General features: G+C 43.0%; 4 protein-coding genes across 4 annotated transcripts; all 4 read right to left on the minus strand.

Annotated features, from left to right (window-relative positions):
* Positions 1-9,704: 9,704 nt before the first annotated feature.
* On the minus strand, positions 9,705-13,073 carry LOC140065830 (formyl peptide receptor 2-like). Its single transcript, XM_072113385.1, has 3 exons — positions 12,961-13,073; positions 11,765-11,845; positions 9,705-10,635 (listed from the first exon to the last, which is right to left on the minus strand). The coding sequence occupies exons 1-3, from the start codon at positions 13,071-13,073 to the stop codon at positions 9,705-9,707; spliced, it is 1,125 nt and encodes a 374-aa protein (XP_071969486.1).
* A 17,501-nt stretch (positions 13,074-30,574) lies between these two features.
* On the minus strand, positions 30,575-31,687 carry LOC140065353 (C3a anaphylatoxin chemotactic receptor-like). The gene has a single exon (XM_072112945.1). It carries the CDS (start codon positions 31,621-31,623, stop codon positions 30,727-30,729), a length of 897 nt encoding a protein of 298 aa, XP_071969046.1. The 5' UTR covers positions 31,624-31,687; the 3' UTR covers positions 30,575-30,726.
* An 11,092-nt stretch (positions 31,688-42,779) lies between these two features.
* Positions 42,780-43,825, minus strand: LOC140065354 (C3a anaphylatoxin chemotactic receptor-like). Its single transcript, XM_072112946.1, has one exon. It carries the CDS (start codon positions 43,776-43,778, stop codon positions 42,861-42,863), a length of 918 nt encoding a protein of 305 aa, XP_071969047.1. The 5' UTR covers positions 43,779-43,825; the 3' UTR covers positions 42,780-42,860.
* A 15,766-nt stretch (positions 43,826-59,591) lies between these two features.
* Positions 59,592-62,296, minus strand: LOC140065355 (formyl peptide receptor 2-like). The gene is made up of 2 exons (XM_072112947.1): positions 62,224-62,296; positions 59,592-60,602 (listed from the first exon to the last, which is right to left on the minus strand). Exons 1-2 carry the CDS (start codon positions 62,286-62,288, stop codon positions 59,639-59,641), a joined length of 1,029 nt encoding a protein of 342 aa, XP_071969048.1. The 5' UTR covers positions 62,289-62,296; the 3' UTR covers positions 59,592-59,638.
* Positions 62,297-72,089: the final 9,793 nt, after the last annotated feature.

Genomic DNA, 72,089 nt, shown 5'->3' on the forward strand with positions numbered 1-72,089 from the left:
GTAGCGAGGGAGAGTAGGCGAGCAGGCAGCTTGTCCAGCACTGGCAAGGGTACGCTTTACAAGGCTTTTGCCAGCTTTATGTCACCCCAGCAAGACACTGTCACCTGTCCCCAGTCTCGGCAGAGTAGGGCTGATCTTTACAGAAAGATGGTGAGGGAGTACGTAGCTGACCATACCATCGTCCTAAATGATCACACAGCTCCCTACAACTACTGGGTTTCAAAGCTGGACATGTGGCACGAACTGGCGCTGTACGCCTTGGAGGTTCTTGCCTGCCCTGCCGCTAGCGTCTTGTCCGAGCGGGTTTTCAGTGCAGCTGGTGGCATCATCACCGATAAGCGTACACGCCTGTCGACTGACAGCGCTGACAGGCTGACGCTTATTAAAATGAATAAAGGCTGGATTTCTCAGAATTTCCAATCTCCACCAGGTGAAGGAAGCTCAACCTGAATAATTGATCCACTCCTCCTCCTCCTCCTCATTTTCCTCCTTCTCCTCCTCTTTGTACAGTAAAGCAGAGGAAAATGGCTATTTTTTGACAGGGCCCACTGGCTCTTGCTATAGTACTTCATGCATTTAATTTTTCTGGAGGGCCACCTACCCGGTCCTCTGTTTGAAACAATTTTTGTGAGTGCCACATACAGGCACTCAATCTATTCCATTTTTCTGGAGGGCCACCTACCCGGTCCTCTGTTTTAAAAAATTTTTGGGACTGCCACATACAGGCACTCAATCTATTCCATTTTACTGCAGGGCCACCTACCTGCTCCTCTGGTTTGAACAATTTTTGGGACTGCCACATACAGGCACTCAATCTATTCCATTTTACTGGAGGGCCACCTACCTGCTCCTCTGGTTTGAAACATTTTTGGGACTGCCACATACAGGCACTCAATCTATTCCATTTTACTGCAGGGCCACCTACCTGCTCCTCTGGTTTGAAACATTTTTGGGACTGCCACATACAGGCACTCAATCTATTCCATTTTACTGGAGGGCCACCTACCTGCTCCTCTGGTTTGAAACATTTTTGGGACTGCCACATACAGGCACTCAATCTATTCCATTTTACTGCAGGGCCACCTACCTGCTCCTCTGGTTTGAACAATTTTTGGGACTGCCACATACAGGCACTCAATCTATTCCATTTTACTGCAGGGCCACCTACCTGCTCCTCTGGTTTGAACAATTTTTGGGACTGCCACATACAGGCACTCAATCTATTCCATTTTACTGGAGGGCCACCTACCTGCTCCTCTGGTTTGAAACATTTTTGGGACTGCCACATACAGGCACTCAATCTATTCCATTTTACTGCAGGGCCACCTACCTGCTCCTCTGGTTTGAAACATTTTTGGGACTGCCACATACAGGCACTCAATCTATTCCATTTTACTGGAGGGCCACCTACCTGCTCCTCTGGTTTGAAACATTTTTGGGACTGCCACATACAGGCACTCAATCTATTCCATTTTACTGCAGGGCCACCTACCTGCTCCTCTGGTTTGAAACATTTTTGGGACTGCCACATACAGGCACTCAATCTATTCCATTTTACTGGAGGGCCACCTACCTGCTCCTCTGGTTTGAAACATTTTTGGGACTGCCACATACAGGCACTCAATCTATTCCATTTTACTGCAGGGCCACCTACCTGCTCCTCTGGTTTGAACAATTTTTGGGACTGCCACATACAGGCACTCAATCTATTCCATTTTACTGCAGGGCCACCTACCTGCTCCTCTGGTTTGAAAAATGTTTGGGACTGCCACATACAGGCACTATCCAAATTAAATTGTCTCCATAGCAGCCTCCACACGTTGTCTCCATTGCTACCTCCAAAAGTCGTCCATATAGCTGCCTCCATACATCGTCCCTTTATCAAACGAGGTGTGTCAGGCAGAAATTTGGGTTGTTTTCATGGATTCCACATCAAAGTTGTTAACTTTGTCGCCACCCTGCTGTGTAATCCCCAAAATATACTGGCAAACTTTTACCATTTAGGGATATTATTTCAGCGCTTCTTGCGCATCTTTTTACATTCCCCTCACCCGGCATATCCTAAACTTATAAGAACGCTACTACACTTGATCTTATACAAAAGGTTCTTAGAAGTGCTGTTTGGGGAGTAGCCTAGAGACAGGGGCTTGGATTGGCGAAAGCTCGCCTGGCAGCGGAACGCCAGCTCCATGCGCATCATGCGCTTCTTGCGCATCTGTTTACATTCCCCTCACCCGCCATATCCCAAACTTATGAGAACGCTACTACACTTAACTTGGTGCAGGCTGGGACCGAGTCTGACCCTGGGGCTGGTCATATACTGCCGACGCAGAGAATTGCGGGGCCTACCTCGGTCCAGGTCTCAAAGGCCTACTATACCTCCTCCCACCCCTCCTCCACCTCCTCCTCCTCCGAATTACCATCCGTGGGCATGGCGCCATCAGTCGGTAGCTCTAGGCACAGCAGCAGTGCCGTTGCTAAGCGACAGCAGGCGGTGCTGAAACTGCTGAGCCTAGGCGATAAAAGGCACACCGCCCAAGAGCTATTACAGGGCATTCCACATCAAAGTTGTTAACTTTGTCGCCACCCTGCTGTGTAATCCCCAAAATATACTTGCAAACTTTTACCATTTAGGGATATTATTTCAGCGCTTCTTGCGCATCTGTTTACATTCCCCTCACCCGGCATATCCTAAACTTATAAGAACGCTACTACACTTGATCTTATACAAAAGGTTCTTAGAAGTGCTGTTTGGGGAGTAGCCTAGAGACAGGGGCTTGAATTGGCGAAAGCTCGCCTGGCAGCGGAGCGCCAGCTCCATGCGCATCATGCGCTTCTTGCGCATCTGTTTACATTCCCCTCACCCGGCATATCCTAAACTTATAAGAACGCTACTACACTTGATCTTATACAAAAGGTTCTTAGAAGTGCTGTTTGGGGAGTAGCCTAGAGACAGGGGCTTGAATTGGCGAAAGCTCGCCTGGCAGCGGAGCGCCAGCTCCATGCGCATCATGCGCTTCTTGCGCATCTGTTTACATTCCCCTCACCCGGCATATCCTAAACTTATAAGAACGCTACTACACTTGATCTTATACAAAAGGTTCTTAGAAGTGCTGTTTGGGGAGTAGCCTAGAGACAGGGGCTTGAATTGGCGAAAGCTCGCCTGGCAGCGGAGCGCCAGCTCCATGCGCATCATGCGCTTCTTGCGCATCTGTTTACATTCCCCTCACCCGGCATATCCTAAACTTATAAGAACGCTACTACACTTGATCTTATACAAAAGGTTCTTAGAAGTGCTGTTTGGGGAGTAGCCTAGAGACAGGGGCTTGCATTGGCGAAAGCTCGCCTGGCAGCGGAGCGCCAGCTCCATGCGCATCATGCGCTTCTTGCGCATCTGTTTACATTCCCCTCACCCGCCATATCCCAAACTTATAAGAACGCTACTACACTTAACTTGGTGCAGGCTGGGACCGAGTCTGACCCTGGGGCTGGTCATATACTGCCGACGCAGAGAATTGCGGGGCCTACCTCGGTCCAGGTCTCAAAGGCCTACTATACCTCCTCCCACCCCTCCTCCACCTCCTCCTCCTCCGAATTACCATCCGTGGGCATGGCGCCATCAGTCGGTAGCTCTAGGCACAGCAGCAGTGCCGTCGCTAAGCGACAGCAGGCGGTGCTGAAACTGCTGAGCCTAGGCGATAAAAGGCACACCGCCCAAGAGCTATTACAGGGCATTCCACATCAAAGTTGTTAACTTTGTCGCCACCCTGCTGTGTAATCCCCAAAATATACTTGCAAACTTTTACCATTTAGGGATATTATTTCAGCGCTTCTTGCGCATCTGTTTACATTCCCCTCACCCGGCATATCCTAAACTTATAAGAACGCTACTACACTTGATCTTATACAAAAGGTTCTTAGAAGTGCTGTTTGGGGAGTAGCCTAGAGACAGGGGCTTGAATTGGCGAAAGCTCGCCTGGCAGCGGAGCGCCAGCTCCATGCGCATCATGCGCTTCTTGCGCATCTGTTTACATTCCCCTCACCCGGCATATCCTAAACTTATAAGAACGCTACTACACTTGATCTTATACAAAAGGTTCTTAGAAGTGCTGTTTGGGGAGTAGCCTAGAGACAGGGGCTTGAATTGGCGAAAGCTCGCCTGGCAGCGGAGCGCCAGCTCCATGCGCATCATGCGCTTCTTGCGCATCTGTTTACATTCCCCTCACCCGGCATATCCTAAACTTATAAGAACGCTACTACACTTGATCTTATACAAAAGGTTCTTAGAAGTGCTGTTTGGGGAGTAGCCTAGAGACAGGGGCTTGCATTGGCGAAAGCTCGCCTGGCAGCGGAGCGCCAGCTCCATGCGCATCATGCGCTTCTTGCGCATCTGTTTACATTCCCCTCACCCGCCATATCCCAAACTTATAAGAACGCTACTACACTTAACTTGGTGCAGGCTGGGACCGAGTCTGACCCTGGGGCTGGTCATATACTGCCGACGCAGAGAATTGCGGGGCCTACCTCGGTCCAGGTCTCAAAGGCCTACTATACCTCCTCCCACCCCTCCTCCACCTCCTCCTCCTCCGAATTACCATCCGTGGGCATGGCGCCATCAGTCGGTAGCTCTAGGCACAGCAGCAGTGCCGTCGCTAAGCGACAGCAGGCGGTGCTGAAACTGCTGAGCCTAGGCGATAAAAGGCACACCGCCCAAGAGCTATTACAGGGCATTCCACATCAAAGTTGTTAACTTTGTCGCCACCCTGCTGTGTAATCCCCAAAATATACTTGCAAACTTTTACCATTTAGGGATATTATTTCAGCGCTTCTTGCGCATCTGTTTACATTCCCCTCACCCGGCATATCCTAAACTTATAAGAACGCTACTACACTTGATCTTATACAAAAGGTTCTTAGAAGTGCTGTTTGGGGAGTAGCCTAGAGACAGGGGCTTGGATTGGCGAAAGCTCGCCTGGCAGCGGAGCGCCAGCTCCATGCCAAGATCCAACTAACATAGTTTTAACTGCAGCACCTTTAATCTACTACTAGTTCACTGCCTCCATACATGGTCCCCTTATCAAACGAGCTGTGTCAGGCAGAATTTTGGGTTGTTTTCATGGCTTCCATGTTAACTTTGTCGCCACCCTGCTGTGTAATCCACAAAATATACTGGCAAACTTTTATCATGTACCGATATTATTTGAGCGCTTCTTGCTCACCTCCTTTGGTTCCTCTCTGCTACCCATTGGTTTGAAGCCTGAGTCCATTTAGGGTATGTTGCCATGCCTGCCGCTGCTGCCGCTGCCTCTGCATGCCGTCCCCTATAGTGTCAGGGTCAATTATTGGATGTTTTAGATGCTATCTAGCTTCATTCTGTCACTCTGTCATGGCCATGCTGTTGCCCATAATTTCGGCATAATGGTGCGATTAAGCAGCCTCAGAGGCATCCATGCATGCTGCCCCTGCTGTTTCCTGTCCATTTCCGTGGTGTTTCCATCCTTTTCTGAGGTTCCCAGGTGTTTGGCCAAGCTTCCCTGTGCAGAGCCTTGGTCCCCTTGAAAAATGCTCGAGTCTCCCATTGACTTCAATGGGGTTCGTTATTCGAGACGAGCACTCGAGCATCGGGAAAAGTTCGTCTCGAATAACGAGTACCCGAGCATTTTAGTGTTCGCTCATCTCTAAATATTATACATATTTTATTTTTTGCAATGAATTAGAAAGACTCCAATAAGCTCAAGAGTAAACTTTACATTAAAGCACATACACTTAAACCCTCCCAGCCTAAACCCCCATCCTAAACATTAAATTACACATAGACCATATACACGCTGCAAAGACAAGTACACACATGCTCATAAATGCATTTGAAAATTTCCGTGAAAGGCCTAGAAAAACAATCCTTGTGTAGTACTTAAGTGGAGATTCTCCTCTTTAAAATGATATCAGAACTGTCTTTAGAAGATGCAATCGTTTCAGTGTGCCCCTGCCATGACCTCTATACATGTGCTATATGTAATGTTGAGTCTGTGGAATTAAGACGTAAATATGGCAGTCATGAAAGGGTTAATATGTTTTAATGTTTTGTATTTATGATGCAGAGTCTATATTAAAATAATTGAGGAAAGCCCCTGCCTGGAGTCTCTGTTACACAAGAAGAGAGGGAAGGACACATGTAATACTTTATCTTTTATTTCCCAGCCTCCTCCACCACTGCCTAGGAATTCCTGAATCCTTGACTACAGCAATAGTAATATTTAGGGGGCCCCTGGAATCAGTTTTTCTGGTGGGTCCTAGGTACCTCAGTCCGACAATCTAAAATATATAATTATCAGCAAAGCACAATGCAAAAAAGTCAAAATTTTCAATATTTCATTTTATTAATTACTTCCACTAACAGACAGGCCCCATATAAAAATAAGCCGTTAAAATACATCACTTAAAATCAAAAACATGGCCGGTGTCACCAAAATAATATGGGACAAGCAAACAATTCATCTCTTCAGGGTTAGCGGAACTAATAACACAGATTGTGCAGCCCCCCAAGTATTCACTGCATAATCAGAACAGTCCATCTGTCATGGGGGTGCAGTCAGCTACTGTAACAGAGATTGTGCAACCCCCCTCCCCCCAAGTATTCACTGCATAATCAGACCAGTCCATCTGTCATGGGGTGCAGTCAGTTACTGCAACAAGGTCAATAGAAATAGAACCTTAAAAGAACAATTAGACACTAGACATACAGAAGGAAGCAATGATCTGCCCAGTACCCCAAGATGTGGTTCGCCCCCCGGTGGTCAGTCAGCTTACTTTCCCATACTATGGTTTAAGGTCAATTCTTCCATGACTAATTTTCACAAAATCCCTACTTTAGTTTTACGTGGATCCCTTTTGGCTCCTATAGGTGAATTAGAATGTTCTAAATACCAAAAAGCTTTAGTCAAAGCTTCACTATAGATATGGGCACAGGTGATCAGCACATTATCTACCTGCTGTTTCAATACATTTCTCAAGGATAGCAGTAATATACACTCACCGGCCACTTTATTAGGTACACCTGTCCAACTGCTCGTTAACACTTAATTTCTAATCAGCCAATCACATGGCGGCAACTCAGTGCATTTAGGCATGTAGACATGGTCAAGACAATCTCCTGCAGTTCTCCCGAGCATCAGTATGGGGAAGAAAGGTGATTTGAGGCCTTTGAACGTGGCATGGTTGTTGGTGCCAGAAGGGCTGGTCTGAGTATTTCAGAAACTGCTGATCTACTGGGATTTTCATGCACAACCATCTCTAGGGTTTACAGAGAATGGTCCAAAAAAGAAAAAACATCCAGTGAGCGGCAGTTCTGTGGGCGGAAATGCCTTGTTGATGCCAGAGGTCAGAGGAGAATGGGCAGACTGGTTCAAGCTGATAGAAAGGCAACAGTGACTCAATCGTCACCCGTTACAACCAAGGTAAGCAGAAGAGCATCTCTGAACGCACAGTACGTCGAACTTTGAGGCAGATGGGCTACAGCAGCAGAAGACCACACCGGCTGCCACTCCTTTCAGCTAAGAACAGGAAACTGAGGCTACAATTTGCACAAGCTCATCGAAATTGGACAGTAGAAGATTGGAAAAACATTGCCTGGTCTGATGAGTCTTGATTTCTGCTGCGACATTCGGATGGTAGGGTCAGAATTTGGCATCAACAACATGAAAGCATGGATCCATCCTGCCTTGTATCAACGGTTGAGAATGGTGGTGGTGGTGTCATGGTGTGGGGAATATTTTCTTGGCACTCTTTGGGCCCCTTGGTACCAATTGAGCATCGTTGTAACGCCACAGCCTACCTGAGTATTGTTGCTGACCATGTCCATCCCTTTTTGAGCACAATGTACCCTGTAACATCTGATGGCTACTTTCAGCAGGATAATGCGCCATATCATAAAGCTGGAATCATCTCAGGCTGGTTTCTTGACCATGACAATGAGTTCACTGTACTCAAATGGCCTCCACAGTCACCAGATCTCAATCCAATAGAGCATCTTTGGGATGTGGTGGAAAGGGAGATTCGCATCATGGATGTACAGCCGACAAATCTGCGGCAACTGTGTGATGCCATCATGTCAATATGGACCAAAATCTCTGAGGAATGCTTCCAGCACCTTGTTGAATCTATGCCACGAAGAATTGAGGCAGTTCTAAAGGCAAAAGGGGGTCCAACCCGTTACTAGCATGGTGTACCTAATAAAGTGGCCGGTGAGTGTAAAAGGCTGTCATAAGAGCCTAGAAATGCAAAGGGGATGCAGATCATCCCTGTTAGTCTATAAGTTTCCTCTGCACTGGGAATCCCTGTGATGTCATTGCTGATGTCATAGCATTCCTTAGGATCCTAACAAATGCTGAAGAACAAACAAACAAACTTTCTAAGATATTTTATTATTTCAATGGTCTTTAAAAGGGATATTCCCACAAAGACAAGTTTCTTAAATATACTCAGGATAACATAATAACACATTCTCTAATTCATTGTTATTAACAAAAATACAGCATTTCACAGATATAATTCCAACCTGTTTCTATCAGTCCTGGTATGTACAATTTTGGTTGTCTTGGGTTGTCATGAATAGCTTCTCTTGTCTGCACACTGCAGTACTCTCTGCCTCCTGTCCCTCCACCTGCATTACAAGACCAGCTCAGGTACTTCTTGCCAGCAAGCAGAGGCATGCAGAGACTTACTCTACAAGCTATAAATAGATGAGGTCTTTATCTAGGAGGGAGGTACAGCAGAGCTGACTCTGTGTGTGTTATAGGTGAGTTAGTGGAGCTGAGTGTGACATTTTGTGTTATATGCATCTCATGGATTGTATCGCTCATCTCTTATCTGTTTTTATGTGTCAGATACTAGTAGAATGATCACAAGATAAATAAAATATAAACCCTGTGCCCTAAAAATCTAAGCACATTGTGAGCACACAGCATCTCATAGCACAGAGGAATCATGAAGTGTCTGCTTAGAGAGTCCCCGCTCACACTCTGGAATCTTACTATGACCTAAAACATCAATAAAACTGAGTACAATTGTAAAGTAAGGGGTTAAAAATTATCTTTATTGTGTAAACATCACTGGGGCATTAAAATTTGAGAACTTTCTTTCATTGGCAAACCCCTTTAAGAAAAGCATTCATGTGTGAGGATTAATATGATGTAGGTAACGCATGCAGGAGAACACAGCAACACCAAACACATTGAAAGGAATTAATTAAGATTAGCATTTTCAACTGCAGTCTAAAAATTTCCCTTTCTGGGGTAAAGCCACCTATATTTACTAGGAGGCTCCAGCCTCTCAGTACATGCGGGTGCTGTCTGACCTGGTTGAGTTTTCTACTTTATTATCCGCTAGTTTTTTGGTGGAGACTATAGTAAATCCAGTGGGCCAGGCATACCCACCCATGAAGTGCTCCCCGTCTGTCCTCCACTTTGGGCGTGGTGGGGAGTGGGGTGGAAAAAGATAAAACCTGGAGGAGATGGGGAGATTTTCATGCTTTGTCCACTAATTTCCAAAGACCATTTTCCTAGTATGGTGTCATTGTGAAGGTGTTATACAAAATAAAGATATTAGAGGGTCACTCCATGACTAATCAGGAACACAATGAAACTATCTGCCAACAATCAACAAAGATTGGTGTGTACAAAATGACCCACATAGTCATCTTGAAGAGGCTAAACATGTGCAGAAGGGGCAGGTTCCCCATCCTCTGGTTCCCTGCAGGGGTCATCAGGAAGTTCACTTAAAGCTTTTTCAAGCCTGAAGGGGATAGATTTCAGGAAATTGTGTCTAAAATCTTGGCCCATAAACCCATATAAGAATGGGTTAATACAACTGTTAAGATAAGCCAGGCCAGTAGCAATAATATCCAATATGCTGTAATTGATTATACCTATAAAATTGTCAAATGTTATTAACCAGATGTGATATGGAGCCCAACAGATAAAGAAACACAATATAACAGCGGTGATGATCCTGTAGGGTCTCTGAGATCTCTGGGGTCTATTACTTTTTCTGATTTTGAGGAAGATGGAGACATAACTGGTGAAGATGATGAGGAAAGGGATCACAAACATAATAACTAATCTGATCTGTTCAGGGCTGTGGACTGGATTATTGAAGTATCCAAAATAAAAAAGAATATTATAAGAGAAAAAAATGGTGCACACAAAACTCATCGCCCAGATAATTCCTGCGGTGATTCTCACTAGTTTCTGTGTCCTATGAATTTTAGCCCAAAATGGCCACATGACCGATACCCAGCGATCAACACTCATGGCCGTCAGGAAGAGAACACTGGCGCTCATGTTTATATCAAACATAATAATGCTCAAAAAATGCAATTCCATTGATGAAACAAATGCTGCAAGGAAAGCCCATCGGGCAATGTGCAGAGGAAAAGACAGACAGAACAGGAAGTCAGCGATGGCCAGGTGCAGGAACCACACGGAACTGATTGTCTTCATCCTGAATCCGGCAATCCAGATGACTAATCCATTCCCGATAATCCCAAGGATGAAAATTATGCTGTATAACGTAATTGTTAGCTTCATTAAAATGTCCACTTGATAAGAAGAAATTCCATTGCACTCATCATAAATTGACCTTCAAAGACACAATATGGGAGAAACAATTTAATTTCTTTTAGGCTTCAAATGAAGAGAAAGGTGCAGAAATGATACAGAGTTCTACTAAACAGAACTGGAGTTCTCGGAATGTACCGACCCTCTATTTGGATTGCTTGATCAGTAAAACACAGTTTGCTATTTGTGAAGTGGATTGATCCTTATAAATATCAATATATATTTGGTAACAAGGTGTCTACACTAGGTGTGGCTTTCAAATGGTTGTATTGTGAGTTGCCCCATCTCAGATAATGCTGAGCACATCTGTAATGTTCCAGTAAGGCAACAGATGGTTCTAGGAGCAGACGGATGGGGAGCATGAGCCCAGTTTCCACAGGCTTAAAGGACCCCATCACCACACCATCTATATGAGACCACTGTAGCAGCATGTTGAAGCTGAATGGACAGGTCCACCTTTCATCAGTGAAGCTTATGATAATATTCCTATCACTGGCACAAGGACAAAGTATAACTGCAGGTTCTATGGCTAATTGCATGGAGACGTTAAACTCCATATCCGTGCATTCCAAACTCCAGTCATATAAGGAATGATTGATTGCCGCCTCTGATGACTTTCTTGGTGTAACTTCTCTGTGTTATGGAGGTTCTAAACATGTTTTTTTTTCTGCATAAACAAAAAAAACAATTTCTTTATCCATAAGTATATCACAGAATCACTGAATGTTTTATTTAGCCTAAAAGGGAACTACTATCATAGCTTCTTTCTCTCTCACAGTCAACATGATGACATTGACCATGTTCTTCAGTCATATTGCTGCTCAGTCCCCCCATCACAGCGTCCGTGAGACATGGTGGGTTCACTGCCCCCTGATCGTGCAAAATATACCCCTACAGTAGCCATGAGATAGCAGCAATTTGTGTGTCCTCCTCACAGCCCCATATACAGTTGTGTGAATGAAGACTAAGAAGATGTCCAGATGTGACAAAGATGTTCTTCCGTATAGGTGGAAGATCTGGTCATGGCAACTGCTCTGTATTGGATCTTCTGATAAGAAAATCTAAATGACTTCTGAAAATTCTGCAGTGAATAAAATGCTGCATGCTGGGAAATGGTTTCCATGAAATCTGAATATAAAATATTAACTTACGTGTAGTTGTAATCCAGATTTTGGATCGTTGTATTAGTTATGTTCAGGTCATAATCCACAGGATCCATTCTCTCTTTTACTCTATAGAAAAGCGTATAAATTATTATTATTATATTTATTACAAAATAACATATTATTATGAAAATTACTCATCGTGACGAAATAGAAATCTGCATTTATGTAGAAAAATATAATTCAAAAAGTTCTGAGAAAATATGTTGCAAAAAGTAAAAGGTAAATAAATATATGTATATTAGAGATGAGTGAGCACTAAAATGCTCGGGTGCTCGTTATTCGATACGAACTTTTCCCGATGCCCGAGTGCTCGTCTCGAATAACGAGCCCCATTGAAGTCAAAAGGAGACCCGAGCATTTTTTCACTGAAAGAACACATTAAAAGAACAGTGCAGAATAACACATTGCAGATGTTTTCCTTGTAAGAACACATTGAAATAACACTATTCTTCACATTGCAGGTGTGCGCGCGTATATTCTGATAAGTTAGGAGATGTGCGCGAACATCTGGAATGTGAAGAATAGTGTTCTTTCAATGTGTTCTGCACTTTAATGATCCTGTGTTCACTCTTTTCACTGTGTTCACTGTTTTTATTCTACACATTCTTCACATTTCAGATGTTCGCGCATGTCTTCCGATAAGTTAGGAGGTGTGCGTGAACATCTGGAATGTGAAGAATAGAATAAAAACAGTGAACACAGTGAAAACAGTGAACACAGGATCATTTAAGTGCAGAACACATTGAAAGAACAATATTCTTCACATTCCAGATGTTCGCGCACATCTCCTAACCTAGCGGGAGACACGCGCGCATACCTGCAATGTGAAGAATAGTGTGATTTCAATGTGTTCTGACAAGGAAAACATCTGTAATGTGTTGTTCTTCACTGTTCTTTCGTTAACTAAATGCTCGTTATCGAGCAGGGGAAATACTCGTCCGAGCAACGACCCGGTCCGAGTATTCTAATACTCCACCGAGCAACAAGCTCGGATGAGCATACTCGCTCATCTCTAATGTATATTCATATATACTTGAGTATACGCTAAGTTTTTCAGCACAAAATATGTGCTCAAAAACTTTAACTCGCCTTATACTCGAGTCAAGAAAAAAAAAAAGTCAAAACTCACATATCCGACGTCATTCGTATGTCCTATGCTTGTTTCGATGCTCCAGAGCCACCTTGGGTCCTTCAGATCATCTTTGGTTCTTTCACTCCGCTTCAGCTCCACTTCAGGAAGTTCCACTCCTCTTCGGGTCCCCTCGCAATGCCGGCAGCTCACAAACAACGACATCAGCAAGCCACTGACATCATTCTGTGTGCTGGCCGAGCGTGAAGACCTGAAAAGGAGCTGAACGTCCCGAAGAGGAGCGGAAGAATTCAAAGGACCTGAGGGGCTGGGCAGGCTGTATACAACAGGGGCTGGCAGACTATATACTACAGGGGGCTGGCTATATACTGGAAGGCTGTGACCAATGCATTTCCCACCCTCGGCTTATACTCGAGTCAATAGGTTTTCCCAGTTTTGTGTTGAAATAAGGGGTCTAGGCATATACTCGGGTCAGCTTATCCTCAAGTATATATGGTACTAACTTTTGATCTTATATGTTTATATACTTATCTATATGTATCATAGAGCCATCATTTGGCCATCTAGCACCGATGACGATGATCCATGTGCAACAAAATGTGTTTCAAAAACTTTCAATACAGATTTATACACGATTTACAGATTTATACAGAGCTAAATAATACTAATATCCATCAAAACACATGACATTGGACTGAAGGTCATTGTGCTCTCAAGGTTTTCTTCTTATTTGTCTGACCGCACTTTCAGTGTCTCCTTTTCTGGATCTCTCATGTCTATTGGGGTTCCTCAGGGCTCAGTCCTAGATTGTTTTCTTTTTTCCCTCTATACTGCCCTCAATGGACAAACAATGAGCAGATTTGGTTTACCTTCTTTATGCTGATGATACTGAAAAAACGCCGGTTAACGCCGGTGAAAAAACGCAAAAATGTTCAGAAAAATGATCAAGTTTAATTATTACCTTTAAAAAAATTATCTATAAATTGATTAAAAATGATACCCACTCTGAATTAAGACCACTAAAAAGAACAACTCTTCTCGCTAAAAATAAGCCCTTAAATAGATTTGTCAGACGAAAAATTTAAAAGTTATGCATTTGAAAGACAGTGATGCTAAAATTAATAAGATTTTCTCCAAATTAGGTTTTATTCAGTAAAATTAAATAAAATACACAAAACCCCCACATATTTGGCATTGCTGTGTTCATGACAATCTGCATAATAAAACAAAATCATTATTGGACCAGCACAGTGAACCCCGTAAAAAAAAATCCCCCAAAACACGCTCCAATGGGAAGATGATTTTTAATTAATACCCTTTAAAAAATGCCCTAAAAAGCGGTTTGAAAATTGTTACGCACTCCAAAATAAGACAAAAGAAGAACAATGCTTCCCGCAAAAAATAAGCCCTTAACCAGATTTGTCAGCTGAAAAGTAAAAAAGTTATGCCTGTGAAAAGACGGTGATGCCAAAATAAACAACATTTTTGACAAATTACTTTTAATTCAGTAAAATTGGGGAAAAAATGAAAACTCTATATAAATGAGGTATTTTCCTAATTGTGGTGACCCATAGAATAAAAATACCGTATATACTCGAGTATAAGCCGACCCGAGTATAAGCCGAGACCCCTAATTTTACCACAAAAAAATGGGAAAACCTATTGACTCGAGTATAAGCCGAGGGTGTAGTATACAGCCAGCTAGCCCCCTGTAGTATACAACCAGCCAGCCCCTGTAGTATACAGCCTGTCCCAAGTAGTATACAATCAGCCTGCCCCCATGAAGTATACAGCCTGCCCCCATGAAGTATACAGCCTGCCCCCATGAAGTATACAGCCTGCCCCCATGTATTATACAGCCTGCCCCCATGAAGTATACAGCCTGCCCCCATGAAGTATACAGCCTGCCCCCATGAAGTATACAGCCTGTCCCCGAAAAGTATAGAGCCTGTCCCCGAAAAGTATAGAGCCTGTCCCCGAAAAGTATAGAGCCTGCCCCGAAAAGTTTACAGCCTGCCCCGAAAAGTTTACAGCCTGCCCCAAAAAGTATACAGCCTGCCCCAAAAAGTATACAGCCTGCCCTCAGTATGCCTAGCGAATAATAAAAAAATAAACTTAATACTCACCCTTCGACGATACTCACCTTTGATGCTAAGTGGCGGCTCCCGGTCCTCGGCGGCGGCTCCTGGTCCTCGGTGGTGGCTCCCGGTCCTCGGCGGCGGCTCCCGGTCCTCGGTGGCAGCTCCCGATCCATTGCGGCGGCTTCTCTCTTCTATCTTCACGTGCCGGCAGTCACGTCCATGCGACTTGCCGGCGGGCGCACAGTGCGATGCGGCGGCGTCGCCGCTGATGACGTCATCAGCGGCGACACCGCTACATCATATTGTGCGCCCGCCGGCAAGTCACATAGACGCGACTGCCGGCACGTGAAGATATAGGGGAGAAGCCGCCGCAGAGGATCGGGAGCTGCCGCCGAGGACCGGGAGCCGCCGCCGAGGACCAGGAGCCGCCGCCGAGGACCGGGAGCCGCCGCCGAGGACCAGGAGCCGCCGCCGAGGACTGGGAGCCGGAGGGTGAGTATTAATTTTTTTTTTTTATTAACGTGTGTGTTTTTTTTTTATTAACTCGTGTATAAGCCGAGATTAGGTTTTTCAGCACATTTTTTGTGCTGAAAAACTCGGCTTATACACGAGTATATACGGTAATATATTATTTTCATGGTATGGTAAATGGCCAAAAAAAAAAAAAACTTCCTAAAAATTAATGATTTTAATTTCCTCCACCAACAAAGAGTTAATAAAATTTTACCAATTAGCTATAGATGCCCCAAAATTACGTACCAGAAAAGTGCATCTCATGTGGCAAAAGAAATAAGCCCCTATAGGTCCACAATAAAAAAAGAAAAAAGGTTATAGCCTGTACAATGTGACATAGCAAATCTGATCTGGATGGCGCCTCCTTCCCTTCTATCCCCGGCCGTGCGCCCATACCGCAGGAGACCCCCACATATGGGGTATTGGTGTATTAAACTTTGTGGAGCCATTTTTCATTTAATCCATTGCAAATTTTCATTTTCCACCCAAAATAAATGTATTATCAAATATTACAATTTGTAGACCGCACCTCCATTTTGTTTTAACCCCTTTAAAACACCTAAAGGGTTAACAAATTTCTAAAAAAAGTGCTTTTTCATACGCTGAGGTATGTAGTTTCCATAATGGGGTAATTTACTAGTCTAACTATTATTTAGGCCTCTCACAGCCAAGAGCAGGTCCATCTAAATACGGGTTTTTGGTACTTTTCCAAAAAAAATGAGAAAAATGGCCCATAAATTCTGAGCCTCATAACATTCTAGTAAAATATGTGGAATCTTAAAAAACGTTACGAATTTATTTGGGTGCTATGACTATTTGCATCAAAAGTAGAGAATTTAGAACTTTGAAAATAAAGAATTTTTCCAAATTTTTGTCAAATTTTTTTCATAACTAAACACAAAAAATTTCATCCAAAAACAGAGGGGTAAAAAGAAGTTGTAAGGCAGCCTGGGGATTATTTACTATCTATATAAGTGAAATTTCTTGGCTTATGATTTCTCTGTGATAAATAGAATTAAAACTTTATAATCTACGGTAGTTATTGTGCAAAAGTGGCCATAAGACATCAGCTTCATAGGTTACACAAATATTACCCCACATACTGCACCCCCATCCAGTCTGATACTCACCCGCTGCCTCTACTTCTCTGTCTGATCTTCTCTCCAGGAACTTAAACCCTTTGTATCCTCACAACTTCTCCTTTCTGTAGTTTCCTTATTCTGTTTTCTCTGGAAGCTTAAAGTGATCGGCAATGATGAAATGAGAACCCATCATCAGCATCTAGGGGATTGTGTCAAAGGGTTGAAAGTAAAAGTATAACTCGTTCAGATCACTTATGTACCTTATATACTCGAGTATAAGCCTAGTTTTTCAGCACAAAAAATGTGCTGAAAAACCCAAACTCGGCTTATACTCGAGTAAAAAAAATAAATAAATCAAAACTCGCCTTTCTGGCGGCACCCATAGATCTTCTGTGCGATCCATCCGGTATTATTGTGCTGCACGACGGGGGGGGGGGGGGGGCTATATACACTGGGGCAGGGGCTGTCAGGCTATATACACAGGGGCAGGGGCTGGCAAGCTATATACACTGGGGCAGGGGCTGTCAGGCTATATACACTGGGGCAGGGGCTGGCTGGCTATATACACTGGGGCAGGGGCTGGCTGGCTATATACACTGGGGCAGGGGCTGGCTGGCTATATACACTGGGGCAGGGGCTGGCTGGCTATATACACTGGGGCAGGGGCTGGCTGGCTACATACTGGAGAGGCTGTGACCAATGCATTTCCCACCCTCGGCTTATACTCGAGTCAATAGGTTTTCCCAGTTTTTTGTGGTAAAATTAGGGGCCTCGGCTTATACTCGGGTCGGCTTATACTCGAGTATATACGGTATATATTATTTTAGATCGATCATGTATCATGTATTGCACCTTTATTTGCCATTCTACTATGTAATTCATTGTTTGCCCTGTGGGGGTGCTGTAGGGAATTTGAACACCAACATTTGGGCCCCTACTAGCATGAAACTATGCGGAGATTTTATTAAGACTGGCATGTCCCAACACCTCCACTGATGTAAGATGAACCAAAAGTATGGGAAGGCTCCAACCTCTAAACCTCTTAACAGCTCTTTTTCGCTTTCGTGTTTCAGTTTTTTTCAAAAATCTATAAATTATTTATGTGTCCATGTACAAAGCTTGGTGAGGGCTTGTTTTCTGTGTAACAAATTGCACTTCATAGTGGCAGAATTTTATATATTCCATTCCATGTACTGGTAAGCAGGAAAAATATTCCAAATGTAGCGAAAATCATTGAAAAAACGCATTTGCGCCATTTTCTTGTGGGCTTGGATTTTACAGCTTTCACTGTGCGCCCCAAATGACATGTCTCCTTTATTCTTTGGGTTGGCGCGATCACAGAGATAAGTTTTATAATGTTTTCATACATTTACCGCCTCCCTTATTAAAACCTCATGTACAAAAAAAAAATTCTTCATTTTGCTTCTGGCGCTAAGAACTTTTTCATACTTCAGTGCCCGGGGCTGTAGGTTGTTTCATTTTTGGCAACTTTTGATGATGTTTTCAAAGCTACCATTTTAAGGACTCTATGTGCCTTTTGATCATTTTTTATAGCATTTTTTATAGTTTGCAAAATGGCAAAAAGTGGCATTTTCAACTTTGGGCGCTATTTTGTGTTACGGGCTTAAACGCCAGGAATAACTATGAATAACTATCATCATCAAGTTATCATTTTTTGATGGACCTGACATTTTGGGATGCAAGAAAATACCTAATGTTTATGATTTTTACTGTTTATTTATATTTATATTAATTCTTGGAAAGGGTGATATGAATTTTTATGGTTTTTAAAAATTTTATTTTTATCTTTTTAAATTTATTTCCTTACTATTTTTCCGACTTTGGCGATCAATTCATGAATGGCATTGCCCACGCGCCACCAGGATTTAAATGCCTCTGGCATTTATGTGGTTAACACCAGTGATTGGTGACAGCACCGATCATGAGTGTTACCGGTCATCCACCTGGTACAGAGAGGGCTCAGCCCGTGAGCCCTCTCTGTCCTCCTGCTCCCAACACATAGATCCAGGTACCGTGACTACGGTAACCTTCTTATATTTGTTACCCATAGCCTCCTCCTTCTTTCTAAAATCAACTTTTAAAACTATGCTGATGATATGGAAGGGCTCTCAGGGGTTTACCCAAGATGGGTTTTAATGGTAGTTTTCCTTTGAAGAGGAAACTATAGAAAGAACATTTATCCTCTACCTGAGGGTGCTAATTTTTTTAATGGTGTAGAAGATGGTGACAGTGAGTGCTTTTACAATTAGGTTTCTCAGCTAATTGATCCCTTGGTCAGAGCTTTAGTCATGGAAAGAAACTGAAGAAGTTGCTGATGACGAGATTTTTTCTCTTAACCACAAAACATGTGGAACACAAAAAAACATTACAAGGAAAAAATGACTCATCGTACATGGGTATTGCCATCACACGCACGCCTACAGAATTTGTCTGCACTCTAGGATTTCCCTTTGTGTGTTGGTGCTTGGTTATTATTGTTCGAATTCTCGCTTAACATTTCTTCATGAGTCTTTGCTCTTATATGGATAATATTTTTTTTTCATTCTTGATACATTGGGGTTGATTCATTACGGCTTCTCCACCAGTTTCCTCTTGTCAGTGATGACACCACCAGTGGTGCTGAGCACTCGTTCTAAGAGGACACGAGTGGCAGGGCAGGAAAGTACCTGCAAGGTATGGAGGACACACTCTGGCCACGTGTCCGATTTTTTCACCCAGATATTGATGAGGGACGTTCCATCCTTCAGTAGCAGGAGATGGATGGACAGACAATCCAACAAAGATTTTCGTGGAGGTGAACATGGTTTCCACATTGTGGCCATTCTCACTTTCTCTTCTGAAGTGTTCAAGCTTTTTTGGTGACTTCCTCCTCTTGCTGCCACTGAGCTCTCAATGTTGGACGGAAATGCCGTAAGTAGAGCCTGCAACAAAGTGAACTTTTACTCCCTCGTTTTAGTCTCATGTTCTAGTATTGGAATGAACAATACTATGCTATCCAGCAGGGTGGCCACCCAGTATTCAGTTGAGTATCCAGGATCCTCAGGTGACACTGGAACATACGGTTGCTGATGTAGGCCCGGCTGCCGCAACATAAGGACAATCTAATCTTTGTAGCACCAAGATGAGCTCACGTGAAATACATGGGAATGAAAGCAGCAAAAGTCCAGCACCAGTGGAAATCTTCTATAAATGATTTTTTCTTCATTTCCTCATGTTAAAAGGCCTACAGACATGTGAAAAAATCTTGTTGATGCGTTTTTGGAAATAGTCCTTACTCATGTTATGTTATAATATGTTATGACTAAGGACCATTGTCTGAAATGCGTCAACAAGATTTATTCATTTGTCTATATGGCTTTTAACTTGAGGTCATACAGAAAAGATGCATAGAAGATCTTCACCGGTGCTGGACCTTTACTTCTTTCATTATCTTTGTCCTGTGTGGGTTGAGCTCATTGGCTGGATTGGAAGTGCTCCCTGTGGCAGGAGAGAGCTGGAGTAAACTTTTCTTTGAGTTTGAAGCTTGATGGGACTTGAGTCAACTTGGCTTGGCCCAAAGCTGCTACAAGATTCTGGCCCCCTGCACTGCTCTGACAGAATCCACCAACTTTATTTTGTTAAAAGGTAAATACATGTTAAAGCAATTTGTACTAAAAAGAAAGTTGAATATAAAAACTGTCTCAGGAGTGTTTTTATAAATGTTGGCTATAACAGCCTGGCCCTTTTTAGTTTTTTCACTTCCATTTTTCACTCCCCACCTTCGAAAATCTATAACTTTTTTATTTTTCCATTTAATAATCTCTGTGATGGCTTGATTTCTGCATTACAAATTGCACTTCATAGTGATTGTATTTAATTTTCCATGTTGTGTACTAGGAAGCGGGAAAAAAGTTCCAAATATGGTCAAAATGGTGATGCATCTGCACCGTTTTCTTGTGAGCTTGGATTTTACGGCTTCCACTGTTTGCCCCAAATGACGTCTACTTTATTCTTTGGGTTGGTACGATTACGGGGATACCAAATTTGTACAGGTTTTATAATGTTTTCATACATTTACAAAAATTAAAACCTCCTGTACAATTTCTTTTTTAAATTTTGCCATCTTCTGGCACTAATAACTTTTTCATTCTTCAGTGCACAGATCTGTGGGTCGTGTCATTTTTTGTGACTTTTGATGACGTTTTCATTGCTATCCTTTTTAGGACTGTGCAACCTTTTGATCACTTTTTAAAGATTTTTTTATTATTTTTCAAAATGGCAATAAAGTGCAGTGAAAAAACATTATTATAATTTGATAGACCTGGCATTTTTGGATGCGGCAATACATAATGTGTTTCTGATTTTTACTGTTTAATAATATTTATATCAGTTCTAGGGAGAGCGGGGTGATTTGAATTTTTAGGTTTTTTTATTATCATTTTTTTTAAAAACTTTTTTTAATGTTACTATTTTTCAGACTCCCTAGGGTACTTTAACCCTAGGTTGTCTGCTTGATCTACAGTATGGCAGTATATGGGGATTTTTCTCCTCGCTCAAAGCATATTGTAATGATCTTCTTCGGAAGACCCGAGGCTGTCATGGCGACGGATCGCCGCTCCCCGATGACGTCACCATCTTTTTGAAGCTGCCAAAAGCATTGCCGGCGGTGATCGGCTGGAAAACACCCGCGATCGGTGCTATCACCGATCACGGGTGCTACCGTTAAGTCTTTGCTGAAATACCGGCTCGGCCCGTGAGCCCTCCCCATGCACCGGGACCCGATGCACGCTGTACTATTACGGCGCGCATCAGGAATGGGTTAATTGCCTCTCTAGTGTGGATTTTTGTACTATTTCTGCAGGATATTTTCTCCTGGTTCCTAATAAGTCAGCAAAAAAGTGCAAAACTATTCTAGTCTCCACCAGGAGTTGGCAATAATTGTTGTATTGGGAGCACAAAAAATTGAGACAATCTACTAAATTGTGGCAGAAGAGTCAAATAAAACAGACCAAGATCTGTTGGACCACGATTTATCAGTGTATCTAGGGGATAGATGATTTAACCCATAGGTAAATCAAGTGGAAGAATTCATGGGGAGACTGAAATATAACTTAGCATGACTAAGAGCTTTTTGCTTGAAACGCGTCAAACTTCTTGTTTTCAACTCAATTTTAATAATACCATGTTTTCATTTTTCTGACTAAAAGCTTTCTGCTTAAAGCTTCTTGTGGAACCATCATGTTTTTAACTCGATTTGCATAAAGGAATGTTTTAATTTTTTCACTTTTTTTTGGATTTCTTTTGCCTGGAAGCAGTGTAATTCCACACGTACCCCGGCTTAGTAGTCCATGCACCGGCTGCCATAGACTGCATATTGGGTGAATAAATTTCTAGTTTTTGAACAATTTTCTTCCTTTTTTTAAGAATGTTGTAAAATCATGAAAAGCCTTAACAAAAAGGAAAAACTTCAAATTTGTTGAACAGCACATATTTCTGTGCAGGGAGCATGACTCAGAGTCATTGGTAAAACAATCCCAAATAACACAGTCAATTATTTCCGAGTCCTGGGTAGCCCCATCATTCATAGCACCTGCAGGGAGGAATTACATTGGCAGGAAGCTTTGGACTGTAGACCTGGTGCAATGCTGTCATGGGGAATCGTGTGGGAGAGGTTCGGTCTTCAGCCAACTTTATTCAAGAACTAGCAGCATTAATAATTAGTAATAGTATCACCATCATCTGGTTGCAACTAGAGAAGAGCGAGCACTAAAATGCTCGGGTGCTCGTTATTCGAGACAAACTTTTCCCGATGCTCGAGTGCTCGTACCGAATAACGAGCCCCATTGAATAACGAGCATTTTTTTGCTAAAACAGAACAGTAAAAGAATAGTCATTAATAAAATATTCCAGATGTTTCCTGATGTTTTGCTTGTTAGAACACATTGATATAACACTATTCTTCACTTTCCAGATGTGCGTGCGTATCTCCGAACCTATCGGAAGACACGCGCGCACATCTGCAAAGTGAAGAATAGAATTAAAACATTAAAAACAGTGAATACAGGAGCATTTAAGTGCAGAACACATTGAAAGAACACTATTCTTCACATTCCAGATGTTCCGAACATCTCCGAACCTAGCGGGAGACACGCGCACACACCTGGAAAGTGAGGAATAGTGTTATTTCAATGTGTTCTTACAAGCAAAACATCTGGAAACATCTGGAATATTTTTTTTACAATTAAAATACTTTTATTCAATTTATTTTGTTAAGTTACTGCTCCCGTAAATTTACACCAAAACGTTCACCTTAACGTACAGCAGTAAAATACATGAATTCAGTCCTATTGTGAAAATGTGGCTATAAATGTCAAAGTGAATTTGGCGCAATGGAAAGCTGCAGCAGTTGCACCACAATTATAGCACTGCTTGACTTGATAAAAGTATGTTAAACTTACTAAGATATAATACGAGAGGCCTAGCTCCCAGTTATCACTTCTGGTTAACACTTTCGGGGTTATTTAATAAGGGTCCGCGGACCACATCCTGACGATTTCCGCGTTGCGCCGCATTTAACAGGGGTTTTTGGCGCACGTGATTGGGTTTTGGTGCATCAGCGCCGGCTTTCACGCAACACAAATCGGGGGGCGCGCCTTCGGACGATCCGACGGATTCGGACAACGTGTGGGATTTAACAACGCAAATTGTGTTGCAAGACATGCACTCACATAAACCGGGAAGAAGAAGGTGAACTTTGGCGGACCTCATCGGGGAAGCGACACATGCAGGATATTGGGCGCAAGATGTTGGTGAATCGCGCCGGACTTCATCCTCATCCGACCGTCCGGATCGGGGATCGCGACAGGACTGGGTAAGTAAATGTGCCCTTCGGAGCCACTTATATTAACCAGCGCTACATCTGTATTTTACCTGTTATCCTTTCATGACCAGTAGTTTCTTCCGTCTTGTCATTCTATGGGGATTTTTCATTTTTCTTGCTTTTTCTTAGTTTATCACAAAATGTGTTTTTTAATATTTATGTTATACTTTTATCTTATTTTTTTTAATGCTTTTAATTTTTTTTTCCAATAATTTTTTTTTAATTGTTTTTTTAACATAAAGATAACACATAAAGGGCTCCCGCCCACGTCATTCCGAACGCAGTCGGATAAGTTGTTAATATTGTAGAGGTAAACTTTACAATGTTCACAGAAAAGAACAATCAACATGGATATGATGGTTAAATCAAGCAAGACATGTTTGTTTTCTATATTTGAATTCTCAAAAACTTGTTTGAAATGTATCAGGTATATATATTACAATATAGTAGCAATCTTACAGCTTAAATTTCTTATTACAACAGGTAATAAATTTATTCAGTAACACACAGTTAACAATGTAGTGTAAGTTTGTCCGCTTTAGTTTTTATGACTCCGGTATGTAAATCAGTTATGTACACACTATTTTTTAAAATATGGTGAGGAAGACCAAATTGCCCACTTTTTTTGAAAAGATGATCTGTGTTGGGAGTGAGAGGCTAGGGTAGATTCATAGGCGTATGTGGTATTCATAGTGTCTATGACCTCAGTGAATGAAGGGCAGGATGTTTGCTTCCAGTGTCTTGTAATTATCAGTTTTGTAATAATCAGCAAGTGGGCAATCACCACTTTTTGGTTTGGTTTGAATGTCTGAAGGTCCATCAGTAGGAGTGCTGTCTTGGGCATTAGGATGTAAGGTCTGCGGATTAGGGATGAGATTAGCGTGTTGGTCTGCATCCATAAGGGAGAGATTCGTGTGCATTTCCAGAGAGTGTGAAGTAGTGTTCCTGTGTGTCCACACCCCCTCCAACATTTAGATGAAGATGTTGGGTATATGAGATGTAGTCGGGAGGGTGTGTAGTACAACCGGAGACATGTCTTTATTGCAGCTTCTTGGAATTGAGTACACGTGAAGATACTATATACATCTTTGAGGGCTCTTTGCCATTCTAAGTCTGAGATTTGTATACCCAGGTCTCTAGCCCAGTTTTCCATCGGTTTGGATTGTGACAGCAAAGTTTTGTCGTCTAGGATGTTGTATAATGTTGATATTCCTTTAATTTTTTTCCCCTTGTTGTCAAAAAATCTAAGGACCTCCGTATTAATTGATGGGGAAGATGTTTGAAGGGTCGAGAAAAAGTCATTTAACCTGTATACTACCAGGAATTCTGATTCTGGTATTTGGAATTTGCTATTAAGATTTTGAATCTCTATTTTCTGAGAATCTGGTTTAAGTTCATATAAAGACTCTATTCCCCTCATTTTCCAACGTATCAGGTTCAGGTCGTGAATCTGATCTTCCAGAAATTCTATAGGAACTGCTTGCAGAGGTAGTTTAGACCTCTGTTTTGTTTTTTTAAGGAGTGTCAACCAACTACAGTCTGAGGCTTGTATAGTGTGTAGTTCTGACTGTGGCGGTTTTAGATTCCACAGTGCTGCAATCATTCTATTTTTTAAAGATGAAGTCTTAGTTAGTGCTATTTCAAGTGGTATCCACGCTTTCTGCGTATTTGAATTCCACCAGTGTGTCAGTTGGTCAACCATACATGCTGTGTGGTAGTCTTCAAGGTTGGGAACCCCCAAACCCCCCATTAGTCTGTGTTTTATTAAGATATTCATAGAAGTTCTTGGTTTTTTGCCGTGCCATATAAACTTGGACATTTGTTTTTTGGCCTGTGCAAAGAATGTTTTGGGAATTGTGAAACAGATAAAGAAATTTAGGTAATATTAGGTAATAGGTAGGATCTGTGTTTTGGATGAGTTGAGTTTATAAAATGAAATCTCACCAAAGTCCCTCAATAAAGCCAATGAGTGTTTCAGGGGTTAGTATGCATTAAGATCACATAATCTGCGAAAAGAGCAAGTTTATGTGTAGTGTTCTCAATCTCTATACCTGTAATTTGGTCATTAGTTCTGATTGCTTCTGCGAGCGGTTCTATGGACAGATTAAAGAAGGTTGGGGAAAGGGGGCACCCCTGTCTTGTCCCATTTGTCAAATGAAAGGACCTTGATAGGACTCCGTTAGTAAGTACCTTGGCATTGGGGTTAGAATAAAGTGCTTTAATGGCTGAAAAGATTGGGCCCGAGAAGCCAAATTTGTTGAGGACCGAGAATGCATAAGACCAATTAACTCGGTCAAACGCTTTCTCCGCGTCAACTGTCACAAAGACCGCTAGTACTTGTTTTTTCTCACATTGTTGCATTAAGGAGATTATTCTCCTTGTATTATCCGGAGCCTGTCTGCCTGGTGTAAATCCTGTTTGATCATTTTTAATAAGGTACGGGGTTACTTTCATCAGTCTAGAGGCAAGTATTTTGGCATATATCTTGGTGTCTCCATTAAGGAGCGATATGGGTCTGTAATTTGACGTTTCGTGTGGGTTTTTACCTGGTTTGGGGATTGTTGTAATGATAGCATTTAGCATGTCTGGAGGTAAACTGCCTTCTTTCATGGCCTTATTAAAGATTATTTCTAGGTGCGGGGCTAGTATATCCACAAATTTTTGATAGTATTTGTTGGCAAACCCATCAGGTCCTGGGGCCTTATGTCTGGGCAAAGATTTTATTGTAGAGATAATTTCTTGAATATTTATAGGGTTATTTAATTCTTGAAGTTGTCAATGGAGGCTTGAGAGGGAATTGGAGTTTCTGGATTATCTTTTAGATTATATAGAGCACTGTAATACTCTTGGAATGCTCCGGCTATTCCTCTAGGTGTCAAAATTTTTTCTCTTGTTATTGGATGGATTATATTTGGAATTTTGCTTTTCTGCATACGTTTTTTGACTTTAGAGGCTAAAATCTTCCCTGCTTTATTGTCTTGTGAGTAAAGCTTCAGTTTCAGTGTTTTGAGATTTTTTTCATATTTATATAATAATAAGTTACGGAGGTGGTCTCTCTCTTTTTTTAGTCTTTCTACTATGGTGGGGTTTAGATCTTTTTTATTGATTGTTTCTAGGTCCCGGATGTTCTTTAATGTTCTATCTATTTGTGCGTCTCTTTGTTTTTTTTATTCTGCCACTCAGATGTGAAATATGTCCCCTTACATAGACTTTATGGGCTGACCACAACGTAAACTCGTCTAGGTCAGCGGATCCATTGTAATGATAGTAATCATATATGAATTTCTCTATTTTCTTTACGTTTTGGTCATTTGCTAGTAAATATGTGTTTAGTCTCCAGATATAGTCGCTATGCTTGGGGTGTTGGTCGCTCAGGGAAATAGATATAGGAGCGCGGTCTGACCACGAGATCTCTCCTATTTTGACCTCTTCCACTCTATCTAGTAGATCTTTATTTGCTAAAAATAGGTCAATTCTCGAGTAAGTTTGGTGACGAGATGAAAAATAAGTGTAGTCTTTCTCGTCAGCGTGTAGGACTCTCCAAACATCAAAAAGTGAATATTCTGAGACTACCTGGTCTAATCTGTTGTTAGGTTTGGGGTTCTGTGAAGTAGTATCAATTTCTGGTGTTGGGGGGGCATTAAAGTCTCCACAAAGGAGCAGAATCCCTCTTTGTACTTTACCCGTCACCTTCATTACTTTGCGAAAAAATCTAAGCTGGTGTTTGTTGGGGGCATATACATTCACCAAGGTATAATCTGTATTGTTGATGCTGCAGACCACCACTATGTATCTACTCTGTGGGTCTACTATTGTAGAATGTACTTCCACTGCTAGGGTGTCCCTAAAGGCCATCACCCCTCTTTTTTTTTTTTTTAAAGGTGGATGATATTATTGTTGGGAAATTTTTGTGGTACAGTCGTGGGGGTTTTTCTACTGGTAGGTGAGTCTCCTGTGCACATAGTATGTCACACTTTTGAACAGTAGCCTCTCTCCATAGAAAGCTTCTTTTCTGCGGACTATTCAGTCCTCTCACATTGATGGAGATTAGTTTAAAACCCATCATAAAATTTTGCCCTATCTACAAACCTCACTTGTGTGTTATCTCTTCTCAGATATTAGCGCTGTAGGGCGTCAAGTCTCTAGAAAATTGTTTGATATAGTGTGTACTCAGCACCTGGTACCTATAATTCAACAGAAACAGGGAAAATTAACAGATAACAAATTAGCACAATGTTAGTAGACTTTCTTTTAGGTACAAATCACGTACTCTAATCTAGAGGGCAAGAGTGGTAATTACACAAATAAAGCCCATTTGTTCCTGAGCAGTAAAACTTATGTATGCTATTGGTATCCAACTTATGCATTAGCAGATATTCAATGAGTAATGTTATTACCAGCAGGCGACATAAGGGTTATAGCTACCGTAGCTTTGGCTAGCAGCCTGTATGTACCGGCATGACCTCATAGTTCTTCAGGTGAGTCCCAGGTTTTGATCAGATTTAGGCCATCGTCTGGGGCGTGCACCACGTGGACTGTATCTTGGTATTTTATCAGCAGCTTCGTCGGAAAGCCCCATCTGTACGACAGACCATGCTTTCGCAGTAGGGTAGTCAGGGGTTGGAAGTTTCTTCTGGCTTGCAGTGTAGCCGCCGATAGGTCGGCATATAATTTCACTGAGTTATATGGTGTGGGAAGAGATGGGTGCTTCCTGGAATAGGCCAATAGTTGATCCTTGGTTTGATAAAAGGAGAAGCGTGCTAGAACGTCTCTAGGTGTAGAGTCTGGCCGGTTTTTTGGCTTGGGGACTCTGTGGGCTCTGTCCACACAGAGCTCATATTCTGTGAGAGATTTTAAACAGCATTTCGTAAGTTGTATTACATATTCTCTCAATTGGTTGTTAGGTATAGATTCTGGAATCCCTCTAAACTTGATATTATTTCGTCGATTACGGTCCTCATAATCGACCAGTTTAGCTTGCATCTGGGCTACCTTTTCTTCAAGATCCTGGTGACCGTCTGCTAGGTTGTTGAATTCAGAGGCATATTCTGCCATGGGCAACCTGATCTTGAATCTTGGTAATAGTAGATTGGAGGGGACTCACCGCCCTAAGTAGGTTTGATGTTAGAGAGGTCCGCAGAGTAGATGTTCTGTAACTGTTTTATCTGAGGTTTGAAACGCTGTAAAGGCATCTGTTTCCTCCTCCTCTGTGTTTCCCTCATGGTTTGTGGATCCATTTTCCCAGGAATCTGCATTTGGGTTTAGCTGCGTTTTCTGTCGCTGTTTCGCTGGGCTACCCGTTGGTGTACAGGGTTGTTTTGAGCCTGTGTCAGCGGTTCGATTGTGCTTAGGCACCGCTCCACTTAGCTCTGCTATGTCTTTTGCAGGGCGCACATTTTTGGCCTGTCTGGGTTCTCCGGAGGCCATTTTGTCCACGCTCGGTGATGGCGTATCAGACCACCTAGCCGGGATCTCGAATTCCCCCGGCGATCCCGGGGATCTCTTTTTAGTGTCGCGCTCACGTGGGCGTTGCAGCACCGGGCTTGTTACCTGAGTGCTGGTAGTTGTGCTCTCCGGTCCGCCGGCACACTTCAGCCTCGTGGCGCCGGCGCCATGTTTGCCGCGACTCACAGTGGCCGGGAAGAACTGCGGAATTCGCCTGTTGTGCAGGTTGGTACTCTCACCCCTCTTTCCCATATGCTCGGGGTATGTAGAGAGGCACCTGTGAGGGTGCTGGGAGTCGCTGAAGAGGGGTGCTCGCTCTGTGAATCTGATCAGGATACGGAGCTAACGCTTCACATTTCTTATATTCCAATGCTTTTATTTCAGGTAAATAGTTTGTTGCAATGAGGCACATTTACTAGGAATGTGGGAAACTGCACTATAAGTGCTCTGCCTGTGTATAATACTGGGTGTGCCAGAAATCATGAATCTGTTGCTTCCCTGCACTGGCCCGACAGAGTTCACCAACTTTTTTGTGGCCCACCTTTAACATGGGGCGTGCAACACAATTTACATGTTAAATCCGGTGCATGGTCTGACTGAGCGCCGACACCCCCCTAATTTGTGTCACAGGGTGGCTAGCACGGCTGCACCACAAAATGTTGCGTGTGATGTTGCGTGTGACACAATAGTGGCACGGACACTTCTTTAATACCTTTGCAAGCCTATTACACCTAAAAGAATATGCAAAGTCTGTCTGAAAACCGATGCAAAGCCCTTAGTAAATGTGCCCCATTATGTTTGCTCCTATCTCATGAAATGCTGTACAGGAGTGTGCAATGTCATTGATACCCCCATGTATACTGGTTCTGCAGGCACATGGATTATTTATCTACCACATAGTGTACACTGCATCATCATAAAAGGCAGTGGCATAACGGGAAGCGGCTGCTACGGGGCCCAGGCGGCACAGGGGCCCGGGATGAAAAGCCAAGACAAAATTTGTAAATGCCCGCGGCCACCCCATCCATGGCCGCCTGGCTGGCCTACTGCATCTACAGTCGCATGGCTGGCCTACTACTTCCTGGGCGCCAAAGAAACAGCCACCCGCTGGAATGATGCCACAGCCAGCCTCCTAATCAACCCACCCCACTGCACAGCAGCTGGTCTGCAAGAAATCTAATGTATGCATGTATACTTAGATGAATGTATGCTGTATGTCTGTATTTGCTGTACAGTATATGCTGTATGTATGTGTGTATGTGTTGTATGTATGTGTCTATGCTGTACAGAATATAATGTATGAATGTGTGTATATGCTGTATGTGTGTGTATATACTGCATGTATGTGTGTATGCTGTATGTATATGCATTATGCTGTTTATACACTGTATATACTGTAAGTATGTGTGTATATGTTGTATATAGATTCAGTATGTGTGTATTTGGTGTTTTTATACTGCATGTATGTATATACACATTGGGTGTATACTGTATGTAAAAGAATATGATGTATGTATACTATATGTGTGTATATAAACAGTATGCATGCAACTTTGATGCATATATACTGTATGTATATACAGTATTAGTTTGTATATACTGTATGTATTAGTGTATAAATGTGTATATGAGTACATAAATGTGTGTATGAGTATATATGTATACGTATGTATGTGTGTACGAATATATAAAGTGAGTGTAGAATGTTATGTGTGTGTATTTAAGTGTATAAATGTGTGTGAGTGTACAAACGTGTGTGTATGTAGGAATATTTTTTTTTTAAAGGGGAGGGGGGCCCCCAAGCAGAAATCTGCTGTGGGGCCCTGCCTCTCCTTGTTACGCCACTAATAAAAGGGCTAAACATCTGTAGTGGTGGGAGGGTCAAGATCCTCTTGTTCTCTGCAGGGATCAATAGGATGTTCACTTATGGCTTCTTTAAGTCGGGACGGGATAGATCTCAGGAAACCATGTCTAAAATCTTGGCCCATAAAAACATAAATTATTGGATTGATACAACTATTAAGACAAGCCGGGATGACTACAACAATGTCAACTATGTTCAATTGAACGTCATCTCCATTAAACATGGGTAACAGCGGCCAGATGTAAGATGGAAACCAGCAGAAGAAGAAGCACAATATAACAGCGGTGATGATCCTGTAGGGTCTCTGAGATCTCTGGGGTCTATTACTATTTTTAATTTTGAGGAAAATGGTGACATAACTGGTGGAGATGATAAGAAAAGGAATCACAAACATTAGAACCAACCTGATAAGGTCATTGATATGTCCGGTATTTTCAACAAAATTTGAATAATAAGAACGAAAATAAAAAAAGTAAAACACTAAACCCGTAAAAATAAAACTTATCACCCAGATAATTCCTGCAGTGATTCTCACTAGTTTCTGTGTCCTATGAACTTTAGCCCAAAATGGCCACATGACCGATACCCAGCGATCAACACTCATGGCCGTCAGGAGGAGAACACTGGCGCTCATGTTTAGTTTAAACAGAATAATGCTCAACATGCACAAAGTTCCTAATGATATTGAAGATAAGCACAAGTTAATGGTGGCCCATCGCGCAATCTGTAGAGGCAGAGAAGCGCAGCACATGCAGTCGGCGATGGCCAGGTGGAGAAACCAGATGGCGCTTATTGTCTTCTTCATCCTGAATCCGGCAATCCAGATGACTAATCCATTCCCGATAATCCCAAGAACAAAAATGACGCTGTATAATGAAATTGCCACCATCTGCACGATGACAATATCTTTATCATTCCAAAAAGTTGTGTGATTTGTCTTGTAACCTCCAATCGATGACCTTGGAAGACATGATATTGTAAAAGTTAGGCTCATTGAGAGAATATTATTTAAAAAAACAGGTAGTAAATGCAAAGTTACATTACAGTTCCAGTAAACCTTTCTACTTTATAAATCATTTCACTTTACTATGAGAAAACATAGAACAATCCTACACAAATTGTCACGGGTGGTCCCGTGACCCATATGTCGGGTCGCAGGCTCACCCATGTCCCTGTCCTTTCGCCAGCGATGCGCTCACGAAGCTTACCTCTCCCCGTGCCTGATTTCTGACCTCGGGCCGTGTGCGCTCGTCCCCGACTTCTAGGGTGCGCCGGCTTCAGAAAATTTAAAGGGCCAGCACATCGTTAATTGGCCCTGGCCATTCCCCAGAATTCTATATAAATCTGCCTCTTCCTAAACACCCTGCTGGATCTTTGAGCCTATGCCATATAGAAAGCTTCCCTGCAATATTCCTGAGTATTCCTGTGTTCCTGGTTGTTCCTGTGTTCCCATGATCCTGTTCCCGTGCTCCTGTGTGTTCCTGTTCCTGTGTTCCTACGTTCCTGCTCCCATGCACCTGTGTGTTCCAGTCCTTTCTTGTGTTCTCGTTCCCTTCTGCCTGAGCCTCCCGCTGATGACCCTGGATTGGACTTGACTTTGCATCTCTGCCGCCTGTCATGATCCTGTGCCTGAACTTTACCACAAGACCGTTTCCTGCAAAGGTACCTCGACCTTGGCTGCCACCGCGGGCTAGTTGCACCTGTGGAATGACCTGGTGGCACCCCGCCGCAGCAAGTCCATCCCGCTTTGCGGTGGGCTCTGGTGAAGACCAGGTGCCACTTAGACTCCGGTCCCAGGTGTCGGCTAGTACCACATCCCGCGGTGGTCCAGAGGATCCACAGATCCCGTATCCTGACATATTTGGTTTTGTATTCCTAACAATCTGCTTAATAAAATGAAGAATAAATTAAATACAATTAAGAATTGAACTCACTTGGTGAACATTAATAAAAAAATAAATAAATTTAAAGAAAAGACAGAATTTTGGTTATTTAACAAAATAATTAAATTAAAAGTGTTTATGAAATGTTGTCTTGGAAACCCTGGGAATAATGAAGAGAAACGCTTATTTCAAAAACCAACAAATCTTTTTAGCTCCAACAACAGAAAAATAGACATAATCTGCTTTATTTCTTTCCAGTTTTTGTTTAGTACAGCAAATTTTGCTAAAAAAGATTTCAAATGCTTAGACCCAGGCTCGGTATTTCAAGCAGGCCAATAAACTAGATACATTGTTGTCAACAAAAAAAACTATAAGACCCATAGCTTGAACACAGTTTACGCTCTCCATAGTTCTACAGGTGCTACCACTTCCAACCTCACAGTGATCCATGACATCTTCACTGAACAGTATAACAAACTCTATTCCAAAAAGGATAATCCCCCGAGATATGCGACAGTTTACTTTTTAACCCAGGCTGCCCCACCCCCAAAGGCTGACGGAGGCCCAACTTCAAATTCTAATTGCCCCAAAATCCCGTGAGGATATCTCTGAAGCCATTGACCTATAAAACTTGGTAAAGCCCCAGGACCCGATGGCCTGACAGCCTCATACTACAAGAAATTCCCTCACATTATTGCTCAACCGCTTCAACATTTTTTCAGGAAATGACAAAATGGAGATCTCCCCCACCAGGCCTTTTAGAACAGTTATACCCAAACCCAATAGAAATCATACTACCCCAAAAAACTACAGCCCTACTAAACTTACCTACAAAATCTTGATTATAAACTTCTTACCGCTATTTTAGTATTGCCCATCATAATACATACAAGCCCAGTAGGTTTTATTCCATCCTGCCCCCTGCCAAGCCCCAGTGTTAGTAGAGCAGAGAGGAGATAATGATGATGTGACATGCCTTTTATATACTTAAAAAAAGGCAGTAATGTTAATTGTAAAAGCAGATAAGGAATATGTATTTTATAGTCTATGGGGACCAGTCATTAGGTGAAAATATGTGATCGTAAAAACAGGTTCCCTTTAAGGTTCTGTGAACATCTGTCTTGTCTAATTCATTATGCAACAAACACAACCTTGTACACACCCTCAAAAAAATTCAGAGAACATCTACATACTGATTCTTGTAAGCAGGATATCCAGTTGTATTTTCTGATACCAGGTTATAAATAGTAGGATCCATTTTGACACTGCACCTTAAAATAAATAAAAGGAAACAAAATATATTTAAGGAAACAAGATATTTATAATGTAACTCCTGCCCCCAGAACCCACCAGATCCATCAAAGGCTCCCTTGTCTTCATGTCTTCTTGTCTACATCCAACAGGAGTTCTCCAACATCAGTTCTCCACCAGTTCCAGTGCCCCCCCCCCCATCCATTACACTGCATCAGCTAGAAGCAAGGAAGAGGAAGTGGGGACACCGGCAGAGGTGCATGTATATGATTTTTATATTTGTAATAGTTACAGTTTGGGTGGCAAAGAAATGTTAAAGAAATGACAATTTACAATGTATATATTAATAACAATTCTGGGGGCCACTATGTAAGAATAAATCTCGGGACAACTGTATAAAAATTATGTGGGGGCACTATAAGCAAATTTATAATCCGGAAGCTACATAATTATTTAAGGCTCCATGTATTTCATTGATTATATTATTATACATATACTATATTTTAAACATAAAATTATTATATTATATTAGAAATATAAATTATTATTTATTATAAATATAAGTAATTAAGGATAGCATTACATAAAACTATGTAAATCAATTGATTAGTAGAGGCATAGCAGAAGAATAATTAGAGGGACTGGATATATGCAGGGGAACAATATGGTTTTAGTATGGAGGTAAACTTTATGGGGCAAATTTACTTACCCGGCCCATTCGCGATCCAGCGGCGCGTTCTCTGCTCTGGATTCGGGTCCGGCCGGGATTCATGAAGGCAGTTCCTCCGCCGTCCACCAGGTGGCGCTGCTGCGCTGAAAATCATCTCCACGCGCCGGAATGCACCACCTCGGACCAGGTGAAGGTAAGCGGTCACCAAGCGACACTTTTTCGGTTTTTAAATGCGGCGGTTTTTCCGAATACGTCGGGTTTTCGTTCGGCCACGCCCCCCGATTTCCGTCGCGCGCATGCCGGCGCCGATGCGCCACAATCCGATCGCGTGCGACACAATCCCGGGGCAATTCAGGTACAATCGGCGCAGATCGGAAATATTCGGGTAACACGTCGGGAAAACGCGATTCGGGCCCTTAGTAAATGACCCCCTATGTCTATAGAAAGCACAGCAAAATACGATGGTGTCGAATAAAATTAGGTTAAATGGGGGATGTGGTTTGTCAAATGTATTTGTACTGTTGTATAAAGTATGGTATATGTGGGGGGCATGGTATGATCATTTGTATTTTAAGGGGTCAAAATCTGGAGGCATAGTGCGAGACGTATTGGTTATCCAGGTGAAATGATATGGTGACTGTGGTATTTTAAGGGTCACAGTGTGGAAATTCACTGAAGATATCTGGCAGAAAATTCTACAAAGATATATCACAGGGAGAAGTTGTCATGAAGTTCTGGACCTAAAGGAGAAAAAATGTCACCTGCAGGTACTAGATCCCACTTTTGCCTGTGTCTGATCAGACTAACCTTTGAGACTGTAAGACGTTTAGCCTATGCAGTGTCATTTCTAGACTGTCAGTATGTGGTGTGGGAAGCCTGGGAGACCATGAATAATACTTAAAGGACATCTTCCACCAGGATTGATGTAATTCAAGTACACTTACATGCTGGTGTGTGCCCCCTCTTGCAGGATCTGCTCTTCTTTTAGCTTCTTATTCCTAGGTTTTTGCAAACAAGGGATTTTACAATTATGCAAATGAGCATTTGCATAATTTTTAAAGTCTTCTATTTTTAAAAAATAAGGGCATGAGAAGTGCAAATAATAGTGGATCCAGTCAGAGAGACCACACACCAGCATGTAAGGGTACTTTGTTTACAATCCTTCTTCCTGGTGCTAGAGGAACTCCAAAATCCATCATGATAAACCAGGGAGACTTACTCACAGATCCAGGCACCATGACTGTGGCAATCTTCTTATATTTGTTATCCATCCAGAAGGGCTCCTGGGGCTGTTACCTTGCTTTAGACTTTCCCTCTTACTGGTCCCGCAGTACTACCTTATCCTTTTTCCTGCTAAAATCTCACACAGTGAATTTCTCCCGCACAGTATGACAGCCTGAGAAGTAGCAGCAGGGAAGTGATCTTGGAATACCTCCCAGAGCCCTTCTGATTAATTAGATTAATTTTAAAAGTTGATTTTAGAAGGAAGGATGCCATGGATAACAAATATAAGAAGATACCATAGTCACAGTTCCTGGATCTATGATTATGGTTTATCCTGATGGATTTTGATGATAGATTTCCTTTAAACAATATTAAAAGTCTATTTGCAATCGACTCTACAAAACATCAAAACAAAATGAAAGACAAACCAAATAGTTTACAATTATAGAAATATATTTTTTATGAAAACCGAAGTTACACTGTAGATTTAGACCGATGCTGACTTTTTTATTTATGCAAATATCACTCTGCAATTTTTACTATTAGCAACAATAATAACTATTGATCTTATTATAATAATAATAATATAATGATTAAATCCAAGGATTGCAGGGTAAACATTTCCTGCCAAAACATTTTCTGGAAAAATACATATTATTAAAAAAAAAAAATCACATTATTTTTATATATTCTCAGATATACCGGTATCTTTAATTATCAATTAGATTGAAATTATTACAAATTTTTATGTACATAATCACCGTAATAATATTACACACATAGCCGAGCCCATACACGGTCTCACCTACATGTTACCCGGAGAGGGGGGCAGCACTTACCTTCTCTCAGTCTCTTCTGCTTATAATAATAATTTACAGCAATTCCGCATTTATATCCCAGATAATTCTAATTCTAATTAGTCATTAAAAAACAAACTCATTAAAATGTCATTAAAATTATTTCTGCTGAATAATTTATTTGAAGCAAAACCACATTTTGACAAATTTTCCTGTTATCTTACAAAACTCACATTACAGCTTTTAACTTGCTTAGAAAAGCACTGGGGCAAATTTCTCCGCCTAATTCTGCGCCTAAAATGTCTCTATTTTGTGCCATACCTGTCTAATGCCAAAATTTGCTAAGATAAATTTGTTTATTCACGGTGGTTTGTTTTTGAGACTTTTTCATATTTTTGAGACTTTTTGTAAAAAGTCTCAATGAGAAAAAAATCCTATTAATCAGATGATTCAAATGTCACAAAAATGTTGCACAAATGTCGCAAGAACATATGTTTCCATTTTCTAAGTTTCCCTTTAGTTTGGTTTTATCTGGAGTTTTTTTGCGCCAAAAAATGTCGCAAAAATTAGACAATTTGAAATGATAAATGTGATTTGCGACATTTAGCACATCTGGAATAGAAGATAAATGAGTCTTACTAACAAAAAACAAATGTCCAGTGGACAATTCAAAATGTCCCCAAAAAGGCACAAAAATTGCAATGCACCAAAAAATGTCTCAAAAAAGAAAGAAAAAAACAGGAAGAAAATTAAAGATAAATGACCCCCAAAGACTCATCAGACAAGGACTTACAAATCTGTCCCCACCTTGTCCCCACCATACATGTCCCAATACTGATGATATATGGACCCTGTATAGATGCTGGGAAGATTTACTATTGTTCTGTTTGTTTGAAAACACCAAGGGCCAAATGTATCACTTTTCTGCGCTTAATTGTAGTTGCTGCGCCTTTATTCTGGTGCATTGTTGCGCCAGAATTATCACAAGTTACAACCATCTGTGATGAGATGAGTTCCTGCCTTTTATTAATCACTTTCCTTAAGGCGCAGTGTTAGATTCGGGCAGTTAAATGTGATTGTCCTACAAGCTCCTCTCTGCTTCTCTCCCGCACCCCAGCATGAAAATGACCCTCACAGCAGAGCCCAGGTGTGTGACACCCAGAACCCAGTGACCTCCTCAGCAGTGGCTTCTCCTGGAAGGGAATCCCCCAGTGCTGGTCTCCTGCTGCCCCCCTGTAATTCTGGCCGGTAGTCTCAGACACCAGTGTGGTCATCCTGCTACACGGGGGACACTTCTCTGTAGTATCTGCAAAATCCTACTTCTCTCCTGTCCTGCTCTGAGCTGAGGCTTCTGTAGATTGTTTAGTAAATATAAGGTCATGACCTGTAAATAGAGAGGCTGCAGTGTCTGTATTATCTGTACTAGTGTCTGCAGTGTATGTAATGTCTGTATTATCTGTACTAGTGTCTGCACTGTATGTAATGTCTGTATTATCTGTACTAGTGTCTGCAGTGTATGTAATGTCTGTATTATCTGTACTAGTGTCTGCAGTGTATGTAGTGCCTGTATTATCTGTACTAGTGTCTGCAGTGTATGTAGTGTCTGTATTATCTGTACTAGTGTCTGCAGTGTATGTAATGTCTGTATTATCTGTACTAGTGTCTGCAGTGTATGTAATGTCTGTATTGTCTGTACTAGTGTCTGCAGTGTATGTAGTGTGTGTATTATCTGTACTAGTGTCTGCAGTGTATGTAATGTCTGTATTATCTGTTCTAGTGTCTGCAGTGTATGTGATGTCTGTATTATCTGTACTAGTGTCTGTAGTGTATGTAATGTCTGTATTATTTGTACTAGTGTCTGCAGTGTATGTAATGTCTGTATTATCTGCACTAGTATCTGCAGTGTATGTAATGTCTGTATTATCTGTACTAGTATCTGCAGTGTATGTAATGTCTGTATTATCTGTACTAGTGTCTGCAGTGTATGTAATGTCTGTATTATCTGTTCTAGTGTCTGCAGTGTATATAATGTCTGTATTATCTGTACTAGTGTCTGAAGTGTATGTAATGTATGTATTATCTGTTCTAGTGTCTGCAGTGTATGTAATGTCTGTATTATCTGTACTAGTGTCTGCAGTGTATGTAATGTCTGTATTATCTGTACTAGTGTCTGCAGTGTATGTAATGTCTGTACTATCTGTACTAGTGTCTGCAGTGTATGTAATGTCTGTATTATCTGTACTAGTGTCTGCAGTGTATGTAATGTCTGTATGATCTGTACTAGTGTCTGTAGTGTATGTAATGTCTGTATTATCTGTACTAGTGTCTGCAGTGTATGTAGTGTCTGTATTATCTGTACTAGTGTCTGCAGTGTATGTAATGTCTGTATTATCTGTACTAGTGTCTGCAGTGTATGTAGTGTGTGTATTGTCTGTACTAGTGTCTGCAGTGTATGTAATGTCTGTATTATCTGTTCTAGTGTCTGCAGTGTATGTAATGTCTGTATTATCTGTACTAGTGTCTGTAGTGTATGTAATGTCTGTATTATTTGTACTAGTGTCTGCAGTGTATGTAATGTCTGTATTATCTGCACTAGTATCTGCAGTGTATGTAATGTCTGTATTATATGTACTAGTGTCTGCAGTGTATCTAATGTCTGTATTATATGTACTAGTGTCTGCAGTGTATGTAATTTCTGTGCTAGTGTCTGCAGTGTATGTAATGTCTGTATTATCTGTACTAGTGTCTGCAGTGCATGTAATGTCTGTATTATCTGTACTAGTGTCTGCAGTGTATGTAATGTCTGTATTATCTGTTCTAGTGTCTGCAGTGTATATAATGTCTGTATTATCTGTACTAGTGTCTGAAGTGTATGTAATGTATGTATTATCTGTTCTAGTGTCTGCAGTGTATGTAATGTCTGTATTATCTGTACTAGTGTCTGCAGTGTATGTAATGTCTGTATTATCTGTACTAGTGTCTGCAGTGTATGTAATGTCTGTACTATCTGTACTAGTGTCTGCAGTGTATGTAATGTCTGTATTATCTGTACTAGTGTCTGCAGTGTATGTAATGTCTGTATGATCTGTACTAGTGTCTGTAGTGTATGTAATGTCTGTATTATCTGTACTAGTGTCTGCAGTGTATGTAGTGTCTGTATTATCTGTACTAGTGTCTACTGAGCTCTGCTGCTTTACTATACAGAGGCTGCAGGTAGTGTCTATAGTGTCTGTATCATCTGTACTAGTGTCTCTAGTGTATATGATGTCTGCATTATCTGTACTAGTGTCTGCAGTGTCTGTACTAGTGTCTGCAGTGTATGTAATGTCTGTATTATCTGTACTTGTGTCTGCAGTGTATGTTGTGTCTGTATTAGTGTCTGCAGTGTATGTAGTGTCTGCATTATCTGTAGTAGTGTCTGCAGTGTATGCAGTGGCTGTATTAACTGTACTAGTGTCTGCAGTGTCTGTATTATCTGTACTAGTGTCTGCAGTGTCTGTATTATCTGTACTAGTGTCTTCAGTGTGTGTATTATCTGTACTAGTGTCTGCTGAGCTCTGCTGCTGGGGATGAGCTGCTCTACACAAGAGCTCAGTGCTGCTTCTCAGTTTACGCCTTCTTCGGGCTGGAGTGTTTTTTTGCGCCCATTTTTGCATCTGAATGAAAAGTCGCAAAAGATGAATATCATTAGGCTCTGCAAAATGTCTGGATTGGTAAGATAGATGAGGGAAACATGGTTATTTTTGCTGCGTGGCTAGTTTGGTGTTTAGTCGCAAAACTGGCGCCAAAACAGTGAGACACTATGAAAAGGTGCAAAAACAACAAAAAAAACAAGTGATACATCTGGCCTCAAGACTGATGCAATTAACACTTTGCTATCATTGTTTAGAATTATCTACTATCTGCAATGATCCCAACGTGTTTCCCACAGTGTTTCCATCCATATTTCTCACTGTACAAATATTGTTAATCTCTAATGTTGAAAATAATAACACAATATAATTGCATCTATTACGCTGAGGTTACAGGGCGCCGGGCAAAACCTCCCGGAACTGTAATTATCAAAAGAGAGAATAAATCCAAACATCATTTGAGGACATTTGACTCCTATTAATGCCTTCAGGGTTCAATTAGAGTGAAATTATCATCATATGTTATTACAAGAAAAATAATACAGAATATAAATGTCTCACACCCCAAGAGGGTCCGTTATCCCAAGTCAGGACATTTGTGCAGCTCTTTTTTTTTATTTCAAGGTTTTGGACTTGTTTTAATGTTCTTATAACTTATTTAAAAGTTGCACAAAAGTCACAAAAAAGTCGAAAACTCTACTGCAACTTCATCTAAAGTTTTTCCTACGCCTGATCAAGACAGGAATTTCTTTACAACTTCTAATGATTTGAGCCAAAATTGCTCCAAATTTAAAGATATATCAGATGCACATCTAATTATGCGGTTAACTAGAAATTTTTTTTTGTTCTCCTTTATTACCAAAATGGGCACGAGAACAACGTGTTACATGGGGCAGAGAACTCTGGGAAGGAGAAAGGAACTTTCCCGAACACTTGTGCAGACCAGTAAGCCTATCAGCGACCAGCAGGCTTATGTGATGTCACACAGACTATAAAAGAGGCAGCCATTTTGTAATCTCGGCACTTCACACTGCATGTGCTTCCTGTAGCCTCATTGTGCCACTATGTGGTCTCCTGCTGCTGCTGATGCCATCTCCACACTATATCATTGTGCCACTTTGTGGGTTCCTGCTGCTGCTGATGCCACCTCCACACTATATCATGGTGCCACTCTGTGGCCTACCAGGTTGCTGCCACCTCCATACTATATCATTGTGCCACTCTGTGGGCTCCTGCTGCTGCTGTGGCCACCTCCACACTCTATCATTGTAGCACACTGTGGTCTACTAGGTTGCTGCCACCTCCACACTATATCATTGTGCCACTCTGTGGGCTCCTGCTGCTGCTGACACCTCCTCCACACTATATCATAGTGCCACTCTGTGGCCTACCAGGTTGCTGAAACCTCCACACTATATCATTGTGCCACTCTGTGGGCTCCTGCTGCTGCTGGCGCCTTCTCCACACTATATCATTTTGTCACTCTGTGGGCTACTGCTCCTGCTGACGTGACCATTACACTCTATCATTGTGCCACTCTGTGGCTTTCCTTGTTTCTGCCACCTCCACACTGTCATTGTGCCACTCTGCGGCCTACTCATGCTTCTGCCAACTGTCTCCCTGGAACACCCTGTAATTTCCATAATGCTGTTTTTACCCTCCTCCGCTCTATGATGTTGCTACTATGTTTAGTTTTCCCCTTCATTTCATCTGTCAAAAGGGAATGAAAAGCCTAAGGATTGACAGCCAGAAGCAGGAGTGGATACAGAACACAGAGGACGTGCAAGTATCCCATTTACTGAACATCTCTGTTTTGGAGCCAATCCTGTTTGTTTTTGGCTTGAGCAATACTGATGATGGATTATTGACCGATTGAAAGCAGACACTGATGGATGAAAAGAAGGGCAAAATGATTGGTGATGTCAATGCAGAATTACTGCTGACACCGTCTGCACTCTTTTGGGGGGTTTCTACATATATAAGTGTTTAACAGAACAGGTTCTGTCGTAATCTATGGAATCATCTGATGTCAGTGTAAAAAGAGTGCACTCTGTGATGTTATAGTGGGATCTTGGCCCTCAGCTCAGTCCATTCGAGCTGGTACAGACGTTACCTTGTCAGGCTGCGTTCCCACTTTGCTTATTTGGTGAAGTTGGCCTAAGTAAGTGCACATGGAAGTGAATAGTGAATCGATTCTAAGAGCCGCGGCTGTCATGTGCAGTCATACTAAAACACAGCATTGTTTGAAGGCCAAACCACATTCCCTATGCATATTTAAGCATGGCACAACGTTCTACAACACCTTTCAGGCTCTGTGCTGCCAGGAAATATAAGCCAGCCAGGAATTAACGTGATTCGTCATGATTCGATTCGGGTAGAATCATATTTTTTTTTTTAATTTTGCGAATCGGGACAAACCGAATTTTAACAAATTCGCCCATCTCTAATTATGATGCTTTGAATGTCTGTGATGGGCTGTACTATACAAAGCATTTCCAATGAAACTAATAAAGTTGTTTTGTATTGTATTGTATTTGGAACAGAAAACAAGTTGTACAAGTCTCTGTTACAGGAAAGGATCTGGTTTAAGAATCTTAAATCTTAAAGAAGGCAACACATGTCAATAAAATCACAACATAAATTATCAGTCTGCAAGCACATGGTAGGGGTTACACATCTGTAGTGGGTGAAGGTTCATAATCTTCTTGTTTTTCGTATGGATCTGGATGTTCGCTTAAGGCTTTTTCAAGTCTGAAGGGGATGGATCTCAGGAAACCATGTCTAAAATATTGGCCCATGAACACGTAAATGATTGGGTTGATACAACTGTTAAAACAAGCCAGAATAATAACAGTAACATAAACTATATAGAAGTAGAAGGTTTCTTCATCATACATGGATATTATTGGCCACATGTAATATGGAGCCCAGCAGATGAAGAAACACAATATAACGGCGGTGATGATCCTGTAGGGTCTCTGAGATCTCTGGGGTCTATTACTATTTCTAAGTTTGCAGGCAATGGTGACATAACTGGTGACGATGATGAGGAAAGGGATCACAAACAGCATAAATAACCTCATTAGGTGAATGATCTGCGTTATCTCCTGGAAATGCAAATATTGAGAACCAAATAATAAGCACCATTCATTTACACTTAGAACTCGCGATACACATAAGTAATACACTAATCCAGTCCAGAGTAGACTCAATAGCCAAATTATCCCTGCAGTGATCCTTATTAATTTCTGTGTCCTATGGATTTTAGCCCAAAATGGCCACATGACCGATACCCAGCGATCAATACTCATTGCCGTCAGGAAGAGGACACTGGCGCTCATGTTTATACAGAACAGAATAATGTTCACTGTGCAGAGAATTCCTGAGAATTGTGAATATCGATAAATGTGAATCCACATAGCAACGCGCAGGGGGAGAGAAGCGCAGCACAGGAAGTCGGCGATGGCCAGATTGAGGAACCACACGGCACTGATTGTCTTCTTCATCCTGAATCCGGCAATCCAGATGACTAATCCATTCCCAATAATCCCAAGGATGAAGATAATACTGTATAAAGTAAATGACATCTTCTTTAGAATTTCTGCCTGAAACCTGGTCTCCAAATAGTCTTCAGATGACCTTACAAGACATGAGAGGGAAGATGTTAGGCTCATGAAGTATTTATAGTTTTAAAAATACCTGTAAGTTTTTGCACATTGGGATATACAAAGGCGCCATTTTTTCATTCATTTATTTTTCATTCAATGTTTTTGCAAGAAAACACCAGACCATGACTAAAAACGTAAGATTTGTGTAGTCAAAAACGCGTTGGTCTTTTTACATGCATCCCGTGTTTGTCATGTATTTTCAATTAATTAGTATTAGATTTTATTGGATTTTATTCCTTGTTTATTGCTGGAGAAATTCCTTCTTTACTTTGAAAACACCAGTAATGTTCCAGCTACAGATCGTGTGTGACTGATCTGCTTCTCTACAGTTGGATGAAATGTGTCCTCATACTTAATCTGTGTAATATGGAAGGCTTGTCCGATATATCTTCCCTGTCTGCTTCCCACAACTGCCAAGAAGGAAAATGTATCCAAGCAAGTCTCTGATGGTGCAAACGCATTAACTTAAGAACCATTGTAATACTTCACACCCTAGAGCTAAAGATCTTCTTTTAAGTGCATTTTGACAAGTAAGTCCCTTTGGTCAGGTTACAGCTTGACATTTCATGTAAATAATTTCAGCTCCTGTATGGAGTTTGTCTTCTGTAGTATGTAAGCATGGTAATGCAGGGTCAGGGAACAGAATGGGGAAACAGATAGTCTTGATACTAAACCTCCTTCCCAGTTGTTCACTCCTAATTGCCCTACCTAATCTGAGTGGTAGGAGATGACTGGTCGTTGTTCCCTTCCTGAGGCAAAGTGAAAATACAGGGACCAAGACAAGACAATGCAACCAGAGAAGGATAGTTTCTAACTATGTATAAAAACCAAGAGGACAACGTATTACAAAATCCCAAGGCAAATGTATAGTCAGAGAATCAGGCATAGTGCCGAAGATACCAGAATCAAACGGAATGATTTTTAATATAAGACTTTAGCGAGCAAAAAGTATTCGTGCACTAAACTTTTCTATGAGATGCCAGAGCCCTGGTCCAAAAGATGATTGGACCAGTTCTCTGACATCAGACAACATAAATGATAGTGGGGAGAGTTTCTTGGCATCACATCAGAATTAGTTTTATGCATATATATATATATATATATATATATATATATACATATATAAATATATATATATATATGTGTGCTGTATGCTCTGTAGGCTTTACGATAAATGAAAATTATATACAAAGCGAAATGTTCTAGAAGTGATTATAAGGATTTGTTCTTATAGTCTTGTCATTAGATCAGATATTTTTGGTGATCCGGCCCTGAATATCCAGTCTAATCCATTACACAGCACATCCTTCTATAGAGCAATGGTGAATTCTGTGAAGAGTCATCCATCCATAGGAATATAACCTGAAAAGAAGAGTCTGATGTCGATGTTGTCACGGGTGGTCCCGCGACCCATGTCGCGGGCTCACCCGTGCCTTCTGTCCCCCGCCAGCGCGCTGCAAGCGCCACTTACGTGCCCTGGCTCTGCTTCAGCTCTGGCTGCTGCTCCGTCCTCCTCGGCTGTGTGCGTGCGTCCCCGACACCTAGGGAGCGTGCGCGGCACCTTCTGCAAATTTAAAGGGCCAGCGCGCCGCTAATTGGCGCTGGCCTTTCCCCCGTAATCTATTTAACCCTGCCTCTTCCTGTTACCCTTGCCGGATCTTTGTGCCTTGCGCCCTAGAGAAAGCTGTATTTGATGCCTTGTGCTGTTATTGATATTTCCCGTTGTGACCCTGGTTCCGTTTCTGACTTCGCTCCTTTGCCGCCTGCCCTGACCTGTTGCTTTGACTCTGACTCCGATCCTGTGCTGCCTGTCCTGACCTCCTGCCTGTCCCCGACTACGAGATTGCCTGCCTTTTCTGTACCTCGACCTTAGCTGCCATTGCGGACAAGTCACGCCTGTGGAACGACCTGGTGGTACCACGCCGCAGCAAGTCCAACCCGCTTTGCGGCGGGCTCTGGTGAAAATCGGGTGCCACTTAGACTCCGGTCCCAGGTAGTGGCTTGTGCCATCGTCCGCAGTGGTCCGGAGGATCCACAACCTCTAAACCTGACAGATGTAAATGGAGTTTCACAAGATTTCCAAATAGGAAGAAGAAAAATAACAACATACCAGTTATAATAATCCGGATATCCAGTTGTATTAGGGGAGGTCAAGTTATCATCTGCAGGATCCATTCTGACTATTTACCTAAAAAATAGATTAATAGGATAATATCACAAAGATAAATATGTATTATGTTACGGCTAATATTGTTTTGCAAAATTAAAATTACTTCTTTATAAAGGAAGATTAGTGATTAGCGGATCCGTCAAAATTTCAGTTTAACGAATTGGGGAAAAGGTTTGGTCTTGACATCTGAATTGGAGCCAAAGTTTCTGACCAAAAAATGACTATAAATGGCGGGTAGTGAGGGGGAGAGGGCTGCACAAAATAAAAGGGCAATTGCTCTAACAAAACAAGGCCAGAGAAGGTACCAAAAATAACATAAAAAAATAAAATTAAGAATTAAATATTTGAAAAAAACCTTAAAAACAAATAAAATGCTGTTGTTAATGTTATTACACTATAGGACACTCTGCGCTACAAGAAGAAACCACAAGACTCTCCTCTCAAATCCGGTTGTAAAGACGATGGAGAACTTTTACTTACCTGTCCTGACGCGTTCCCTGAAAGTGCATTGTCCGTGTATAATGCGCTGTGCGGGGAGTCACTAAGATCCTGCACCCGATATCCTGCATGTGTCGCTTCCCCGCTCAGGTCCCCGGAGTTCACCTTCTTCTTCCTGGTGCATGTAAGTGCATTGTCCGTGTATAATGCGCTGTGCGGGGAGTCACTAAGATCCTGCGCCCGATATCCTGCATGTGTCGCTTCCCCGCTCAGGTCCCCGGAGTTCACCTTCTTCTTCCCGGTGCATGTAAGTGCATTGTCCGTGTATAATGCGCTGTGCGGGGAGTCACTAAGATCGTGCCCCCGATATCCTGCATGTGTCGCTTCCCTGCTAAGGTCCCCGGAGTTCACCTTCTTCTTCCTGGTGCATGTAAGTGCATTGTCCGTGTATAATGTGCTGTGCGGGGAGTCACTAAGATCCTGCGCCCGATATCCTGCATGTGTAGTTTCCCCGCTCAGGTCCCCGGAGTCCACCTTCTTCTTCTTGGTGCATGTAAGTGCATTGTCCGTGTATAATGCGCTGTGCAGGGAGTCACTAATATCGTGAGCCCGATATCCTGCATGTGTCACTTCCCCGCTCAGGTACCCGGAGTTCACCTTCTTCTTCTTGGTGCATGTAAGTGCATTGTCCGTGTATAATGCGCTGTGCGGGAGTCACTAAGATCCTGCGCCCGATGTCCTGCATGTGTCACTTCCCCACTCAGGTCCCCGGAGTTCACCTTCTTCTTCCTGGTGCATGTAAGTACATTGTCCATGTATAATGCGCTGTGCCGCGATTCACTAAGATTGTGCGCCCGATATCCTGCATGTGTCGCTTCCACGCTCAGGTCCCCGGAGTTCACCTTCTTCTTCCTGGTGCATGTAAGTGCGTTGTCCGTGTATAATGCGCTGTGCAGGGAGTCACTAAGATCCTGCGCCCGATATCCTACATGTGTCGCTTCCCCGATCAGGTCCCCGGAGTTCACCTTCTTCTTCCTGGTGCATGTAAGTGCATTGTCCGTGTATAATGCGCTGTGCGGGGAGTCACTAAGATCCTGCGCCTGATATCCTTCATGTGTCGCTTCCCCGATCAGGTCCACGGAGTTCACCTTCTTCTTCCTGGTGCATGTAAGTGCATTGTCCGTGTATAATGCGCTGTGCGGGGAGTCACTAAGATCCTGCGCCCGATATCCTGCATGTGTCGCTTCCCCGATTAGGTCCCCGGAGTTCACCTTCTTCTTCCTAGTGCATGTAAGTGCATTGTCCGTGTATAATGCGCTGTCCGGGGTGTCACTAAGATCCTGCGCCCGATATCCTGCATGTGTCGCTTCCCCGCTCAGGTCCCCGGAGTTCACCTTCTTCTTCCTGGTGCATGTAATTGCCTTGTCCGTGTATAATGCGCTGTGCCGCGATTCACTAAGATCGTGCTCCCGATATCCTGCAAGTGTCGCTTCCCCGCTCAGGTCCCTGGAGATTACCTTCTTCTTCCTGGAGCATGTAAGTGCATTGTCCGTGTATAATGCGCTGTCCGGGGTGTCACTAAGATCGTGCGCCCGATATCCTGCATGTGTCACCCCCCGCTCAGGTCCCCGGAGTTCACCTTCTTCTTCCTGGTGCATGTAAGTGCATTGTCTGTGTATAATGCGCTGTGCGGGGAGTCACTAAGATCCTGCGCCCGATATCCTGCATGTGTCACTTCCCCGCTCAGGTCCCCGGAGTTCACCTTCTTCTTCCTGGTGCATGTAAGTGCATTGTCCGTGTATAATGCGCTGTCCGGGGTGTCACTAAGATCCTGCGCCCGATATCCTGCATGTGTCACCCCCCGCTCAGGTCCCCGGAGTTCACCTTCTTCTTCCTGGTGCATGTAAGTGCTTGATCTTGCGACACAAATTGAAAGTTAAATCCCGCGCTCAGTCCGAATCAGTCGGATCGTTCAACGGACAGCCCCCCCGATTTCTGACGCATGAAAGCAACGCAGCTGCGCCACAATCTGATCGTGTACATCACAATCCCCAGTTAAATACCTGTCACAGCTGCGCAAATACCGAAAACACTATGAAAGTGTGTCCGTGGGCCCTTAGTAAATAAGCCCCTCTGGGTGTTCAGACCCAGTTATAAATAGATACAGTTAGACTGTCACTGCCCCTTAGGAATATATACATGTATTTATCACTGTTCTTCAAACTGCTGCACAATTATTACATCTCTATCTGTGCAGTCTCTTAGTGGTTAGAGAGTCAAATTAATCACTCACAGTTTTCTACACTCACCGGCCACTTTATTAGGTACACCATGCTAGTAACGGGTTGGACCCCTTTTGCCTTCAAAACTGCCTCAATTCTTCATGGCATAGATTCAACAAGGTGCGGGAAGCTCCTCAGAGATTTTGGTCCATATTGACATGATGGCATCACACAGTTGCTGCAGATTTGACGGCTGCACATCCATGATGCGAATCTCCCGTTCTACCACATCCCAAAGATGCTCTATTGGATTGAGATCTGGTGACTGTGGAGGCCATTTGTGTCCAGTGACCTCATTGTCATGCTCAAGAAACCAGTCTGAGATGATTCCAGTTTTATGACATGGCGCATTATCCTGCTGAAAGTAGCCATCAGATGTTACAGGGTACATTGTGCTCATAAAGGGATGGACATGGTCAGCAACAATACTCAGGTAGGCTGTGGCGTTGTACCAAGGGGCCCAAAGAGTGCCAAGAAAATATTCCCCACACCATGACACCACCACCACCAACCTGACCCGCTGATACAAGGCAGGATGGATCCATGCTTTCATGTTGTTGACGCCAAATTCTGACCCTACCATCCGAAAGTCGCAGCAGAAATCGAGACTCATCAGACCAGGCAACGTTTTTCCAATCTTCTACTGTCCAATTTCGATGAGCTTGTGCAAATTGTAGCCTCAGTTTCCTGTTTTTAGCTGAAAGGAGTGGCACCCGGTGTAGTTTTCTGCTGCTGTAGCCCATCTGCCTCAAAGTTCAACGTACTGTGCGTTCTGCGATGCTCTTCTGCCTACCTTGGTTGTAACGGGTGGTGATTTGAGTCACTGTTGCCTTTCTATCAGCTCAAATCAGTCTGCCCATTCTCCTCTGACCTCTGGCATCAACAAGGCATTTCCGCCCACAGAACTTCCGCTCACTGGATGTTTTTTCTTTTTTGGACCATTCTCTGTAAACCCTAGAGATGGTTGTGCGTGAAAATCCCAGTAGATCAGCAGTTTCTGAAATACTCAGACCAGCCCTTCTGGCACCAACAACCATGCCACGTTCAAAGGCACTCAAATCACCGTTCTTCCCCATACTGATGCTCGGTTTGAATTGCAGGAGATTGTCTTGACCATGTCTACATGCCTAAATGCACTGCCGCCATGTGATTGGCTGATTAGAAATTAAGTGTTAACGAGCAGTTGGACAGGTGTACCTAATAAAGTGGCCGGTGAGTGTAGATCTCTGTTTGCTGTCATTCTATAGCAGTGATGGCGAACCTATGACACGTGTGTCAGCACTGACACGCGTAGTCATTTTTGGTGACACGCGGCCGCCCAGCACCCGCTGTCCGCTCCCCTCCCTGTGTAATGTGCTGCCCCTGTGTAATGTGCTACCCCTATGTTAATGTCCCGCCCCCGTCCCTGTGTTTCTGCTCCCTGCTTACCTGTCCGGCGCCGCATTGGTCTGCCCACCATCTGCAACTCCTCCGGCTCCTCCAGGCTGCAATGCACGCTGCTCGTCACGTGACTGAGGCAACCTGACGTCAGGTCACGTCAGTCACATGACCCGAGGCGCACGGTGCAACCTGGAGGAGCCGAGCCGCCATTATCGTCAGACCTGCAGTAAAGCTACAGGGAAGAAGACATCACTTGGTAAGTATATAAGTTTATTATTATATTATATTTAAAGGGAGGGCGCTAGGGGTATTTTAGTAGTAAAGGGAGGCGGCTAGGGGTATTTTAGTAGTAAAGGGAGGCCGCTAGGGGTATTTTAGTAGTAAAGGGAGGCCGCTAGGGGTATTTAAGTAGTAAAGGGAGGCCGCTAGGGATATTTAAGTAGTAAAGGGAGGCCGCTGCTGGACATGTTATTAATAAGGGGAGGCCGCTGCTGGACATGTTATTAATAAGGGGAGGCCGCTGCTGGACATGTTATTAATAAGGGGAGGCCGCTGCTGGACATGTTATTAATAAGGGGAGGCCGCTGCTGGACATGTTATTAATAAGGGGAGGTCGCTGCTGGACATGTTATTACAAAATTAGGTTTTTTCTAAAGGTGACACAGCACCCGAGTTATGCTCGGTTTTTTGGCGAATTTTGACACACCAAGCTCAAAGGTTGCCCATCACTGTTCTATAGAAAGCTTCTGCGTTTACTTCCAGTGGAGAGAAATCTGACCCTGGTCTCTCAGGTGCATGGCTTGTTATATCACACAGGTGCACGGCTCGTTATATCACACAAGTGCATGGCTCGTTATATCACAGAGACTAATTTGAGCTGTTTGATTTAACGAGCCATGCTCCTGTGTGATATAACAAGCCGTGCACCTGTGTGATATAACGAGCCATGCGCCTGTGTGATATAACGAGCCGTGCACCTGTGTGATATAACGAGCCGTGCACCTGTGTGATATAACGAGCCGTGCACCTGTGTGATATAACGAGCCGTGCACCTGTGTGATATAACGAGCCGTGCACCTGTGTGATATAACGAGCCGTGCACCTGTGTGATATAACAAGCCGTGCACCTGTGTGATATAACAAGCCGTGCACCTGTGTGATATAACGAGCCGTGCACCTGTGTGATATAACGAGCCATGCACCTGTGTGATATAACGAGCCGTGCACCTGTGTGACCAGGGTCAGATTTCTCTCCACTGGAAGTAAACGCAGAAGCTTCGTCTAGAATGACAGCAAGCAGAGATCTAGAGAACTGTGAGGAATGGATAGATAAAGTATATTGGAAAAATGTATAACTTTTCATTATACAAACAACAACATTAATTTGCAGAAATGGGAAAACCCTTTAAGTCAAACCCCACAGTAGCTGCAACTCATTTTGGATAAAGTGAAATACGGCAGCAGCATGTAAGCCTTCACATTTTGCAGTGGCTTCCTGTCCAGCTCAAACTGTCATAAACGTGAAGTAGCCGTAATGTAACCGCAGGGAGAGGAAGGTTTTGTGGTTTCCTATTGTTTCTATTACCGCAGAAAGAATAATTGCATCTTAATAGCCATAACATGTTTTGGCATTAATAGCATTTTTTTCGTATTATTTTTATTGATTTTATTTATTTAGTTTTCTTTTACCTTATGTTATTATATAAGTGCTTTCCCTCGCCCACTTTTGACAGGTCAGTTGCTCTATCATTCCCATTTTGCAACCATTTTTGGTGTTAAAATAGGGTTTCTCTTTGACTTAAATGTGATTTGGTGCCAAGTTCCGGTCAAGTCCTGGTATGCAGACCAAACTTATCCCTGAAGTTCGACAGAACTCAACTAACCAGAATTTTGATAGATCCCCTCATTACCAGCAATAAGTTGACTTCAATAAGTTAATGCTTCAAGTAATATTATATCGCTGACCCCTCCATGCAGACTACTAGACACTAGGGGGACATTTACTAAGGGCCCAATTCGCGTTTTCCCAACGTGTTACCTGAATATTTCCGATTTGCGACGATTTCCCCTGAATTGCCCCGGGATTTTGGCGCACGCGATCGGATTGTAGCGCCGTATTTAAAACAAAAAATCTGTCACGGAGCTTGCACTTACCTTCACTCAGCCTAGCTTGGTGAACTCCAGCGCGTTCCGATGCTTTTCAGCGCAGCATCGCCATCTAGTGGACGGCGGAGGAACTACCATCATAAATCCCGTCCGGACCCGAATCCAGCACAGAGAACGCGCCGCTGGATCGTGAATGGACCGGGTAAGTAAATCTGCCCCACTGTGTAGTGCTATTAGGACATCCATCACTAAGAAGAGGGGAATTCCAAAATTTGGTAGATAGTTCACGCAGATTAAAATTAAAATATTCTAATCCCATAAATATCTACTTAATGCTAGAAATCATTTTCTAAGATGCAGAACTTCCTTCACTATCCTGTACAGAACAAACAATCTACCACATATACCATAGAGCTGCACTCACCTGGTGTCCGGAGAAGCTGCTCAGCCAGGAGGTAGAGGGGAGGAGACTATGTGTAGTACCGCACTGTCCAATAGGTAGGCGCTACTGTTCAGCCAGGAGATGGAGGGCAGGAGATTATATGTAGTACCGCAATGTACTGTAGAGGGGTGCTATTGCTCAGCCAATCTCTGCATGTGCTTCAGTAATCCACTGTTTACCATAGAAATGGATTCCAATCGATCTCTTATACTTCCAGGAAGACAAGAGTTTGATATTTCATTTGCTTATTCTTTATAAGTCCGGTACAGAATAACAGTAAATGATGAGAATCTGCCTCTTCCCTTATCACACATTTTCTTATGATCGCCTATTGGTGGCTCATGATTCCGATAGAGAGATTTCAAGATGTATCTGTCTCTACCCGTCTTCGTGGCTGCTCATGTCTGGATGCTCATCTGTTACAATTATCAAAAGTTCATCTTGAGCAGAAGAATTGTCCACCCCACCCCCACCCTGCGTCCCTGCTTTTATCATGATTAGGAATATAATATCTGCCAACCTAAATACTGTAACTATAGGCTTGTGTGTCTCAGAACATTCAGGGCTTCAAAACCGAATAAACAAAGAAACTAAGGTGTAAATATTTGTATAAATATAGCAGCTTTTGGACAAGTTTTTAATAAATCCCATCCAGTACACTCTCACTGTAAATGGCTGTGGTCTAGCCATTTACTGCAGCAATTATACAATGTATGTTCCCCCCCTGATTACAGGGGGGTCAGGGTGCTCGAATGAAGTGAGCGGAGGATGGCCGGGGGAAATTCCCAGAAAACTCTAAGGCAACCTGCACACGACTGTTGTCAAAATCGGCTGTGAAAAAATTGATGTAAATCGCGACCCCACCACCCGCTCTCACGGCACATCGCCACCCCTCTGGGCCGGGGAACACACCGCCGGGAGTCCATCGCAACGGGACTCGTGGCGAATAACACCGCGACGCACTCCCTGTCAGCTGGAACCCACGAACCCACGCAGTGTGAAAGGAGAGGCTCAGAGTCGTGAGCCCAGAGGAGAAGCATCGGAGGACGAGATGGGGCAATCAGACACCAGCTCCCAGCAGGGGGTAAGACAGACGATTAATTATAAAAAGCTAGCAAAGGGAGTGGCTAGGAGAATCACCCCTGGTATAAAGGCAGCTGTCTCTGATGCATTAGAAGAAACATTGCAGGGGATACAGGCAGAGGTGGATCAGCACTCTTCTCAGCTCACTGAGGCAGAATACAGAATATCTCTATTAGAAGATGATCTAGCGGCAGCAATGAACAAGTTAACAGCGGTCACCACAGACTAAGCTAAACTGGCAGAGAAACTGGATGACCTAGAGAACAGGTCGCGTCGGAGTAATTTACGAATGGTGGGGTTGCCAGAAACTATTCCTATTCCTCAATTGGCCCAGATATTTTCGGACCTCCTGCCACAACAACTCGGGCTACCAGGACCATACAAAGTAGAACGAGCGCACAGAATAGGCCCCCAGAGAGCACCACGGTCCCCCTCTACGCAAACATCAGGGAGGGAGGATCCACCACGCCAGGTCATCGCAAAGTTCCTGGACTATGAGGAGAAAGAGGCCATATAGCGAGCTTACAGAACTGCTAAGAATCCATAATGCAACTGGAAGTTCCAACTCCTCTACCCGGCCACGTTGAAAGTCACTCATCCAGATGGCACTTCATGCAGCTTCACGGACCTGGAGATTGCAGACACCACAATACAAGGCCTACAAGCATGGCGTGACCACATGAGGAACCGCCAAGACTCACCATTGACTGCTTCTGCCTCACGACAACGAGCATCGTCCCAGGAACATGTATCCCGGGACTCCCAACGGCCACCCAAGACCCCTCGTCGTGTATGATGCTCTCATAAAGAGGGGAATATCCAACAGAGACTTGCTGGACAAAGGAATCTACATTTTTGGTGGAGTTGCATCATTATCAGTTACTCATGAGCTGGCGGCGAAGCTTGTCTCTCATTTAGGAATATGTGGAAGCCACCGAGAGACTGTTCGTTATGCCCACCACGCTGTGCAGGGGTGAATATGCTCCTTATTTTATACTACGTTTTATTTAGTAATAAGGCATTGTTGATGTTTTTTTTGCTTTGGTTATGTATAATGTTTAACAGAAGACACAGACCACAACAGGGTAGAGATTGTAGAGATATAGAATCCCATAGCAACACAGTCCAGTTATTATGACTACAAAAATAATATCATGGAATGTTAAAGGGCTTAGGTCACCGCAGAAGAGGTCCATGGTTTTACGCCACCTTCACAAATTGAAGGCTGATGTGGCATTACTACAGGAGTCTCACCTGCTTAGCACAGAGACAGGCTTAATGAAAAAGTTCTGGGTAGCAGAGGCAAGGGGGGGGGGTTACATTTCTAGATGGAGGGGGGGGTTATTGTACTTATCAATAAATGCTCTAATATCACCTCCACACTATATAATTGTGCCACTCTGTGGCCTACCACATTGCTGCCACCTCCACACTATATAATTATGCCACTCTGTGGGCTCCTCCTCCTGCTGCTGATGCCACCTCCCCACTCTTTCATTGTGCCAATCTGTGGCCTACCAGGTTGCTGCCACCTCCACATTATATTATTGTGCCACTCTGTGTGCTCCTGCTGCTGATGCCACCTCCAAACTCTATCATTGTGCCACTCTGTGGCCTACCAGGTGCTGCCTCCTACATACTATGTTATTGTGCCACTCTGTGTGCTCCTGCTGCTGATGCCACCTCCAAACTCTATCATTGTGCCACTCTGTGGCCTACCAGGTGCTGCCTCCCACATACTATGTTATTGTGCCACTCTGTGGGCTCCTTCTGCAGCTGATACCACCTCAACAATCTATCATTGTTCCAATCTGTGGCCTACCAGGTTGCTGCCACCTCCCCACTATATGATTGTGCCACTATGTGGTCTCCTGCTGCTGCGAATGCCACCTCCACACTATATTATTATGCCACTCTGTGGACTCCTGCTGCTGCTGAGGCCACCTCCACACTCTATCACTATGACACTCTTTGGCCCACCAGGTTGCTGCCACCTCCACACTATATCATTGTGCCACTCTGTGGGCTCCTGCTGCTGCTGACCCCTCCTCTACACTATATCATTGTGCTACTCTGTGGGCTCCTGCTGCTGCTGATGCCACCTCCAAACTCTATCATTGTGCCACTCAGTGGCCTACCAGGTTGCTGAAACCTCCACACTATATCATTGTGCCACTCTGTGGGGTCCTGCTGCTGCTGGAGCCAATTCCACACTATATCATTTTGTCACTCTGTAGGCTCCTGCTCCTGCTGACGTGACCTCCACACTGTCATTGTGCCACTCTGCGGCCTACTTATGCTACTGGCAACTGACCACTGTCTCCCTGGAACACCCTGTGATTTCCATAATGCTGTTTTTACCCTCCACCGCTCTATGATGTTGCAACTATGTTTAGTTTTCCCCTTCATTTCATCTGTCAGAGGGAATGAAAGTCCTCAGGATTCATAGCCAAAAGGAGGAGTGAATACAGAACACAGAGGACATGCAAGTATCCCATTTACTGGACATCTCTGTTTTGGAGCCAATCCTGCTTGTTTTTGGCTTGAGCAATACTGATGAAGTATTATTGACCGATTGAAAGCAGACACTGACGGATGAAATGAAGGGCAAAATGATCGGTGACGTCAAAGCAGAATTACTGCCAACACCCTCTCCACTCTTCTGGGGGGTTTCTACATGATCACTGTTTAACAGAACAGGTTCTGTCGTAATCTATGGAATCATCCGATGTCAGTGTAAAAAGAATGCACTCTATGATGTTATAGTGGGATCTTGGCCCTCAGCTCGGTCCATTCGAGCTGGCACAGACGTTACCTTGTCAAGTGCACATGGAAGTGAAGAGTGAAGCGATTCTAAGAGCGGAGGCTGTCATGTGCGTGTCATACTAAAACAAAGCATTGTTTGAAGACCAAACCACGCTCCCTATGCATATTTAAGCATGGCACAATGTTCTACAGCACCCTACAGGCTCTCTGCAGCCAGGAAATACCTTTTTTAACGTGATTCCTCATGATTCGATTCGGGTTTTTCAAAAAATGTGGTGAATCGGGACAAACCGAATTTTAACAAATTCGCCCATCTCTAATTATGATGCTTTGAATGTCTGTAATGGGCTGTACTATACAAAGCATTTCCAATGAAACACATAAAGTTGTTTTGTATTGTATTGTATTTGGAACAGAAAACAAGTTGTACATGTCTCTGCCACAGGAAAGGATGTGGTCGCAATCTAATCTTAAAGAAGGCAACACATGTCAATAAAATGATAACATAAATTATCAGTCTGCAAACACATGGAAACAGAGGCTGAGAAGGGGTTAAACATCTGTGGTGGGTGAAGGTTCATAATCCTGTTGTTTTTCGTATGGATCTGGGTGTTCGCTTAAGGCTTTTTCAAGTCTGAAGGGGATGAATCTCAGGAAACTGTGTCTAAAATATTGACCCATACACATAAATGATTGGATTGATACAACTACTAAAACAAGCCAGAATAATAATAGTAACATAAACTATATAGAAGTAAAAGGTTTCTTCATCATACATGGATATTATTGGGTAGATGTAATACGGAGCCCAGCAGATGAAGAAACACAATATAACAGCGGTGATTATCCTGTAGGGTGGAGTGGCCCTCCCTTTGGGCTGTTATGAGGAAACTCGGTTTCGGGGAAGCTTTTATAGCTTGGGTCCAGCTGTTATACAAAGATCCAGTGGCTAGGATCATTACCAATGGCGTTCTATCAGAAAAAATCAAAATACAAAGGGGAACATGTCAGGGATGCCCCCTATCCCCATTACTTTTTAATATCTTCATGGAACCCCTGGCTGCTTTGGTGAGATCAAACCCAGGCATAGTTGGTTGTGGCTGCAAGAGTACGGTAGTTACTCTGGATTAGAAATAAACTGGAAAAAAAACAGTATTGCTCCCCATTGATGTATTTCCAACTGAGAACATGGGGGAATTGCAGGTATTGGAGCCACACTCAGCATTTGAGTATCTGGGGATACGGATCTCCGCTGACCTCAGTCGATACGCTGAATTGAACATCTTGCCAATGATTTAAAGAATAAGATCGAAAATATCAGTATGGGTCAAGCTGCCTTTGAGTAGAGCCGATAGAATAGGTCTTCTGAAGATGGTGGTATTGCCACAACTACTTTATGTGCTTTCAGCATCTCCGGTATGGTTGGAAGAGAAACTTTTCAGATTAATTGAGCGACTCTGTAATGATTTCATATGGGGGAGAAAACATGTAGGAATGAAAATTAGATACTTATACGGGACACAAGCAGAGGGAGGATTAACAATACCTAACTTTTGATTGTACTTTGTAGCAGCCAAAGTGCGCTTTATGACAAAATGGTGTAGAACAAGGGCACTTACACAGATTTTCAGAGAAACTAGGGGTAATATGCCCTTCCCAGAGGTCTGTGAATCAGGCCAACTGCTAGGGCGACTGGCACAAAATTTCCCGGTTTCTAAAATTATCAATGAATGCTGGAAGCGCCTTAGGAGGCAGGGGGTAGGGACGGGGTCATTGGAGTTCACCCCATTATGGAACAACAAAAATTTGAAGGAATTCTGGAAATTAACTGATGTACAAATTTGGAAGGAATTGGGGATCACGAAGGTGGGTCACATAATTAAAGATGGTACATTACTGTCCTATAGAGAATTGGGAACACTATATGGGGTGGGCAGAAGCACTTTTTTCCACTATTTGCAAATTGGGGATGCATTTAATAAGACACAGGACAAGAATCACTTTACTATCCATAGAGGTACATTGATAGATCGGATATTCTCCAACTGGAAGAGGAAGATGTCGGTCTCGAAAATACATAAAATATTAATTAGAGAAAACACTAAGGACACAGTATTGAAGAATGTCACACAGTGGGAGTTGGATGGTAGTCACCTCACACAAGATCAATGGAAGGGGACATATCAAAATGTGGCTCTTTCGTCACTAAACACGAACCACAGGATGATTCAATTTAATTTTATTCACAGGTTGTATTATACTCCAGTGAGCCTAAAAAAAATGGGGGTATATGAGGAATCCAAATGTCGACGCTGCGGGAACCCACATGCAGACATTATACATCTTAGCTGGACATGCCCAAAAATTAACACCCTCTGGAAAGAGGTGCACAAAATAATTGAGGACCGTTTGGGTTCTGGAATTGCTTTCTCTATGGAGACTCTCCTATTGAACCACTTACAGGTGGGACACAAGAGAGGGCTATCAAAGACCCAAAGGGCCACTATTTGTAGAATGACACTTATAGCTAAAGTTCTAATTGCAAAGAATTGGATGAAACCCCATGCTCCGACCTTAGTACTATGGGAAGCAGAACAGAATGGACCTCTGGGAGAAGATATGGGGGGCAGAAACAAGTTAAAACTTTTCCTCTGCTGTTTCCCTTTTTTTTTCCCCGGCAGGGGAGGGAGGGGTTTCTTCGGAAGCTGGGTGGGGTGGGGGGGATAAGGGTGGGTGCACTTTAGAGGCATTGAAAGGCCGAGATATCTATGTACCAATAATTCTACTTTTGGATATATATGTAGCAGGGTATGGTAGGTTAGACCTTACCCCACACACTGGGCCAGTTGGCCATGTATCTCTTGAGAATTGGAATTTGCCGAATATGAATGGAATGGTACGTTCTTCTTTGTATAATATATTTGTAAGCAGTAACTTTCTATATCTTGGATAGAATTTCTTCTTCTTAATGTGTTTTGTACACCTCTCTTTTTTTGGAAAAAATAAAAAAATGTTATAAAAGAAAAAAAAAAAGAGAAGGCAACACATGTCAATAAAATGATAACATAAATTATCAGTCTGCAAACACATGGAATCAGAGGCTGAGAAGGGGTTAAACATCTGTGGTGGGTGAAGGCTCATAATCCTGTTGTTTTTCGTATGGATCTGGATGTTCGCTTAAGGCTTTTTCAAGTCTGAAGGGGATGGATCTCAGGAAACTGTGTCTAAAATATTGGCCCATAAACACGTAAATGATTGGGTTGATACAACTATTAAAACAAGCCAGAATAATAACAGTAACATAAACTATATAGAAGTAAAAGGTTTCTTCATCATACATGGATATTATTGGCCACATGTAATATGGAGCCCAACAGATGAAGAAACCCAATATAACAGCGGTGATGATCCTGTAGGGTCTCTGAGATCTCTGGGGTCTCTTACTTTTTTTAAGTTTGCAGGCAATGGTGACATAACTGGTGACGATGATGAGGAAAGGGATCACAAACAGTATAAATAACCTCATTAGGTGAATGATCTTTGTTATCTCCTTGAAATGCAAATATTGAGAATCAAATAATAAGCACCATTCATTTACACTTAGAACTCGTGATACACATAAGTAAAACACTAATCCAGTCCACAGAAGACTCAATAGCCAAATAATTCCTGCAGTGATTCTGACTCGTTTCTGTGTCCTATGGACTTTAGCCCAAAATGGCCACATGACCGATACCCAGCGATCAACACTCATGGCCGTCAGGAGGAGGACACTGGCGCTCATGTTTATACAGAACAGAATAATGTTCACTGTGCAGAGAATCCCTGCTAACCATGAATATCGGTAAGCGTGAATCCACATGGCAACGCGCAGGGGGAGAGAAGCGCAGCACAGGAAGTCGGCGATGGCCAAGTGTAGGAACCACACGGAACTGATTGTCTTCTTCATCCTGAATCCGGCAATCCAGATGACTAATCCATTCCCGATAATCCCAAGGATGAAGATAATACTGTATAATGTAAATGACATCTTCTTTAGAATCTGGAACCTGGTCTGGAAATAGTCTTCAGATGACCTTACAAGACATGAGAGGGAAGATGTTAGGCTCATGAAGTATTTAGAGTTTCAAAAATACCTGTAAGTTTTTGCACAGTAGAATATACTTAGGCACCATTTTTTCATTCATATATTTTTGATTCAATGTTTTTGCAAGAAAACACCAGACGGTGACTAAAAACTGTGTAGTTAAAAGCGCGTTGGTCTTTTTACATGCTTCCCGTGATTTTCATGTATTTTTAATTAATTGGTAATACATTTTGTTGCATTTCGTTCATTTTTGAGTGCTAGAGAATTTCCTTCTTTACTTTGAAAACACCAGTAATGTTCCAGCTACAGATCGTGTGTAACTGATCTGTTTTCGCCACAGTTGGATGAAATGTGTCCTCATACTTAATCTGTGTAATATGGAAGGTTTGTCCGATATATCTTCCCTGTCTGCTTCCCACAACTGCCAAGAAGGAAAATGTATCCAAGCAAGTCTCTGATGGTGCAAACGCATTAACTTAAAAACCATTGTAATACTTCACACCCTAGAGCTAAAGATCTTCGTTTAAGTGCATTTTGACCAGTAAGTCCCTTTGTATGTAAATAATTTGAGCTCCTGTATGGAGTTGTCTTCTGTAGTATGTAAGCATGGTAATGCAGGGTCAGGGAACAGAATGGGGAAACAGATAGTCTTGATACTAAACCTCCTTCCCAGTTGTTCAATCCTAATTGCCCTACCTAATCTGAGTGGTAGGAGATGACTGGTCGTTGTTCCCTTCCTGAGGCAAAGTGAAAATACAGGGACCAAGACAAGACAATGCAACCAGAGAAGGATAGTTTCTAACTATGTATAAAAACCAAGAGGACAACGAATTACAAAATCACAAGGCAAATCTATAGTCAGAGAATCAAGCATAGTGCCGAAGATACCAGTATCAAACAGAATGATTTTTAATATAAGACTTTAGCGAGCAAAAAGTATTTGTGCACTAAACTTTTCTATGAGATGCCAGAGCCCTGGTCCAAAAGATCAGACAACATAAATGATAGTGGGGAGAGTTTCTTGGCATCACATCAGAATTAGTTTTATGCATATATATATATATATATATATATATATATATATATATATATATATATATATATATGTGCTGTATGCTCTGTAGGCTTTACGATAAATGAAAATTATATACAAAGCAAAATGTTCTAGAAGTGATTATAAGGATTTGTTCTTATAGTCTTGTCATTAGATCAGATATTTTTGGTGATCCGGCCCTGAATATCCAGTCTAATCCATTACACAGCACATCCTTCTATAGAGCAATGGTGAATTCTGTGAAGAGTCATCCATCCATAGGAATATAACCTGAAATGAAGAATCTGATGTCGATGTTGTCCCGGGTGGTCCCGCGACCCATGTCGCGGGCTCACCCGTGCCTTCTGTCCCCCGGCAGTGCGCCGCAAGCACCACTTACGTGCCCCGGCTCCTGGCGCATCTGCTTCAGCTTCGGCTGCTGCTGCTCAGCCCTCCTCGTGTGTGTGCGCGCTTCCCCAAAACCTAGGGAGCATAGCCTCCATAACCTCTAAGCCTGACAGATGTGAATGGAGTTTCATCTGATTTCCAAATAGGAAGAAGAAAAATACCAACATACCAGTTATAATAATCCGGATATCCAGTTGTATTAGGGGAGGTCAGGTTATCATCTGCAGGATCCATTCTGACTATTTACCTAAAAAATAGGTTAATATGATAATATCACAAAGATAAATATGTATTATGTTACGGCTAATATTGTTTTGCAAAATTAAAATTACTTCTTTTTAAATGAAGATTAGTGATGAGCGGATCCGTCAAAATTTCAGTTTAACGAATTGGGGAAAAGGTTTGGTCTTGACATCTGAATTGGAGCCGAAGTTTCTGACCAAAAAATGACTATAAAAGGCAGGTAGTGAGGGGGAGAGGGCTGCACAAAATAAAAGGGCAATTGCTCTAACAAAACAAGGCCAGAGAAAGTACCAAAAATAACATAAAAAAATAAAATTAAGAATTAAATAATTAAAAAAAAACTTAAAAACAAATAAAATGCTGTTGTTAATGTTATTACACTATAGGACACTCTGCGCTACAAGAAGAAATCACAAGACTCTCCTCTCACTGCGGTTGTAAAGACTATGGGGAACTTTTACTTACCTGTCCTGACGCGTTCCCTGAAAGTGCATTGTTCGTGTATAATGCGCTGTGCGGGGAGTCACTAAGATCGTGCACCTGATATCCTGCATGTGTCGCTTCCCCGCTCGGGTCCCCTAGTTCACCTTCTTCTTCCTGGTGCATGTAAGTGCATTGTCCGTGTATAATGCGCTGTGCGGGGAGTCACTAAGATCATGAGCCCGATATCCTGCATGTGTCACTTCCCTGCTCGGGTCCCCTAGTTCACCTTCTTCTTCCTGGTGCATGTAAGTGCATTGTCCGTGTATAATGCGCTGTGCGGGGAGTCACTAAGATCGTGCGCCCGATATCCTGCATGTGTCGCTTCCCCGCTCAGGTCCCCGGAGTTCACCTTCTTCTTCCTGGTTCATGTAAGTGCATTGTCCGTGTATAATGCGCTGTGCGGGGAGTCACTAAGATCCTGCCCCCGATATCCTGCATGTGTCACTTCCCTGCTCAGGTCCCCGGAGTTCACCTTCTTCTTCCTGGTGCATGTAAGTGCATTGTCCGTGTATAATTCGCTGTGCGGGGAGTCACTAAGATCCTGCACCCGATATCCTGCATGTGTCGCTTCCCCGCTCAGGTCCCCGGAGTTCACCTTCTTCTTCCTGGTGCATGTAAGTGCATTGTCCGTGTATAATGCGCTGTGCGGGGAGTCACTAAGATCCTGCACCCGATATCCTGCATGTGTCGCTTCCCCGCTCAGGTCCCTGGAGTTCCCCTTCTTCTTCCTGGTGCATGTAAGTGCATTGTCCGTGTATAATGCGCTGTGTGGGGAGTCACTAAGATCGTGCACCCGATGTCCTGCATGTGTCGCTTCCCCGCTCAGGTCCCCGGAGTTAACCTTCTTCTTTCTGGTGCATGTAAGTGCATTGTCCGTGTATAATGCGCTGTGTGGGGAGTCACTAAGATCGTGCACCCGATGTCCTGCATGTGTCGCTTCCCCGCTCAGGTCCCCGGAGTTCACCTTCTTCTTCCTGGTGCATGTAAGTGCATTGTCCGTGTATAATGCGCTGAGCGGGGAGTCACTAAGATCCTGCACCCGATATCCTGCATGTGTCGCTTCCCCGCTCAGGTCCCTGGAGTTCACCTTCTTCTTCCTGGTGCATGTAAGTGCATTGTCCGTGTATAATTCGCTGTGCGGGGAGTCACTAAGATCCTGCACCCGATATCCTGCATGTGTCGCTTCCCCGCTCAGGTCCCCGGAGTTCACCTTCTTCTTCCTGGTGCATGTAAGTGCATTGTCCGTGTATAATGCGCTGTGCGGGGAGTCACTAAGATCCTGCACCCGATATCCTGCATGTGTCGCTTCCCCGCTCAGGTCCCTGGAGTTCCCCTTCTTCTTCCTGGTGCATGTAAGTGCATTGTCCGTGTATAATGCGCTGTGTGGGGAGTCACTAAGATCGTGCACCCGATGTCCTGCATGTGTCGCTTCCCCGCTCAGGTCCCCGGAGTTCACCTTCTTCTTTCTGGTGCATGTAAGTGCATTGTCCGTGTATAATGTGCTGTGTGGGGAGTCACTAAGATCGTGCACCCGATGTCCTGCATGTGTCGCTTCCCCGCTCAGGTCCCCGGAGTTCACCTTCTTCTTCCTGGTGCATGTAAGTGCATTGTCCGTGTATAATGCGCTGAGCGGGGAGTCACTAAGATCCTGCACCCGATATCCTGCATGTGTCGCTTCCCCGCTCAGGTCCCTGGAGTTCACCTTCTTCTTCCTGGTGCATGTAAGTGCATTGTCCGTGTATAATGCGCTGTGCGGGGAGTCACTAAGATCCTGCACCCGATATCCTGCATGTGTCACCCCCCGCTCAGGTCCCCGGAGTTCACCTTCTTCCTCCTGGTGCATATAAGTGCTTGATCTTGTGACACAAATTGAAAGTTAAATCCCGCGCTCAGTCCGTATCGGTCGGATTGTCCAACGGACAGCCCCCCAATTTCTGACGCATGAAAGCAGCGCAGTTGCGCCACAATCTGATCGTGTACATCACAATCCCCAGTTAAATACCTGTCACAGCTGCGCAAATCCCAAAAATGGCAGGAAAAACTGTGATAGTGCATCCGTGGGCCCTTAGTAAATAAGCCCCTCTGGGTGTTCAGACCCAGTTATAAATAGATACAGTTAGTCACTGCTCCTTAGGAATATATACATATATTTATCACTGTTCTTCAAACTGCTGCACAATTATTACATCTCTATCTGTGCAGTCTCTTAGTGGTTAGAGAGTCAAATTAATCACTCACAGTTTTCTAGATCTCTGCTTGTTGTCATTCTATACAAAGCTTCTGCGTTTACTTCCAGTGGAGAGAAATCTGACCCTGGTCACACAGGTGCATGGCTCGTTATATCACACAAGTGCATGGCTCGTTATATCACAGAAACTAATTTGAGCTGTTTGATTTAACGAGCTGTGCACCTGTGTGATATAACAAGCCGTGCACCTGTGTGATATAATGAGCCATGCGTCTGTGTGGTATAATGAGCCATGCGTCTGTGTGGTATAATGAGCCATGCACCTGTGTGATATAATGAGCCGTGCACCTGTGTGATATAACGAGCCGTGCACCTGTGTGATATATAACGAGCCGTGCACCTGTGTGATATAACGAGCCTTGCACCTGTGTGATATAACAAGCCGTGCACCTGTGTGATATAACGAGCCTTGCACCTGTGTGATATAACAAGCCGTGCACCTGTGTGATATAACGAGCCGTGCACCTGTGTGATATATAACGAGCCGTGCACCTGTGTGATATAACGAGCCGTGCACCTGTGTGATATAACGAGCCTTGCACCTGTGTGATATAACGAGCCTTGCACCTGTGTGATATAACAAGCCGTGCACCTTTGTGATATAACGAGCCGTGCACCTGTGTGATATAACAAGCCGTGCACCTGTGTGATATAACGAGCCGTGCACCTGTGTGATATAACAAGCCGTGCACCTGTGTGATATAACGAGCCGTGCGCCTGTGTGATATAACAAGCCGTGCACCTTTGTGATATAACGAGCCGTGCACCTGTGTGACCAGGGTCAGATTTCTGTCCACTGGAAGAAAACGCAGAAGCTTCCTCTAAAATGACAGCAAGCAGAGATCTAGAAAGCTGTGAGGAATTGATAGATAAAGTATATTGGAAAATTGTATAACTTTTCATTATACAAACAATAACATTTATTTGCAGAAATGGGAAAACCCCTTTAAGTCAAGCTACACCACAGGAGCTGCATTTCAAAGCTTGTAAGCCTTCATTCACACATGGCAGTGGCTTCCTGTCCAGCTCAAACTGTCATAAAAGTGAAGTAGCCGTAATGTAACCGCAGGGAGAGGAAGGTTTTGTGGTTTCCTATTGTTTCTATTACCGCAGAAAGAATAATTGCATCTTAATAGCCATTAACATCTTTTAGCATTAATAGTATTTTTTTCATATTATTTCTATCTATTTTATTTATTTAGTTTTCTTTCACCTTGTGTTATTATATAAGTGCTTTCCCTCGCCCACTTTTGACAGGTCAGTTGCTCTATTATTCCCATTTTGCAGCCATTTTTGGTGTTAAAATACAGACCCTCTTTGACTTAATTGTGTTTTGGCGCCAAGTTTAGGTCAAGTCCTGGTATGCAGACCAAACTTATCCCTGAAGTTCGACAGAACTCAACTAACCAGAATTTTGGTGGATCCCCTCATCACCAGCAATAAGTTGACTTTGTCTTGAAAGAGTTAAAGTTTCAAGAAATTATATCGCTGACCACCTGACCACTCTATGCAGACTACTAGACAGTGCTATTAGGATGTCCATCACTAAGAAGAGGGGAAATTCCAGAATTTGGTAGATTAAAATAAAAACATTCTAATCCCTTAAATATCTACTAAATGCTAGAAATCATTTTCTAAGATGCAGAACTTCCTTCACTATCCTGTACAGAACAAACAATCTACCACATGTACCATAGAGCTGCACTCACCTGGTGTCCAGAGAACCTGCTCAGCCAGGAGGTGGAGGAGACTATGTGTACTACCGCACTGTCCAGTAGGGAGGCGCTACTTCTCAGCCAGGAGGTAGAGGGCAGGAGACTATGTGTAGCACCGCACTGTCCAGTAGGGAGGCGCTACTTCTCAGCCAGGAGGTAGAGGAGACTATGTGTACTACCGCACTGTCCAGTAGAGAGGCGCTGCTCCTCAGCCAATCACTGCATATGCTTGGGTAGTCCACTGTTTACCATAGAAATGAATTCCAATCGATGTCTTATACTTCCAGGAAGACAAGAGTTTGATATTTTATTTGCTTATTCTTTATAAGTCCGGTACAGAATAACAGTAAATGATGAGAATCTGCCTCTTCCCTTATCACACGTTTTCTTATGATCGCCTATTGGTGGCTCATGACTCGCTCTTTGATGAGAAGTCCGATAGAGAGATTACGAGATGTATCTGTCTCTACCCGTCTTCGTGGCTGCTCATGTCCGGATGCTCATCTGTTACAACTTATCACAAGTTCATCTTGAGCAGAAGAATTGTCCACCCCACCCCCACCCTGCGTCCCTGCTTTTATCATGATTAGGAATATAATATCTGCCAACCTAAATACTGTAACTATAGGCTTGTGTGTCTCAGAACATTCAGGGCTTCAAAACAGAGTAAACAAAGTAACATATTTTCATAAATATAGAAGCTTTTAGATAAGTTTTTAATAAATCCCATTTAGTATGTTCTTACTGGAAATGGCTTTGGTTTAGCCATTGGCAACTTTACTGCAACGATTATACATCGAATGTTCCCGCCCTGAATCCCGGGCAGTCAGGGTGCTCGAATCAAGTGAGCGGGCGATGGCCGGGGAAAATTCCCAGAAAACTCGTTTTTTAAAAGACCCAAATAAACTATTGATTTTGAAAAACAGTTATAACTAAGACTTGCTCTACATTTTGACAGAATGGATGCACACTAAGTTATTGTTCAGTTGCAAAATCATGATGGGCAAATTAATAATTGTATCATAGGAAACTTTAAAAATTCATCAAAGTTGCACCAGAGATAAGTAAGACGTGAAATAAAAAAAAACAGACGCAGTTACAAAAACATTGACACATATATGATACATCTGTCCCCAAATTTTTAAAGTTGTATTGCATAACCCCACCCCCAAAAGATCTCACACGGCAAGAACTAGAGGTCCCATGATGCACATTTCCCTTCCTCTCCCTTCATTAAAATTTTTCAGAATCTAAATTGAAAGTTATAATTGAGTAATTATTAAAAAATTGGAATTCTCTACTTAGCATTCGTAGTCATGCAGAGTTTCATTGATATGAGGTTCCAAAGGTTTCCATTATAAAATTCAGTATCTAAGCAGGGTCTGAACAAGCGTCTAAAAATTAATTGGTAAGAAAAAATAGAAATAATAAGGTGGAGAATTTACAACAGATCGGAGATAAGGTAATAGACCCCAGAAACGGTAGCCACAGAAGATTTAATAACAATTATATCAAATGATATTCCAGGGATATTGGGTTTGAAGAAATATGAGTGGAGAGGGCCCATAGACTTGGACCAAAAAGATCAGTAAAGACTTTATAGAGAAAAGAAAGTTGAAATAGGAAAACGGGAAGCTTCTATTATCTCCTGACTATGCAGCGTAAACAAGTATCAAGAGAAAACAATTTGGTCTTTTATGTTCCAAACTATATAAAACCCCTGCCGAGATTTTTGGAGAAGATGGAGAAGTTAAATCCTATTTTTTCTCTATTTGTTCTCTTTTTTTTTCTGGGGGGGGGGCAATGGAGGAGAAATGGGAGGAGAGTTAAGGAATGATTTTGAAGCCATTAGGGAAAAAGAAAGTCTAATGCAAAGGTTTAGGGGAAGGGGGGTTAAGGGTGTGGAGATATGCTGTAGGGGGTTTCTCTAGCCAGCTTCCATGATCCTAGTTTTGTGAGAAGGGAAAAGAGAATATGGGTCATGAAGAAATACAAATCACATCCTGGAATGTAAGGGGTATTACCTCACCTGCTAAAAGGGGAAAGATTTTGGCCCACCTCCAATGCTTCCCTTGCATTGGTTGTTCCTGGCCTTTATCCTTTCCTAATTCTGCGTTGATTTCCTGTTGTGATTCGGACCTGACCTTGATTCTGCACCTCTGCCGAGTCTGGATTGTGAATCTGTACCTCGACCTTGGCAAGTCGCACCTGTGGATCAACCTGGTGGCACCATGCCGCAGCAAGACCATCCTGATTTGCGGCGGGCTCTGGTGAGGACCTGGTGCCACTTAGACTCCGGTCCCAGGTGTTGGCTTGTGTTATCATCTGCGGTCGTCTAGGGGGTTCACTGACCTAAGTCCTGACACTGCCTCCTCCCTCAGGGATAGGGAAGAAGGCAGTGGCTTTGAAACTATTTGGAAATCAGTTGTGCATCCCCAGGTGACATTACCACTGCAAGATCTTTATATCTTAAGTAGGATCAGAGCCACCGGCCGGGGCTCACCTTCAACACCCATCAGCACCACATCCAGAAGACTCTCAGCTTCAGCCAGAGTTCTATGTGAGCCATGAAGGAAGTTGAAAGGCAAAACAAACTAGCAAGTAATAAGCTAATCAACATCTAGTTGTGGAGGGAAAACTATTGCTGTTAGCCATGTCTTTAGCCAGTCAAGGGTGTCCACTTTCACCGTTGTTTAATCTCATTATTGAACCTTTAGCTGGGAAATTTCACCAAGAGAAGATTTTTCCAGGGATAAAACTGGGAAGGAAATATCTATAAATGATTTTATTTGCAGATGATCTGGTATTATGTTTGGTTAATTAACCGGTTAAGGACCGGGCCCTTTCCTGTTTTTTCATGTCCATTTTTCACTCCCCACCTTCAAAAATCTATAACTTTTTTATTTTTACACGTAAAGAACTGTGTGATGGCTTGTTTTCTGCGTAACAAATTGCACTTCATAATGATGGTATTAAATAAAAAACGCATTTGCGCCATTTTCTTGTGGGCTTGGATATTACGTCTTTCACTGAGCGCCCAAAATGACATGTCTACTTTATTCTTTGGGTCGGTACTAGAGATGAGCGAGCACTAAAATGCTCGGGTACTCGTTATTCGAGACGAACTTTTCCCGATGCTCGAGTGCTCGTCTCGAATAACGAGCCCCATTGAAGTCAATGGGAGACTCGAGCATTTTTCAAGGGGACCAAGGCTCTGCACAGGGAAGCTTGGCCAAACACCTGGGAACCTCAGAAAAGGATGGAAACACCACGGAAATGGACAGGAAACAGCAGGGGCAGCATGCATGGATGCCTCTGAGGCTGCTTAATCGCACCATTATGCCAAAATTATGGGCAACAGCATGGCCATGACACAGTGACAGAATGAAGCTAGATAGCATCTAAAACATCCAATAATTGACCCTGACACTATAGGGGACTTCATGCAGAGGCAGCGGCAGCAGCGGCAGGCTAGAGAGTGGCATGGCGACATACCCTAAATGGACTCAGGCTTCAAACCAATGGGTGGCAGAGAGGAACCAAAGGAGGTGAGCAAGAAGCGCTCAAATAATATCGGTACATGATAAAAGTTTGCCAGTATATTTTGTGGATTACACAGCAGGGTGGCGACAAAGTTAACATGGAAGCCATGAAAACAACCCAAAATTCTGCCTGACACAGCTCGTTTGATAAGGGGACCATGTATGGAGGCAGTGAACTAGTAGTAGATTAAAGGTGCTGCAGTTAAAACTATGTTAGTTGGATCTTGGCATGGAGCTGGTGCTCCGCTGCCAGGCGAGCTTTCGCCAATCCAAGTCCCTGTCTCTAGGCTACTCCCCAAACAGCACTTCTAAGAACCTTTTGTATAAGATCAAGTGTAATAGCGTTCTTATAAGTTTAGGATATGGCAGGTAAAGGGAATGGAAACAGATGCGCATGAAGCGCTGAAATAATATTGGTAAATGATAAAAGTTTGCCAGTATCCTTTCTGGATTACACAGCAGGGTGGCGAGAAAGTTAACAAGTTTGATGTGGAATGCCCTGTAATAGCTCTTGGGCGGTGTGCCTTTTATCGGCTAGGCTCAGCAGTTTGAGCACCGCCTGCTGTCGCTTAGCGACGGCACTGCTGCTGTGCCTAGAGCTACCGACTGATGGCGCCATGGCCACGGATGGTAATTCGGAGGAGGAGGAGGTGGAGGAGGAGTGGGAGGAGGAGGAGGTATAGTAGGCCTTTAAGACCTGGACCGAGGTAGGCCCCGCAATCCTCTGCGTCGGCAGTATATCACCAGCCCCAGGGTCAGACTCGGTCCCAGCGTGCACCAAGTTAAGTGTAGTAGCGTTCTTATAAGTTTGGGATATGGCGGGTGAGGGGAATGTAAACAGATGCGCAAGAAGCGCTGAAATAATATTGGTAAATGATAAAAGTTTGCCAGTATATTTTGTGGATAACACAGCAGGGTGGCGACAAAGTTAACAAGATTGTTGTGGAATCCATGAAAACAACCCAAATTTCTGCCTGACACACCTCGTTTGATAAAGGGACGATGTACGGAGGCAGCTATATGGACGACTTTTGGAGGAAGCAATGGAGACAACGTGTGGAGGCTGCTATGGAGACAATTTAATTTGGATAGTGCCTGTATGTGGCAGTCCAAAAAAGTTTTCAAACCAGAGGAGCAGGTAGGTGGCCCTCCAGAAAAATGGAATAGATTGAGTGCCTGTATGTGGCAGTCCAAAAAAGTTTTCAAACCAGAGGAGCAGGTAGGTGGCCCTCCAGAAAAATTGAATAGATTGAGTGCCTGTATGTGGCACTCCCAAAAATTGTTTAAAACAGAGGACCGGGTCGGTGGCCCTCCAGAGAAATTAAATGCATAAAGTACTATAGGTAGAGCCAGTGGGCCCTGTCAAAAAATAGCCAGTTTCCTCTGCTTTACTGTACAAAGAGCAGGAGAAGGAGGAAAATGAGGAGGAGGAGGAGGAGTAGATAAATTATTCAGGTTGAGCTTCCTTCACCTGCTGGAGATTGGAAATTAGGAGAAATCCATGCTTTATTCATCTTGATAAGCGTCAGCCTGTCAGCGCTGTCAGTCGACAGGCGTGTACGCTTATCGGTGATGATGCCACCAGCTGCACTGAAAACCCGCTCGGACAAGACGCTAGCGGCAGGGCAGGCAAGAACCTCCAAGGCGTACAGCGCCAGTTCGTGCCACATGTCCAGCTTTGAAACCCAGTAGTTGTAGGGAGCTGTGTGATCATTTAGGACGATGGTATGGTCAGCTACGTACTCCCTCACCATCTTTCTGTAAAGATCAGCCCTACTCTGCCGAGACTGGGGACAGGTGACAG

This window comes from Engystomops pustulosus, chromosome 6 (assembly GCF_040894005.1).
Source record: "Engystomops pustulosus chromosome 6, aEngPut4.maternal, whole genome shotgun sequence".
Classification (NCBI taxonomy): domain Eukaryota; kingdom Metazoa; phylum Chordata; class Amphibia; order Anura; family Leptodactylidae; genus Engystomops; species Engystomops pustulosus.

Excerpts from the sequence above, each read along its gene's own strand:
- LOC140065830 (XM_072113385.1), bottom strand. The coding sequence starts at position 13,073 with ATGTCGTTGTTTGTGAGCTGCCGGCATTGCGAGGGGACCCGAAGAGGA. Across the intron at positions 11,846-12,960 it reads GATGATCTGAAGGACCCAAG|AGTAAAAGAGAGAATGGATC; the intron begins GTGGCTCTGGAG and ends GCTTTTCTATAG. Across the intron at positions 10,636-11,764 it reads AATCTGGATTACAACTACAC|GTCAATTTATGATGAGTGCA; the intron begins GTAAGTTAATAT and ends GTGTCTTTGAAG.
- LOC140065353 (XM_072112945.1), bottom strand. The coding sequence starts at position 31,623 with ATGGTGGCAATTTCATTATACAGCGTCATTTTTGTTCTTGGGATTATC.
- LOC140065354 (XM_072112946.1), bottom strand. The coding sequence starts at position 43,778 with ATGTCATTTACTTTATACAGTATTATCTTCATCCTTGGGATTATTGGG.
- LOC140065355 (XM_072112947.1), bottom strand. The coding sequence starts at position 62,288 with ATGGATCCTGCAGATGATAACCTGACCTCCCCTAATACAACTGGATAT. Across the intron at positions 60,603-62,223 it reads TATCCGGATTATTATAACTG|GTCATCTGAAGACTATTTCC; the intron begins GTATGTTGGTAT and ends ATGTCTTGTAAG.